At 45.1% G+C, this 70,662-nt stretch overlaps 4 protein-coding genes across 8 annotated transcripts in view; 1 reads left to right on the forward strand and 3 right to left on the reverse strand.

Moving 5' to 3' along the window:
• The window catches only part of Prim2 (DNA primase subunit 2), a 288,766-nt gene extending 277,400 nt beyond the window's left edge, over positions 1–11,366 (reverse strand). Inside the window, exon 1 of the mRNA XM_085836111.1 lies at positions 10,838–11,366. The gene's annotated coding sequence lies outside the window, so the exon portion shown is untranslated. The remainder of the gene's footprint in view (positions 1–10,837) is intronic.
• Positions 11,367–19,139: 7,773 nt separating this feature from the next.
• On the forward strand, positions 19,140–42,400 carry Rab23 (RAB23, member RAS oncogene family). Of its 2 annotated transcripts, none has more exons than XM_021169254.3 (8): positions 19,140–19,670; positions 21,103–21,194; positions 23,253–23,472; positions 24,370–24,455; positions 34,595–34,751; positions 36,584–36,666; positions 38,172–38,264; positions 39,083–42,400. In XM_021169254.3, exons 3-8 carry the CDS (start codon positions 23,318–23,320, stop codon positions 39,220–39,222), a joined length of 714 nt encoding a protein of 237 aa, XP_021024913.1. In that variant the 5' UTR covers positions 19,140–19,670; positions 21,103–21,194; positions 23,253–23,317; the 3' UTR covers positions 39,223–42,400. The 2 variants fall into 2 exon arrangements, with proteins under 2 accessions (XP_021024913.1, XP_085692241.1); XM_085836115.1 differs by lacking the exon at positions 19,140–19,670 and adding an exon at positions 19,684–19,968.
• Positions 42,401–45,270: 2,870 nt separating this feature from the next.
• Positions 45,271–57,317, reverse strand: Bag2 (BAG cochaperone 2). The gene is made up of 3 exons (XM_021157091.3): positions 57,027–57,317; positions 47,802–47,911; positions 45,271–46,565 (listed from the first exon to the last, which is right to left on the reverse strand). The coding sequence occupies exons 1-3, from the start codon at positions 57,137–57,139 to the stop codon at positions 46,156–46,158; spliced, it is 633 nt and encodes a 210-aa protein (XP_021012750.1). The 5' UTR covers positions 57,140–57,317; the 3' UTR covers positions 45,271–46,155.
• Positions 57,318–60,998: 3,681 nt separating this feature from the next.
• The window catches only part of Znf451 (zinc finger protein 451), a 53,938-nt gene continuing 44,274 nt past the window's right edge, over positions 60,999–70,662 (reverse strand). For all 4 annotated transcript variants that reach the window (XM_021156802.2, XM_021156863.3, XM_021156724.2 and 1 more), the window contains 4 exons: positions 70,583–70,662; positions 69,518–69,704; positions 65,504–65,569; positions 60,999–61,664 (listed from right to left, as the gene is read on the reverse strand). The exon at positions 70,583–70,662 is cut by the window's right edge and continues 51 nt beyond it. In XM_021156802.2, the coding sequence (XP_021012461.1) occupies positions 61,618–61,664; positions 65,504–65,569; positions 69,518–69,704; positions 70,583–70,662 (380 nt within the window). In that variant the 3' untranslated portion in view covers positions 60,999–61,617. The remainder of the gene's footprint in view (positions 61,665–65,503; positions 65,570–69,517; positions 69,705–70,582) is intronic.

A 70,662-nucleotide genomic window follows, 5' to 3' on the forward strand; every position in this document is an offset into this window, starting at 1 on the left:
AGTCCTGCCCTCTAATAATTGTTACGTCGGCCCCGGTATCTATTAATCCTTCAAAGCCTTTTCCATCAAGAGTCAATTTAAGGTTAGGTCTCTGATTTGTGATGGATTTCACCCAATTTACGCCCGAGGAGTCAAAATTATTTTGTCCTTCCTCACTTTTAAGGAATCTATACAGTGACTGGCGTAAAGGGATCAAAGTAAGTTGAGCAATTTTTTGATTAGCAGGTATAGTTATAACACCACGAGAGCAAGCGGCTATGATTTTAAGTTCTCCCTCATAATCATTATTTATAACACCTGGAAAAATCTGCAGGCCTTCTACAATAGAACTGCTTCGTCCCAAGAGAAAGCCACAGGTTTCTGTGGGCAGTGGTCCAAAGACTCCGGTAGGCAGAGTTTGGACTCCCATTTCTGGGGTTAATACTGCGTGGACAGTGGAACAGAGGTCCAGTCTTGCATTTCCTGGGTTTGACCTGACAAGTTCAAGAACTGATCTTGTTGGCTGGGCAGCAGATTTATGGCCCCATAAGCTGTCCTCTTTGAGTAACTCGGGGCCTGGGGCTGACCCCTTTCCTCGTTTCCCGGCACCGGGCGGCTCAAAACCCTTGGTTTATGCTTACAATCTTTTGCCCAGTGGCGGCCCTTCCCACACTTGGGACAAATTCCTGGGGTACGGCCTGTTTGTCTACCCTTGGCGCCCTTGTTCTTAGGACAATTACTTCTAAAATGATCCAAACTTCCACAATTAAAGCATGCATTATTTTCTCGTTTCCTCGAGAACATTGCTTGCGCGTGGGTTCCCTGCGAGAACTCGCAGGAAGGCCCGATGTCTGCGCAAAGACGGACATATCCCGCCAAATCTGTCTGTCCCTTATGCGGTTGAATTGCAGCTCGGCAAGCTGCGTTAGCATTCTCATAAGCCAGCTGCATAACAAAGGGACTACCTGTGTCTGGATTTCCAAGGATTCTACTAGCGGAAATCAACAGCCTGTCCACAAAGTCCTGATATGGTTCATCAGAACCCTGCCGAATGCTAGCTAAACTTCCACTAGCATCTCCTTTAACTGGCAACTTTCCCCAAGCACGGCGTGCGGCTGTCGCAACTTGCACGTACACTGCAACGGGAAAATCAATCTGATTTGTCTGTCCCTCATATGGACCCTCTCCTAAAAGCATGTTGCTATCCCAGTCTGGGTTACCAGCGTGAGCATTAGAAGCAGCAGTTTTCTTACTGGCGTCTCGCCATTCAGAATCCCAAAGCAAGAAATCTCCTCCTGACAGGGTAGCCTTGGACAGAGTCTTCCAATCTGAGGGGGTTAAGTTTGACTCCGCCACTGTGTCCAGTAATGCTTGAGTGAATGGGGCTGAAGGACCATATTGCACAACAGCTGCCTTTAACTCTTTTAACAACTTGAAATCCAAGATCTGGTAATGTCTGGTCCTAGCATCTTGCTGATCAACTGCCTCGACCACAGGAAAGGCCAGCGTATTAGACGAATTCTGTCCTTTCCCACGAGTCTGACTAACAACTCTTTCTAGCGGCACCTGGTGAAGTACAGAAGAGTTACTCTTCTCCGCTTCTGAGATCTTTTTTAGTTCCCGAAGCTCATTAGTCAGCCTCTGAAGCTTAATTTCAAATTCTAACTCGATTAGCCGTGTGTCCCTATGCGTAGCACCTCCCGAAGTGGTGACTGTGGGTGGAGCGGGAGATTCGCAAGAGGACCAATTCTCATTAGGGTAATGGGCCATTCCTCTATCTGAGTGATTTTTGTTAAAATTCAGTCCATCATCAGAGTTTCCACAATTATCAATTTTTGAGTTAAGAAGATCTTTTCCTGAGGAGGCCTTCTCTGATAGGCACTCCTCCTGAGATACCACAAGCTCCGCCTGAGGGCAATTTAGCCCTGGGGAAGTTGCATTTTTTATAGCATCATTTACAAGCGCCCAGAGACCTAGGGTAAAATTATCTGTCTGAGCGATATTCAGGGCCTCACCAACTTTTTCCCAGGTTCCACAATCTATCGTTTCTTCTTCTTTGAACCATGGACAACAGCTATCTATCTTATCTAAAAAATTTCTTACTAATTGTACTTCAAGCCTTACTCCTTTTTCCTTAAGCAACTCCTGAAAACTAAAAACAATTGCCTGATCCATGATTTTGAACCCTTCTTTCCTCCACCTAAGCAGTTTTCTAAAAAAACTGCGGCACACCGCCTGTCTCCGTATCTAGTTCCGATTAACGAAACTGCTGACCCCAAGCAGAAACAGTGTTGGGTCAGCACTGCTTCAAACTTGTTCGTATCCTACCGCATCCCCAGCAACATTCTACAAAACTGAAATTTTTTAGGCTAGCGCTAGCATGTGTACCTGTCCGTTGCTCCGATGCTCCTCCGATACGAAGATTCTTTCCTTCCTTGTGGAGCTCCACACAGCAATCGTTTCTCTTAGCATCTCTCTGCCATTCTTCAGGTCCCAGTTCTGGCGCCAACTGTTGCTGCCCGCCCGCAGTCCACAACACGAACGGTTCAACTGAGAATGGCAGTTCCCTGCAAAGAGAGGTAACTAGATAGGGCGGAAGAAACAATGGAGTCAAGACAAAATTCTGATCAAGACTCAATTTAATATTTCCAGACACTCAGTTTATAAAGGAAGGGGGAGGGAACCCAATTTCCCGCCAAGTAACTCAGGGTCCAGTAGCAGGACGAACACGTGTGTGCCTTCAGGCAGCAAGGTCAGGTTCCAGCAGTGGGCGTGGCAGGACGAATGAGCCGGTAGCTCCACCCTTGAGCAGGCAGGTTCCAGGCTGGGGGAAGGGAGGCCACACTGGGTATATATGTAGAAGATGCTCCAACATGTAATAAGGACATATGCTCCACCATGTTCATAGCAGCCTTATTTATAATAGCCAGAAGCTGGAAAGAACCCAGATATCCCTCAACAGAGGAATGGATACAGAAAATGTGGTACATTTACACAATGGAGTACTAAGCCGCTATTAAAAACAATGAATTTATGAAATTCTTAGGCAAATGGATGGCTCGGGAGGATATCATCCTGAGTGAAGTAACCCAATCACAAAAGATCACACATGATAAGCACTCACTGATAAGTGGATATTAGCCCAGAAGCTCAGAATGCCCAAGATACAAGTCACAAACCACAAGAAACTCAAGAAGAAGGAAGACCAAAGTGTGGATACTTTGATCCTTCTTAGAAGGGGGAGCAAAATACTTGTGGAAGGAGTTACAGAGACAAAGTGCGGAGCAGAGACTGAAGGAATGACCATCCACAGACTGCCTCACCTGGGGATCCATATACAATCACCAAACCCAGACACTACTGTGGATGCCAACAAGTGCTTGTTGACAGGAGCCTGATATAGCTGTCCCCTGAGAGGCTCTGTCAGTGCCTGACAAATACAGAAGTGGATGCTCACAGCCATCCATTGGACTGAGCACAGGGTCCCCAATGAAGGAGCTAGAAAAAGTATCCAAGGAGCTGAAGGGGTTTGCAGCCCCGTAGGAGGAACAACAATATGAACTAACCAGTACCCCCAGAGCTCCCAGGAACGAAACTACCAATCAAAGAAAACACATGGTGAGACTCATGGCTCCAGCTGCATATATAGCAAAGGATGGCCTAGTCGGTCATCAATGGGAGGAGAAGCTTTTGGTCCTGTGAAGGCTCTAAGCCCCAGTGTAGGGAAATGCCAGGGGGGCAGGAATTGGTAGTGGGTGGGTTGATGAGCAGGGGAAGGGGAAGGGGATAGGGGGTTTTCAGAGGGGAAACCAGGAAAGGAGATATTTGAAATGTAAATAAAGAAAACATGTTGCCATTCTCTCATACAAAGAGAGGATGTAGACTCATCACCTCCTGTGGTGCTTTGAGTGAGAATGGTCCCCATACATTCATATTTGAAAGCTTAGTCGCCAGGGAGTGGAACTGCTTGGAAGGATTAGGAGGCCCTTGTTGGAGGAGCCATGCTACTTGGAGGTTGTCTTTGAGTTTTAAAAAGCCCACACCAGGCCCAGCCTCTCTCTGACTGCTTGTCTGTCTGTAAATCAGGGTATAAGCTCTCAGTCTCACGTCTGCCTGCCTGCCTGATGCCACACTTCCCACCATGATGATCATGGAGAAGTCCTTTGAATTAAATGCTTTCTTTTAAAAGAGTTGTCTTGGTAATGGTGTCTCTTTGGAGCTGTAGAAAAGTAACTAAGAAATATCCTCATCATAGGTTTTAGCCACTCGATCCTGCACCTCCCTGAGTTGTATGAACTTCTGCCCCAAATGCATGTCGTCTTGGGAATTTCTATGGTATACGAAATGTTGAATGCTAACTTAAAGGTAAGAGACCAAATCTTTTGGGTTCAGACTCCATTTAGAGAACCTGACCTAAAACTGAACTAAAGTTAACTATCAGGCACCAGTTTCCAGGTTACCCACCAACAAGACCTGTGTTTAGCACCAGTTTCCAGGTTATTCCCCAACAAACCTGTACCTCCAGGTTACAAGCCTGCCCCTGACACTTTACTTCCTAGCAACCACCAATCAGGAGGAAAATAAAAGTTAGGTTTATGATTTGGCTTCCAGCACCAGCCAATTATGTTAAAGGCCTAATGGCCCCAATCAGATGTGTGCCAGGCTAGATAACCCCTTCTTGCCTCTATAAATGCTTGCGTAAGACTAGGCTTAGGGCTCTACCTTCCTGCCATGTCAGGGTTGGGTGGGGAGCCCAAGCTTGAATGAAGAATAGCTTAAATAAAGAGACCCTGATGCAACTGCACTGGAATCGGCTCCTTGGTGGTCTTTTAGGGGTCTACAAACATCCCCTGGCATTGCATCAGTTGCCAACCACAGGCAGGTCAGCCAGCAGAACTTGACTAGAGCCTGAGTGTTCCCTTCAAAGTCAGCTCTGACGGGATTACAGGCCTCAATTTCCTGTTGGTCTCAAAGCAATGAGAGGAAAACAAAGAAAGGATTGTCATGACCTGGGTGGCAAGGCAGTTCTGAGATCTGTCAGCAAGGAACAAGCCTTGGGAAATTAGTGGGCTGGCACAACAAAGGGGAATCCATGTCTACACAGGTGGAGATATCATCACCCATGCTGGGATGAGATTTTTTTTTTTTTTTTTGATGATGTGGCTGTTTAAAGATCACAAACGCTCCTGTAAAACCATAAATGTCTTGGTTCACTAAGCTAGACTCAGATGGAATAATTATTTTTCTTCTCTTTGGTGCCTTGTCTGGGCTGAGCAGACATTTCTTCCCCCATATTTCCTCCCCCCCAGGAAAAGTTCACACAACAATTGGCATTCAATCGTTGGTGGATCTGGAAGGAACAAATGCATTCATTGCCTTGTTTGGGGTGATAACAGGCAATTGAAGCAAGCTAAACTCCTAAAGGGTAGATGATCTACAGGAGTGATCACGGTGTGGCCATCCTTCCCTGTGTGGTACGTAAGACAGGATGTCTTGCATCTTCACTGTGCATATTCTTTCTCATGATACGCCTGATTTAACCACATGCAAGCCCAATCATGTATAGTCATAAGATGGTACAGGAAACAAGAGGGCCATCTGGGTCAATGCTTGCTTACACAGCTATGGTGGCTATTGTTGGTCATTAACGTCACTATATCTGGAATTAACTAAAACCAAAAATGGAGGGGTGTCTTACTTAGGGTTTTACTGCTGTGAACAGACACCATGACCAAGGCAAGTCTTATAAAGGACAATATTTCATTGGGGCTGGATACAGGTTTAGAGTGACGTGTTTATAAAAAGATAAAGAGTGGATGAATATGTTTTGGTGGATGTGTGGTATGGTGAGGTGTGGGGGAAAGGGATGCCTCGGTGGGCCCATGCCAAGGCATCCCTTGCCCCTGAGGGACTAGCCACACAATGGTATAGTATAGAACAGAGTTTATTCAGGGCATGGGGAGGGGAGTTGAGAGGATAGTAGAGGCAGAGAAAGGCAGAGATTGGGCGGGGTTGGGGTGGGGTGGGAGGAGTAGAGGCCAGTCAGGAGCACATGGGAAAGAGGGGGGAAGGGACAAGAGGATGGAGCAGGAGCAGGAATGCAAGAGCAAGAGAGAGAGGAGGGGACAAGCAGCCCCTTTTATAGTGAGTCAGGCATAGCCAGGTAACTGTGGGGTGGAGCTTAGACAAAATGCTAACACAGAGATTCAGTCCATTATCATCAAGGTGATATGCATGGCAGCATCCAGGCAGGCATGGTGCAGGCAGAACTGAGAGTTCTACATCTTCCTCTGAAGGCTGCTAGTGGAAGACTCACTCCTAGATAGTTAGGATGAGGCTCTTACAGGCCACACCCACAGTGACACACCCACTCCAACAAGGCCACATCTTCTAATCATGCCACTCCCTGAGCCGAGCATATACAAACCATCGCAGAGGGGTGTACCTGTGAGGGATTTTGCTCAATTTAAAGTGGAAAGATCTATATATTATCTGGATTTTTGAGGGAAGACCACCATCTGGACATTGCTTTCTCCTGGAAACCTATATAAGGACATGGAACATGGAAGTTTGTTCTCTTTGCCTGCTTGTTCTCACCTTGTTAGCATTCCTTCACTACCATCATAGCCTGCTTCTGAGGGAGTCCAGTGTATACTGAAGACCAACCAGGACATACAGCCTCATGGACTAAGCAACTGCTGGATTCTTGGATTTTCCATCCATAGGCAGCCATTGCTGGATTAGCTGGATCACAGCCTGTAAGTCATTCTAACAAATCCAGGTGGGCAGATAGATAGAAAGATAGAAGATAGATAGCCCTGACTAATACAACACTGCTCTTTTGTGGGCATTTAGAATGACAGTTAAGGTGGATACTCCGGAAAGATGAGCAAGCAACTAATGTGACTATGTATTATATAACATTATATAGCATTCTAACAAGGGGCTACTCTTGTGTGATTCTGCATAAACACCCCTGAACCCAAGAGTGTGCACCTTCTCCTCAAGTGTATAGAGTATGGCACATCTGCCTGTGCTTTGCACATCTTCCTTAAGTTTCCAGCTCCTCATGACCCGCCATCCTCGGCCCCAGAGCTACCAGGTAGTAAGTAGACGTTCCCCCGCTAAAGTTTCCCCAGAGGGCACAGGCTGTCTTACTGAGCATACATCTAAAACCAGTTCAAGAGGGATTAGCCTCCTGGACATTTCAAAACATGCTTGAATGGGAACTGAGCACAAGGGGGGCAGGTTACTAAATCGCTAACAGGCAGGAGTAACTCATTACTTTGTTTGAAGTGGGGTGGTGTATGTGTGACTCGATGTAGGCGGATGACCCGGGTTGCTAAGTGCATTGTTAGGAAAGCGGTGTGTGTGTAGCTCAAGCCAGGCAGAGTCCCAGGTTGCTAAGCTTTCTTTAGAAGTGGACAGTTTTCTCCCCTGAGCACGTTGTGTGCAGTTCTCTCCTGGGGATGGAGAGTGTTTGTTCAGTCAAGGTCCCTTTCAGGAAACAGCAAAGCACCAGCTGGCTCAGAGACAGTAGGATCTAGGAACTCCGGAGTGAGAACAGGACTCTGCTCCGTGTTGGCCCTAGGCAGATCAGTGCAGCATCAGCCAGTCCTACTGAGCTCCTTGGGACTGGAGAGATGCTCAGGACACCAGTGCAGCACCCTGAAGGTGAGAAAGACAGCCTGCTCACAGAGACTGTGCATTGTGGAAGGTCAAGGTGGTGATTCCTATCCATGCTGCTGATTCTCACAAGGATCTTTTCCAGAAAGAACTGGCACATGCAATGGGCCCTTTTCCTGCTATATGGGACCTCACTAACATTGTTCTTATGACCAATAGTGATAGGAAGGACATTGTGAATTCCCAGAGCTACTCCCCACCCCCAAAGTTTCACTATGTGAATGATGTAATAACTTCTGAGTGGCTCGTGTGGCTCAGCAAGGCAACTGGAAGAACTATAAAAATAGCAGATAAAGAGTTAAAACATAAAAGGCAGCCTGAGTAGGTGGGAAAGGGCATTCAGAAACCACAAGACTATCTAATGAAAATCCAGTACCAAGGATAGGTACCTCCCATGATTCTGGGGCCTGGAGAAGCCTCCAAGGCCCCACAAATAATACAGACATTGCTAATGCTGTTGGCTTCCCAACAGAACTAGATAGCAGGGCTCTATTATTGAAGACACTGCATGGTTTCCTGTAGAAGACATTTTGCTACGTTTGGGCATTAGCTTAGTTTCCTCAGTTGGTCAGTCCTGCCCTCAACATTTATTGAAGCTTTTTTTTTCTTCATAAAATATATTTTGTTCATGTTTCCCCCCTCTCTCACAGTTTCTCCCAGACCCTCCCTACCTCACTACCCTTGTGAATTTATGTTCTGTCTCCCGCTCTCTTTAAAGCAAAACCAATAAACACACACATACACACCCCACAAAACTATCCCAAAAAAGGATATCAAAATAAACAAGCAAAAGACCAAGAAATGCCCAAACAAAGCAAAACGAGACAAAAAGTCACCAAAATATACTTCTGGCCATGGGGCCACCCTGAAGTGTGATTAATACACCCAGTGAGAGTCACCTAGAGAAAACTGAATTTTTTTTCCCCTGAGGCCTGTATGGAGAAGGAACATAGATCCTTTTCAAAACCAGGAATATATTTGACGGAGCCAGTAATGGCCTGGGACCAGGGCCTCAGGGGAGCTGTAGTTTTGGCTCCTGAGAACCCAACCCTTCTCACCACACAGAGAGTCATGGCAGGCAGGATTCCAGGCTTGAGGTCTGGAAGCAGAAAGTGAACAGCCAGCGCCTCCCAGCTACAAACCCTCAAAGCCTACCCCGGTGACTCCAGCAAGGCTCCACCTCGCAAAGGTTCGTTAACCTCCCTAGGCAGAGCGACACGATGGCCACCGAGTTTTCAAACATGCGTGTCTATGGGGAACATTTCATATCCAAATCATTGCAGCCCAGCTGGAGCATCCAAGGGGTCCCAGACGATGCATGATGGGAAAAAAGTATCTGTACCAAGTTCAAAAGTCCCCATAGTCTTTATTAGTCCCAACACTGTTTAAAGGCAAAGTCTAAAGTCTCTTCTGACTCTCAAAGCAGGCTTTTAGCTATATAAGCCCCTGTTTAAAAAAAAATACAAGTTCCAACATCCAGTGGAACAGAATATATATTCTAATCCTAAAGGGATGGCACAGTGAGGAAATATTGGACCAAAGTAAGACCCAAACCCAGCAGTACAACCACCAAATCCTAGATCTCCATGTCTGGTATCTAGGATTTTGGTTTCAAGGGGCTCCACTTCTTACAGCTGCCATAGCTTTTCCAGACAGAGCCACCAGCTGAGGACCGTGTGTTGAAACCCTACGAGGGACATTTTATATTCACACTACAATACAAGCCTTCTTTCTCTCTGATCCTCCGTTTTGCTCTTACAAGGACTCTGTAATTCTGAGCTTACATAGGTACTCAGAATAACTCTCATTTCAGGATCCTTACCCACATTTGAAAAGTCCCTTTTGCCATGGAAGTTAACTTAATCACAGGGGTTAAAGAACAGACATAGTGATCATTGTGTGCATTATTTTACTTACGCAGAGACTCTAAAGTAACAATATATTTGCATTGAGAACAACTTCCTTTTAATTCAGTGAATCCAGTCTTAAAGCTTAGCATTCAATTCACTTTGTTTTGTATAAGTAGCAGGTTTTTTATAGATGAAATTCTATCACACACACACAGAGTACACATTATCTTAAGTACGAGAACCACAAATTACTATTTATTATTAAATAAATAAAATCAACTGGCCTGGAGTTCACTGCTATTACTTTTCAACGTTCACAATGTGCAGCTTAAAGTACTGTACCTTGAAAAGCTCCAGCCCTAAAGGTAGTGTAATAATACCCAACCTACACTTCCTCCTCGGTGAGGAGATGAGACTGCCGAGCTCAGTAGCTCATGGGCTCCTTCTCATTCTGACTAGGCAGGTAGCTCTTCAAACTCAGTTAACCTATTCTACAAAACCTCTCACAAAAACACCCAAAGATTGGTGTCTGAAGCGATTTTATATCCTGTGTAATTGACAATCAATATAACCAGAGACTTGTTTCCATGGTGTCTCAAAATTCCATCATGTTGACAATGAAGTTTAATCACCAACCTTTCTTAAAAGTTAAGAGCTGTGGCTGGTGAGATGGCTCAGTGGGTAAGAGCACCCGACTGCTCTTCCTAAGGTCCAGAGTTCTAATCCCAGCAACCACATGGTGGCTCACAACCATCCGTAACGAGATCTGGCGCCCTCTTCTGGAGTGTCTGAAGACAGCTACAGTGAACTTACATATAATAAATAAATAAATCTTTTTTTAAAAAAAAAGTTAAGAGCTTTCTTTCCAAAACAGATGTAAATAGATACTATCTCTTGCATGAGGCAATAGCCTCTTTAAAATTGGTCCATTCCTGCCAAGGGTTGGAAAAATGAACATGAGTACACCTCTTAGACTGTTGGTTTCTGTTAAAGCTATAATTGAAAAGCTATTATGTAATATGATCCCAGATCTTGTTACTTGTTATTATTTTGTCTGCTGATAACCTTTTAAAAGTAAATACTGCCATGCACAAGAAAGACAATCAAAAACTGAAAAACTCCAAGTCTAGACTGATGTGCACATAACCTGACAACTCAGGGAGCAGGTCTTTGCTCTTCCAAGATTTGTTATCCATCCTTTGGCAAATTATGCCTTTAATTTTTTTCTTATGCGTTTTTATAATTTGCTTATTAAAATCTCTGCATTCCAAAACTTTAAAATCATTTGAGCAAAAACAGCACTCGATTAAACTGCATCTTACCGCTGGTCAGACATCTTTGAGCATTTTAGATTTTACTCCAGATTTCACCGCTTCCAGCCGGGTGTTCCTCTACCAGCATGGAAGGAAGGTCTCTTGTCATCTTTGTTGTTTGTGGTTCTTGGTAATGTGAGAGGGCAGCTTGGTCCTTTACACTTAACCTGTACATTTTACAAAGTTAAACAACAGATCAGAATACAAGAAGAAGGCGATCTTGCATATTGGAGCCTTCTCCTCTTTACAATTCCCTGGCTCGGTTTCCCTGTTCCATCGCTTATTGTGAAGGCAGGAGAATTTCCTCTTCAATTTCCGTCTTCTTCAGTTCTGACTGCTCCATTTCCTCAACCTCAGCCATATTGTGTTTGCCACACCTGGTTACAGAAAGAGCATAGTGAGGTTTGCGAACAAGAAGCTGGGTCAGGGCAGCGCTGCACCAAGGGTAATGGTTCGCCAGCGCCACTCTTCCAGAGTCCATTCAAACCACAGTCCTCTAATGTCCAAGTCAAGACTTTCCCACGTCTCTCTTTGATCAGATCGAAAGTTTGAGATTTTTTTTTTTTTGATCCTTAGTTACTTTTCTATTGATGTGACAAAAAACCAACCAACCAAACAAACAAAACAAACAAACAAACAAACAAAAAAAAAAAAAACATGACCAAGGCAACATATAAAATAAATGGTTTAACTGAGATTATGGTTTCCGAGGGTTCAGAATCCATGATGGCAGACCCAAAGCATGATGGCAGGAACAGCCGAGAACTGACATCTTGATCTGCAAGCAGGAAGCAGAGAAAGAATCCTGGAATGTCACCTAGTGTGTTAAAGGCCTTCAGCCAGGACTATCACACTCTGGCTCTGCAAAGCCCCACCCTTTTTTCCAGGACTTGAGCTTGTCTCTGCAGGATTCAGAGGCCCGCCCCTTAATTTGCATTGGGGATGTAGATGTCCCAGAGCGGTCCTTACCCAGGCTTTCTTCTTGGTGAGTTCTGTAAGTACTGACTTCCAGCTCACTAACCACGGTGTATCCTTGGTCCCCAGAGCTGAAGCCCTGTTCTATGAGTCCCTTAAGAAAATTAACTAAGGGCTGGTGAGATGGCTCAGTGGGTAAGAGCACCCGACTGCTCTTCCGAAGGTCCAGAGTTCAAATCCCAGCAACCACATGGTGGCTCACAACCATCCGTAACGAGATCTGGCGCCCTCTTCTGGAGTGTCTGAAGACAGCTACAGTGTACTTACATATAATAAATAAATAAATCTTAAAAAAGAAAGAAAGAAAGAAAGAAAATTAACTAACGGGCGTGGTGGCGCACGCCTTTAATCCCAGCACTCGGGAGGCAGAGGCAGGCGGATTTCTGAGTTCAAGGCCAGCCTGGTCTACAAAGTGAGTTCCAGGACAGCCAGGGCTACACAGAGAAACCCTGTCTCAAAAAAAAAAAAAAAAAAAAGAAAAGAAAAGAAAGAAAGAAAGAAAGAAAGAAAGAAAATTAACTGACTTTTCCAAGGCCACAGAGAAGGATTACCTGTTTGCATTCAAAAATCCTTCTTGGGACCCAACGCAGGCCATTCTAGGCTGACACCCAGATTTGCAAATTCATAATATAAACTCTCTCACGTTTGCTATCTTTGTTACTTCTTACTTTGTTACTGTCTAATCGGCCGGTAATCTTGTCCAGTGCACCCCTGAACTCGACCTGTGATGTCATTTACAAAAACCCATTTAACTTATTCCTTTAAATTACTTAAGCAATACAATGTTGGTGCTACCAAAATCATATATATACATATGTATATATATTATTATGACACTTAAGCAAAAACTTCAAGACTCCTTTGTGGAAAGTCTCCCACCATTCTAGGGCATGCAAAGCTATCGTTTTCTTTCATTATTTACTTGCTACTTTTCTATTTTACTCTTTGAGACCTAGTACTGCTGGCCTGGAACTTCTTATGTAGACCAGGTTGGCTTTAAATTTGAGATAATCCCCCTGCCTCCGCTTCCTGAGAGATTGGATTACATGAGTGTGTCACCATGGCCCATAAATGTAATTCTGGTTTTTTTCTACACTCCCCATGTGTGGTCTCCCTTCCCCCACCTGCTTGAACCTGCTTGCTCAAGGGTGGAGTTTCCTGCTTATTCGTGCTGCCACGCCCACTGCTGGACCCTGTCGGCTTAGCTGCTTGTTCGTCCTGCTACTGGATCCCGAGTTACTTGGCGGGAAATTGGGTTCCCTCCCCCTTCCTTTATAACTGAATGTTGGAATTAAAAAGGCGGGCTTTAAACATGAAATCGTCTTAGCCCCATTCTTTCTTCCGCCCCGTCTAGATTCCTCTCTTTTCAGCTCGAACTGCCATTCTCAGTTGAACCGTTTGTGTTGTGGACTGCGGGCAGGCCGCAATAGTTGGCGCCCGAACAGGGACCAGAAGAATGGCAGAGGGATGCTAAGAGAAACGGCTGCTGTGTAGAGCTCCACAAGAAAGGAAAGGATCTTCGTATCGGAGCATCAGAGCAACAGACAGGTACACTTGCTAGCGCTAGCTTAAAATTTCAGTTTTGTAAAGTGTTGCTGAGGATGCGGTAGGATACGAATCAAGTTTAAAATCAGTGCTAACCCAACACTGTTTCTGCTTGGGTCAGCAGCTTGTTAATCAAAACTAGATACGAAAACAGGTGGTGTGCCGCAGCTTTTTAGAAAGCTGCTTAGGTGGAAGAAGAAAGGGTTTAAAGTCATGGATCAGGCAGTTGTTTTTAGCTTTCAAGAGTTGTTTCAGGCCAGAGAAGTAAGGCTTGAAGTACAATTAGTAAAAAAATTTTTAGATAAAATAGATAACTGTTGTCCATGGTTCAAGGAAAAAGAAATGATAGATTGTGGAACCTGAGAGAAAGTTGGTGAGGCCTTAAATATCGCTCAGACAGATAATTTTACCCTAGGTCTCTGGGCGCTTATAAATGATGCTATAAAAGATGCAACTTCTCCAGGGCTAAATTGCCCTCAGGCGGAGCTTGTGGTATCTCAGGAGGAGTGCCTATCAGAAAAGGCCTCCTCAGAAAAAGATCTTCTTAACTCAAAAATTGATAAATGTGAAAACTCTAATGATGGACTAAATTTTAACAAAAATCACTCAGATAGAGAAATTGCCCATTACCTTAATGAGAATTGGTCCTCTTGCGAATCTCCCGCTTCACCTATCTATAGTCACCACTTCGGGAGGTGCTACTCATAGGAACACACGGCTAAACGAGTTAGAGTTTGAGATTAAGCTTCAGAGGCTAACTAATGAGCTTCGGAAACTAAAAAAGATCTCAAAAGCGGAAAAGAGTAACTCTTCTGTAGTTCACCAGGTGCCACTAAAAAGAGTTGTGAGTCAGGCTCGTGGGAAAGGACAGAATTCGTCTAATACGCTGGCCTTTCCTGTGGTCGAGGTAGTTGATCAGCAAGATACTAGGGCCAGACATTACCAGACCTTAGATTTCAAGTTGATAAAAGAGTTAAAGGCGGCTGTTGTACAATATGGTCCTTCAGCCCCATTCACTCAAGCATTACTGGACACAGTTGTGGAGTCACACTTAACCCCCTCAGATTAGAAGACTCTTTCCAAGGCTACCCTGTCAGGAGGAGATTTTTTGCTTTGAGATTCTGAATGGCGAGACGCCAGTAAGAAAACTGCTGCTTTTAATGCTCAGGTTGGTAACTCAGACTGAGATAGCAACATGCTTTTAGAAAAGGGTCCATATGAGGGACAGACAAATCAGATTGATTTTCCCGTTACAGTGTACGCACAAATTGCGACAGCCGCACGCCGTGCTTGGGAAAGGTTGCCAGTTAAAAGAGATACTAGTGAAAGTTTAGCTAGCATTCGACAGGGTTCTGATGAACCATATCAGGACTTTGTAGACAGGCTGTTGATTTCAGCTAGTAGAATCCTTAGAAGTCCAGACACGGGTAGTCCCTTCGTTATGCAACTGGCTTATGAGAATGCTAACGCAACTTGCCGAGCTACAATTCAACCGCATAAGGGACAGACAGATTTGGCGAGATATGTCCGTCTTTGCACAGACATCGGGCCTTCCTGTGAGTTCTCGCAGGAAACCCACCCGCAAGCAATGTTCTCGAGGAAACAAAGAAATAATGCATGCTTTAATTGTAGAAGTTTAGATCATTTTAGAAGTAATTGTCCTAAGAACAAGGGCACCAAGGGTAGACAAACAGGCCGTACCCCAAGAATATGTCCCCAGTGTAAAAAGGGCCGCCACTGGGCAAAAGATTGTAAACATAAACCAAGGGTTTTGAGCCGCCCAGTGCCAGAAAACGAGGAAAGGGGTCAGCCCCAGGCCCCGAGTTACTCAAAAAAGACAGCTTATGGGGCTATAAATCTGCTGCCCAGCCAACAAGATCAGTTCTTGAGCTTGTCAGGTCAAACCCAGAAAATACAAGACTAGACCTCTGTTCCACTGTCCACACAGTATTAACCCCAAAAGTAAGAGTCCAAACTCTGCCTACCGAAGTCTTTAAACCACTGCCCGTAGAAACCTGTGGCTTTCTCTTGGGACAAAGCAGTTCTATTGTAAGAGGCCTGCAGATTTATCCAGGTGTTATAAATAATGATTATAAGAGAGAACTTAAAATCATAGCCGCTTGCCCTCATGGTGTTATAACTATACCCGCTAATCAGAAAATTGCTCAACTTACTTTGATCTCTTTACGCCAGTCACTGTATAGATTCTTTAAAAATGAGGAAGGACAAAATAATTTTGACTCCTCGGGCGTAAATTGGGTAAAATCTATCACAAATCAGAGACCTAACCTTAAATTGACTCTTGATAAAAAAGGCTTTAAAAGATTAATAGATACCGGGGCCGATGTAACGATTATAAGAGGGCAGGACTGGCCCTCAAACTGGCCCTTGACTGTTTCCTTGACTCACCTTCAAGGAATTGAGTACTCCAGTAACCCAAAACGTAGTTCCAAATTACTAACCTAGAGAGATGAAGAAAAAAAATCAGAAAAGATTCAGCCGTATGTTATGTCAAATTTGCCTGTGACCCTGTGGGAAAGAAATCTGTTGTCACAGATGGGTGTTATTCTGTGCAGTTCTAAAGAGATGGTGACTGAGCAGACATTCAGGCAGGGACCCCTGCCTAGTCGTAAACTAATAAAAAAAAAAAACATCTCTCCATCTCTTCCTCTCCTCTCCCTCCCCCCCCCCTTTCTCTTTCTCTCTCTCCTGACTGGGATCAGAAATCCTTCTCTAAGAAAGAAAGGAAGAAAGAAAGAAAGAAAGAAATCCTTCCCTATTCTCTTCTCTTCTCTTACCCAGCTACTGGCTGATCAGCTCTTTGTTAACCAATCAGAGGTGATAGAAAACAATCTACATACAACATTGAGACAAGAGAAGCTTGACCAAGCCAGGCAGTGGTGGCGCATGCCTTTAATCCCAGCACTTGGGAGACAGAGGCTGGCAGATTTCTGAGTTTGAGGCCAGCCTGGTCTACAGAATGAGTTCCAGGACAGTCAGGGCTATACAGAGAAACCCTGTCTCGAAAAACAAAACGAAACAAAATAACAACAACAACAACAAAAAAGAGATGCTTGACCAGCCAACATCTAGACTGCAATCAGATCTCTGGGCCCATTCATCAGCATCTGAAATACACTGTAGACAAAATCTTCCCCTAGCAATGTCCTACAATACTGTCTTAGTTTCTTTTTCTGTTGCTGTGATAAAATACATGGGCAGGAGCAACTTAAGGGAGATGAGGCTTACTTTTGGCTCACTGTTAAAGGTTATGGTCCATCATGGTGGCGAAATCAAACGCAGGAGCTTGAAGCCACTGGTGCAGTGCATCCACCATCTGGAACCTGGGACATAGAGTAGAAAATGCTACATGCTGTGCCATGCCCTTCTCTATTTATATAGCCCAAATGTCCAGCCAGGGAATACCACTGCCCACAGTGGAAAGCATTTCTCAGCTCATCATTGTCATCAAGATAATCCCTCACAGATGTGCCCAGAGGCCCATCCCAGGCAATTAGATTCTGTCAAGTTGACAACACCAACCACCACACTGCCCTTTCCTCAGCCCCTTTCCCCCTTAATGCCTATCTATATTAACACTTTTTCTCAGTAAACTCTAATTTTATTTCATAAGAAGCTAACAACTTGCAGACAAAATGAAGGCTAAACTTAGTGGTGACTTGACATTTGTGTCTCAAACACGATCTTTATCATGGATCAGTAACCTCTAATTTTTAAATCTGAAATTTTTCATTTTAAAATTACTATATATGACAAATAATTCTCATACAGCGGATGAGATCTGTGCTTGGGCAGCTGCTATTGCAGAAAGGTAGAACGCTTGGCCAGCATGAATGAGGCCCTGGGTTTATAGAAAGGATAGTTGGAACATTCACAAATACACAATGAGATTAGCAGCAAGAACAATGGAGATTACCTTCCCAGAGCCTGAAAAGAAAGCCCCTGCTTTTGGTCACAATTCTTTGCACATCACATAACTAATATGTTAGCTTCCAGCATCTCAGTCTCTCTGTTTTGTTCTCTATAGTGAAAAATTCCAGGATGTCCTATATTTAATTAGAAGGACCAGAGGATGAAGGGGTCCACTCTGGGAGCATGGCCCAGAGGGAACTTAACAGCTAGCTAACTGCTATGAGCCCAAGCCAAGGCTCTCCCACATTCCTGAAGGAAATAGGAAACCATGACTCAAGACCCTAGCGCTCTAATGCCCACAATTCTGATTAAGATGTGCTTGAAGCAACAAGTGGCTCATATAGACCCTCTTAGCTATGGCTAATGTAGGTTTTCAAATTTTCATTTTAAAATGCTCTTGACAGTCGGGCAGTGGTGGTCCACACCTTTAAATCCCAGCACTTGGGAGGCAGAGGCAGGCAGATTTCTGAGTTCGAGACCAGCCTGGTCTACAGAGTGAGTTCCAGGACAGCTAGGGCTACACAGAGAAACCCTGTCTCAGAAAAACTAAAAAAAAAATAAATAAAAATAAAAAAATAATAAATAATAATTAAAAAAAATGCTCTTGACTTGTAGGTCCCTACTTTTGTATAGCTCGGCTGCTAATTGTGGGTCATATCCCAGGACCAGGCTTTTTTCCCCCCCATCTGTTATGACTGCACAAAACCTTTAAGTCAGAGAACTTAAAAAAAAAAAAAAAGACTTATTTATTTTATATGTGAGAGTACACTGTCGCTGTCTTCAGACACACCAGAAGAGAGTTTCAGATCCCATTACAGATGGTTGTGAACCGCTATGTGGTTGCTGGGAATTGAACTCAGGACTTCTGGAAGAAGAGTCAGTGCCTCTTAACCACTGAGCCATCTCTCCAGCTCCACTCAGAGAACTTTCAGTGTCAAGAGTTTTGAGCCAACAACGGAAATGAACTGAACACTTGGCATGATGACACAGCCTTGTAATTTCAGCACTGAAGAGATTGACACAGCAGGATGGTGAGTTGAAATTCAGCCTTAGCTGCACTTGGCCAGTCTTGGATAAATAGCCAGACTTTACCTCGAAAAACAAAAAGCCAAACCAAACAAAAACAAAAACAAAACAAAAACAAACCCCAAACTAAAAAGGAAGTAGAAAACAATGGGTTTAGCATGCAGTGTGTGCTTTTGTGTACAGCTCTTTGTTTTAGCCTTAAGCTTCTGTCATTGTGTGTTGTTGTTGCTTACAGCTGCAGAGGCTCCTTTTCATGGCTGTGTAGTGGTTCCATTACACAACGAAGAGGTATTAGTTTGTTGACATCTTTTGGGTTATTTCCATTTGGAGACTATTCGGACAGATGCAGCTATGGGTGTCCTGACATCTGTTTGCCTGTATATCATAAGGACAGTTCCTATCAGCTGTGTGACCAAGGAATGGGTGGATCACAGGGTGCACAAATGTAACACTCTCTCCTTCTCTTTCAAAGGAGTTGCTCCAGCGCACAAATTCAGCTAATTCACATTCTTGTTGGCACTTGGTATTTTATATCACCCTCTCCTGTTTTATTTTGATGCATACAGAAACAGCCGAAGTTTATGTATTTTGAGACATAGTCTATTGTAGTTCAGGCTGGCCTTGAAATTCTGATCTTCATGCCACACCATCTTTCCAAGTACTAGGATCACACACGTGTGTTTCCACGCCGCGTTTGAAGCGAGTTTGCTTTTTTGCAGGACCTTTTTTAATTTGTGGGTTGGTTCTCTGAGTTGTTAACCATCACGGTCTTCTATTTTGTCCAGTCATACCGTGCAAAGAAATTATTTGTCTTCACTCAACTTTTTTTTTCTTTTTTCTTTTTTTTTTTGCATACTTCAGTGCTACCACGTGAGCCTCAGGTGGTGACAGACTTCTGAGGCGCCTGGATGCCTGACCCTGTGTAGGGAAACAAGGAGCGCCTTCAGTAGGTTAGCACATCCTGCTCACCTTGGTCTCCTTGGGTACCAAGGCCTGATGCTGTGCAAACCCAGCCAGCGCCTTCCCTGCCAGCGCAGGGCGGGGCCGGTGCCGAGCATGCGCAGACCAGGTGGCGCATGCTCCTCAGCGCGGCGGGCGGGAGTCCGGCGCGCCCTCCATCCCCGGCGGCGTTGGCGACGAGTAGCTCGGTGAACCCGGATACTAATAAAGTTCGCTAGAGACTCATAATCGTTCTGAAAGAGCGGAGCGGGTGCGAGGCATCCGCGGGGAGGAGCCGGGCTCGGTGCTGCGGGCTGTGCGTTCCGGGCTCGGTGTTGCGGGCTGTGCGTTCCGGGCTTGGCGCTGCGGGTTGTGCGTTCCGGGCTGCGGGCTCCGCGCTGAGGGTTCCGGGCTGCGGGCAGAGGTGAGTGCGGCCTGCGCGGCCTCGGCTCCGGGCTGCGGTGCCGCCGGGATGTCGCTGTGGGCGGGGACGGCGGCTGCGGGCGGCGTTCTGCTCCCGCGTCCTCGTGGGGACCGCTCCGCGCCGACGACCCCGGCCGCGGCTCGCTCACCAACCGCCGTGGCTTCCCAGGAGCGGGAACCCGAGAGTGGGAGAACTTGATGCGGGCGCGGCGCGGGACACACAGGGCTGCGCGACTCCGCCCGGGACGATCCCAGTGCCTTCTGTAACGAGCGGGTTGCTGGAGGAACAAACAAACCCGGCAAGCCTTTCTTTAGCAAGTTGACCCATCCTTTCCTTTGCCAACGCGAGAGTCTGCATTGGTTGCCAAGGGGTTTGAAACCGAGAAGAGAGAATATTGATAATTACTGTCGGTTTTTAATTATATGTAGCATTGTGCTTTTCAAAGAGCATACTTATTTTTTGCATTTTTTTTTTCTTAAAAGCGCTTGTGATTTGGGATAGGCTCTCACTGTGATGGCATGGCTGGCTTGGAACTTGTGTAGACAGGCTGGCCTCAAACTCAGATCCGCTTGCCTCTTCCCCCTGAAGGCTGGGATTCAGTGTTGTAACTAGTTTCTGAGAATCTTAACAGTAATTCCCGGCGCTACGATCTGCTTTCACATCTTTGTTTAAATTTTATTTTTTAACTTCCATATGGTAAAAAACAAAAACAAAAAAAAACAAATAACCATTTGGAGAGTTTTAGATTCATGTAGCCAGTCAGGATATGAAACCAGTCCTGCTACCTGTTAAAACCTCATGTTGTCTCTTTATATCTTACCTCTTATTCCCGATTCCTAGAAATCACTGATGTTTTCAGAATGCCATTTTAGTGTAACAGTTTGAGATGTTGATAACTGTCTTCTGTGACTATATATAAACACCTTTGAGATTCAAGATGCGGCCCCGTTGGTTTTGTGGGGGACAGCCTCTTCATATCTTTTTGAGACAAGATCTCAGGTGGTCCAGGCTAGCCACAGACTTGCTCTAGTAGCAAGGATAATCATGACCTTAGGATTCTTCTGCCTCTACCTCCCAAGTGCTAGGATGACAGACATGTGCTGTCATGCCAGGTGTGTGTGTGTGCGCGCGCGCTGCTAGGCATGGTGTCAGGGGGCCTTGTGGAGCTAGACAAACAGTGTACCAATTAAGCCACATTCTCTGTTCCCACAGTTTCCTGTATGGATAACCCCTTTCTCCTTCTACTCCCTGTTTAATTAGGTAGATGTGACAAACATAGCCAATTATATTATCCGCCCACTGAAGGGCATTTGGGGAGTTTTCAATTTTATGTGATTATGAATAGAGTTGTTATAGGTCTGGGGAGATGGCTTATTTTGTTGTTGATACTATTGAGGGATTTTTGTTTTGTTTTTTTGAACTTTAATTGTAGGGTGAAGAATTGTTTAGATTGAGAAGAGGAAGTCGACTTCCCAAAACTGAGCCCGTGTGAAACACAAGCTGGATGAACACAGTCAGATCTTGGTAAGGAGTGTAGGTTTGTATTCTTATTGTGTTTTTTGTTTTGTTTTGGTTTGGTTTGGTTTGGTTTGGTTTGGTTTTTTCCTGAGATGACATTTCACTGTGTAGCCCACACTGGTCTGGAGCTCCCAGTTGCTCTCCGGCCTCAGTCCGCCATGTGAGACCCTGAATAACAGCATTCTCCACCACTCTTGCTAGATTTAGATTTGCTTCTGAGCTTCAGGGTTATAAGAGGCTGGTGGTTGAAGTCTTGGTTTCATCCTAGAACATTGAAATCATATTCTCTGAATTCAGCATCCAAGTTCTTTGAAGTTCTCCTGGGTTCCAACATTAGCCACAGTCCAGAGTCTCTAACATTTACACGAATATAAAACCCCATGAGGGAGAGTATCCATTTGGACTGTTAAAGAAGCAAATGCCAAGATAGAATTAGCAGCACAGCAGTTCCTGTGACTGCTGAAGGAAGAGCCTTAAGACTGCAATGCCCTTTGACACCTGCTAAAGGAGGGTTTCGAGGAAGGAGGGCCAGCCTGCAGCTGCTCTGGTAGAGACCCCAGTGCAAAGGGGAACCCCACTCCTCAGTCTAGTTGTCCTGCCCACCAATGTTCCTCTTAGGCAAGTGTGGATCCCATGGTACATCCCAAAGGTGGCAGTGCAGGCATCTTTCTGATGGGAAGGCTAAGCCTTACCCTTTGATGCTCCTTGGCTTTTCTTGTTTATTTTGTACATATGATCTCACTGTAGACCAGGCAGACTTTAAACAGGTAGTGGTCCTCCTGCCTCTGTTGCTGAGTGCTGGCATTCCAGGGCTGGACCACCACACCCAGCTTGCACTTCTCTTCAAAATGAGATTCAAGGCTACTGCTCTGAGGTTTCTGATCATGGATGGCTAACTCTTCTCAGGAGACCCACTTTAACAAGTACTTCTTAGAACCATGCAAGTTTCTGAAGTGCCTAGGGCAACTCTGGAGGCTTAAGAGAGTTCTTGCATTTCAGGTGGAGTCTGTGTACTGATGGGTTCCAGCAAACGGAATTTTACTGGCTCTAGAGTAGCCAAGTGGGCTGGTCATTTTAAGAATGAGGAAATTGACTTTTCTATTCTTTTTAGTATAAAGGATGCTATTCTATTACTTTGATGGTCTGATAAACTATGACCGGTCTCAAACCAAAGAATTTGTTGCATCAGATAATGTGTTCATCATTCATTGTGATGTGCACACTGAAACAGTTAACCAAGGGCTGGAGAGATGGCTCAGTGGTTACGAGCACTGACTGTTCTGCCACAGGTCCTGAGTTCAGTTCCCAGCAACCACCTGGTGGCTCACAACCATCTGTAATGGGATCCGATGCCCTCTTCTGGTGTGTCTGAAGACAGCTACAGTGTACTCCCATACTTAAAATAATTATTTTTTTAAAAAAGAAACAGTTAACCAAGAGCCCAGTGTGATGCATGACTGCACATAATTATACAAAACCTTTCTTTGAGTGCTTAAAAAACTATCTCTAAGGTTGAAAAGCAGTTCTCTCAGGTTTTGTATCTATTAACGCATTTGTTGCTACACAGTGTGAGAGTCACTGAGTTCTATAAAATGAATGTTTGCATGTGTAACTTACACATTGCTAACGTTTGTAGTGTATCCTTGGTCAGCAACCCTGTGAAATGGATATTATTGCCAGGAAACTGAATCTTGGAGAGGCTGAGTAATAAATTTAGTTCTTCAACCCCCATGACAAGACTTTGTCTCCATGACAGAGAATTGTAGGGATAAGTCTTTTACTTTTCAAAGGTTAACAAGGGAGTCGGTGGGCCTGGAGCCTCAGTCTTACAGATTTCTGCAGTGCTGTGTGATTGTCTCTTGATAAAAATGATTCTGTTTTACAGCCGGGCGTGGTGGCGCACGCCTTTAATCCCAGCACTCGGGAGGCAGAGGCAGGCGGATTTCTGAGTTCGAGGCCAGCCTGGTCTACAAAGTGAGTGCCAGGACAGCCAGGGCTACACAGAGAAACCCTGTCTCGAAAAACCAAAAAAAAAAAAAAAATTATTCTGTTTTAAATTAACAGGTTTGAGGGAGACAGTGTGATCTCCTGGAGTTAAAGCTGGTGCAGAAACTGTTCCTGTTTCAAAAATGTTGGAGGAAGATATGGAAGTGGCCATCAAGATGGTGGTGGTGGGGAATGGGGCGGTTGGAAAGTCGAGCATGATTCAGCGCTACTGCAAAGGCATTTTCACAAAAGACTACAAGAAAACCATCGGCGTAGACTTTTTGGAGCGACAGATTCAGTATGTACCCAGTGCTTTATCCCTTGGTTCCAATTTGTAAAGTGTCTAAGCCTTGACAGGAAAGAGAAACAGCTGTGCCATGTAACCGTGCCAGCCAGTGAGTAGCAGATGCTCATGTACAGCTAACAAAGCTCGGTTATGTTGAGTTTTTAAGTGAGGCCATATGTTGCCCACACTGGCCTTGACCTTGCTTTGTAACCAGATGACCCTAACCCCAGTCCTCTTGCTTGTCCTCCCTGGGCTTCATAAGCTGGCCTCAAGCTGTGTTGAGGCAATAGCACAAATTCAGGCTCTCCTGCCTCGGGGGTCCAGGGCTGAGATTGCAGACATGTATCATGAGCCCGACCTATTCCCCAGGAATAGGATAGCACTGTATTTGCTAATCTAATACTCACAATAACATTTGAGAGCAGAGGGTGTAGCTCAGTGGTAAAGCATGTGGCTAGCACGCAAAGGGTCCTGGGTTTGATCTCCAACACAACACAGTGATAGAGACCAGAGCAACTGTAGTGAGAATCAACTACACGACAAGGGTTTTGTTTGTTTCTTTGTTTGTATTTTAAGGTAGAGGTCCACCAAGCAGGCTGCTTCTTTCCCAATTCTCATCCCATTGCTAGGATGCCAAGCCCATTTAGAGTGGTGTAGTAAGAGGACGAAATGATCCGACCCAAGGGAGTCTGCTTTCCCACTTCTGCTGCTCTCAGAGCCACTGTCTACGACTCATTGTAGAAGAAGCTGGCAGACAGAGTGTCATGGTTCACTACCGGGAACACCCCCGTCATTCAAAACCATTGCACTCTGAGAATCAGCCACAGAGCTTTCAGACTTTTGATTTGAAAATAAACATGTACATAAATCTTTACATTTTGTATGGAATAAACTCATCTCTTGTTTCAGGGTTAACGATGAAGATGTAAGGCTAATGTTATGGGACACTGCAGGTCAAGAGGAGTTTGATGCAATCACAAAGGCCTACTATCGAGGTGAAATGTTTCTTCTGGCTAGATAAAGGAACACTGCTCTTTCTGGTGTCTTAACGTAGGGTTTCTGTTGGCCTGGCAAACTACCATGACCAAAAGTAAGTTTAGGAAGAGAGGGCTTATTTCATCTTAAAGTGTTCGGGTCACAGTCTCCATCACAGAGGGCAGACAGGGCAGGGACTCAGAGCAGGAGCTGAAGCACAGACCACGGAGGGATACTGCTTCTCTTGCCTAACATGCTCAGAGCCCTGAGTTCAATCCCCAGAACCAGAAAATGAGGACAGCAATAACAAACATAGTGTTGGCCGGGTGTGGGGGCACACACCTGTCATCTCAGCACAAGGGAGGTGGGGGCAGAGCAGGAGGGTCATGACAAGTTTGAGGTTAGCCTGGTCTACGTTGCCAGCTCCAGGCCAGCCAGTGATAAATAGGGGAACCCGTCTCAAAATACAAATAAATAAGAAAGAGAAAAGTTAGTTCTAGGGGATTTTTAAAGGCTCTGGTTCAGTATCCTTCTAAAGACCTTGTAAAGAACTAAAGCTTTGTACTGTAGATAGTTTGTCCCACCCTAAAGTCACATGATGCACAAAGGCTTGGAGACCGAATCAGCCAGAAACTGGCCCATCTGTTTCTTTCATGCCTCCTTCAAGATAGCATTGGCACCTGGGTTATTTTCCTCCCCATGATTGAGTTTCGTTACTCTTTTTTATGCTTTGGTGTTGCTAAAGAGTGAAGCCTGGGCAAAGCACATACCCTAGAGTCTCCTGAATCAGCCCCCTGGGTAGAGATTATAACCCTACACCACTGGCGGCTACTCTAGTACCTTTTAGATAATCCCAGATCACACCATTCTCTGTAAAGTCTGTTCTCCACCTGAAACACAAAATTACCCTAGAGTTGTGACTTGGATTGGAAACATGAGGTTTAAATTACATTGTTTCCCTTGGTTTAAAAGGCTATAAATGGCGTTGGTTTCTGTAAAAATCATCCTTTTAACTGAAAATGGTCTTAAGTCTATAAATAGATGCCTGTGAAGAGCTCATCACAGTAATGTAACTAACTTCTTATCCAGGTAAGTTGGGATGGCAGAAGAGTGGGCCACTGGTAGCTCCTCCGCTGTGTGCACCTCTCATCACAAAGGGGAGTGTTCTTTACCCATGGGCTGAATGAGCGAGCGAGTGAGTGGGTGAGTGGAAACGGCAGAAAGTCTCTTACATTTGAGAGGTGCTTTGCTCGGTATTCCTGTATGGTTTCTTTGGGGGTTCCGTAAGATCACTGAAAACAAAAACACCTTCAGATTAGCTTAAGGCACAAACAAGGTGTATTAATTTGATTAATCGAGATGTCTGGAAATAGTATAGCCTTTAGCTGTTCATTTCTAGGCTTGTAGCTGGGTGTGGTTTATGCCTTTAATCCTAACACCCAGGAGATAGAGGCAGGTGGATATCTAGGTATCTATGAGTTTAAGGCTGGTCTGGTCCACATAGTGAGTTCCAGGCTAGCCAGAACTACATAGGGACAGAGAGACCCTGTCTCCCTGAAAAGTGTTTACACTGGATTAAGATTGACGATATAGCCAGTATCTGTTTCTGTGTTTTTCTCCTCTAGTGTATACACGTTGAGTGTCAAATATTTTATTAAATATTAAATCCCATCACTAGAATGCTCTTTCCTAGCATCTGAGCAACACGAGGCTAAGTAGGCGAAAGAGCAGTCTTTAGGAGAAAGGATTGGCCAAGTATGGCGCTTTAGTCCTAGCACTCCGGAGGCAGAAGCAGGTGGATCTCTGTGAGTTCAAGGGTGGTCTACATAGTGAATTGTAGGACAGCCAGGGCTGTGTAGAGAGACCCTGTCCAAAAAACTAAACAGAAAAGAAAGAGAGAAAGAAGAAGGAATACCAGGTAAAGTCATTATGGAAGAAATTCCTGGATCATATAAAGTTTGTTAACCTACATGATCTGAACTGCATGTTTGGTTTTGTGTGTGTGTGTGTGTGTGTGTCCTCTGAGTCTGGTGTAGTATTGCGTGTGATGTATAATAGGAATAGCATAGTCATCAGTTGGGCCTCGTGATGTAAAGGTAACAGACTGGCACAGTGCCAAATAATCTTCTTATGTGACTGGATCTCTACATCCACTGATGCCTCCTGGGACGTTTTATTTGATGTTTAGAGCACTTGAAATGGTTCACTATCTTTAAATCTTTTTATTTTAATATTTTTTTTAATTTTTTAAATTTTTTTTGGTTTTTTGAGACAGGGTTTCTCTGTGTGGCCCTGGCTGTCCTGGAACTTACTTTGTAGACCAGGCTGGCCTTGAACTCAGAAATCCTCCTGCCTCTTCCTCCCAAGTGCTGGGATTAAAGGTGTGCTCCACCACGCCTGGCTCCATTGACTGTCTTTAATTCCAGTCTTTCTTCTTTCCAGTTTGACTCTGTAGCCCCACCTCGTGTGGAGTGGCGAGCTCTAATCTTAGAAGAGATTGGTCTGCAGTGTCTAAGCTGTTGTAACTCTCATTTGTGGATAATAACATGGCTTGTCCTATTATTTTGCTTTGAAGCAGATTCTAGTCTGGAGAAGTAAAGAGAAAGTGATGTGACAGAAGAGCTCAGATAACAATACAGTGTCCTCATTCCTTCTCAGCAGCATTGTCCTTTAGCCATGCCAGGTGGTTCTCTTAGAATAGGACAAGCGGCCACGCTGGCGAGAAACAAGCTCACCAGGATCTTGTTCTCAGTTTACACAGAGGGAAGTGGGTCCAGTAGGAGTCGTTTTATAGCATTTGATGTAAGTTTTATTTAGTATTTTTCTACTCATAGCTAATTGCACCATGAGTTACCTTGAAGATTCATTTAACCAGGGAGCATGGGCTCTTACAAACTCCATTGTTTTCCATAAAATCGCTGTAGACCATTAGTCCTAACCTGGGCTTTAAGATGTTTGGCCGCTTCTCTATAGGTACCCCATAGATTCCATCTGTGTAGACGTTGTTAACAGTCTGTGCCGTGCTGAAGGACACACTTCTTCCAGCCCTGGAGAGCTGTCTGGTATTTTTAGACCATTCTTGCCATATGCCGCTCTCCTTAACAAGAGTTCCCTGTCTTTTCTCCTCTTCCTTTTTAAGTTCACTTTTGTTTTATGTGTTCAAGTGTTTGCCTGCACGTCTATATGTGTCCCACGTGTATGCAGTGCTCCTGAAAGCCAGAGGAGGGAGTCCAGGATGCCCTGGAACTAGGGTTCATGGGTTATGAGCCACCATGTAGGTGCTAGGAATGTCATTTGGAGTTTCAGGCCACCAAGTTAGTTCCTATGGATCAGAGATCACATGATTGGTAGGTTTTGTTAGGTACAATACTATGAGATATCCAGGCCATGCTTACTGGGCAAATGGTCATGGGACAGGTTATGGTACACTAGAAAGCCCATGTTATGTTGTGACAGGGAACATGGGTAGGCTCAACAGAGCAAGTGCTATATCTAGGAATTTGATGTATCTTATTCCAGTATTGATGGCTATGCAAATAGTAACTTAAAAAGAAATAGAATTTATTTAAGTGTCTTAGCTATAGAGGTTGAAGCTCTAAAATACAGGTATCCAAAACGGAATTCCTGTAGGTATAAGAATTATTATAGGGCTCTTCCTGGAATTTTTTTAAAAATCCAAGTTACACTGAATTTTAAGTTCTTCCCTGGGGGCAGTGAGAAATTTGAATCTTTTCAAGAGTAAAGACTTGGTTCAAGTAAGATGGGAGGTCTGGGTATGAAGCAGGCACAACTGAAGCCTGGCTAAAGAGGGGGTAACATCATTCAAGCCTTTAGTATGGACATTTTAAAGATAAATATTCAGTATGAATATTTTAAAATTCTCAGAAAATGACTAAAAGGGCCCAGGATAGGGTTTTAAGCCCTATTGTTGGTCCTTATTTGATGGTGCAGTAGACAGTGAGGGTCACCCAGCCTTTCTGGGGTCCCAATGTGGCATCAGGAGGAGGAGCTGCATGTCTGAGGTGGACAGAGGACCCTGAGCAGGAGCTGCAGCACGGGAGGCAGTTAAGATGCCTGACTCGGTCCTCTCTGTCGGAGTCAGAGGGAGACCTTGATGCCCTTCTCTAACGGTCGACATTTTAGTTCATTCAGCCTTTTATCTCCTTGGAGTTCATGCTGGAAGCATTTTGTAACCAATTACGAATTTTTCATTATCATTCCATAAGTCCACTGCAGCCATGTCTAAGATCTCCTTTTAGCAGAAATGGCTCATTTAGGTCTTTGTGCCCTTCTGTAGGATGCCCAATGATTATCTCCAAAGGAGAACCAACAGGGGAGATTTTGGCCAGGGCAGAGAGAAAGCTTTACCTTTGTGGCTGGTTTATGTGGTGCTGTTCATTCACTTGGCCACACTGGGGGGTTGGGTATGGTGAGCATTTGTCGGCTAGGCCAGACTTTACAGATAGATTTAAAGACTTGTCAGTAGAGTGAGTTCCAGAAGCACTACACAGTTCTCAGGAATGCCTGAAGAACACTTCCTTACAACAGATTTGTTTCCTATCAATAGGCAGTGGCGTTCCAGCAAATGGGCAAGCGTGCAGATTTGTTCTAAGACATATTAATATCTTTGTGCTGGAAGCATTTGGATAATGTTTATTGATAGGCTTCAAATGGTCATCTGGTAAACAGATATGTGTTGTGTCCCTTGAAGGGCTGTACAACATTGTCTTTGGGTCAAATAGACTGTCTTGAATATATTGTGAGCTGTTGTTGGGGCAGGCTTCCAAAAATGCTGCTTACGCCAGGAGGTCATTCTTTCTGGTGTCCAGTGAATTAGCAGCTGTGTATTCCAGAAGAGCAGGTGGGCATTCAGTGGCTATCATAGGCCTGCCAGTAGGACCTCACCACAGGTGACTCAGCGTTGAGACTGCAGCCCTTCTGTTGCCTGACGCCCTTTCTTGTCGTGGTGCCACCTGTTGCATCTGAAGGAGGAGTTCAGGAATAGTGTCGTCGTCGTGAACTGGATGTGCTCTTTCCTGCCTGTGGTCTCATACGTTAGAGCCCTTTTTGTGCCTTACCAGCTGAGTGTCACTTCATGTTGTTTGTTACAGAATGGCCTATTTGGGCAAATGGTTGGGATCTAATAATTGAGATTCATTGACTCTTTTGAGATTTTTTGTTTTGTTTTTTTTGGTTTTTCGAGACAGGCTTTCTCTGTGTAGCCTTGGCTGTCATGGAACTCACTCTGTAGATCAGGCTGACCTCGAACTCAGAGATCTGCCTGCCTCTGCCTCCAAGTGCTGGGATTAAAGGCGTGCGCCACCTCGCCCGGTGACTATTTTGAATATGCTGGCCAGTCAGAAGTCCTGTTTCTGAAGCATGTCATGAACCACTCTGGATGTGTGTGCCACAAGATGGATAAACATTTAACTTTTTATCTTCTGGCCATTGCTATGCTCTGGTTAAGGCTACAAGTTTAGCCATTAGAGCAGATTCAATCACAGGCAATGGGTACTCTCAGTTTATATCAAGAGTCAAAAAAAAAATTAAATATCCTGGCAGAAAATGTCCTTGTCATCTCATAAATAGAATAATTCTGCTTTTCTAATAGATGTTTCCAGTAGGTGTCTTAGGATAAAGATCTGTGATCATCTCTTTGCATAGCCCTATATCTCCTTGTTCATCTGATTCAGGGACCAAGGCAGAGGCTTGAGAGAGATGCAGTGCACTAGCAAATGTCTGGAGATGAGAGCAAAAGTATTTCATAAGGACCTAAGCATCCCAGGGCCTGAAAAGTGGCTTAGCAGTCATAGCATCAGGCTCACAACTCTCATCATCCAGTCCCAGGGTATCTGACACCTGCACTTCTTCCTTCAAGGGCATCCATATCCATATAGTGTGTGTATGTACATGCCTGCATAACATACGTATATACATACAGTATCCATATAGTGTAGCTACGTACATGCCTGCATAACATATATACATGCATGCAGACATGCATAAATACACATAAAAATAAACCTTAGGGAACTTAGTAGTCTTGGGTGTGATGTCAACTTAGCAGCAGTTCTCTATGATGAGGTGCGTGTGTGTGTGTGTGTGTGTGTGTGTGTGTGTGTGTGTGTGTGTATCTGTCCTCCTCGGCTGCATTTAGTAGAGCAGCCATGGCAGAGTGTGTGTGTGTGTGTGTGTGTGTGTGTGTGTGTGTGTGTGTGTGTGTATCTGTCCTCCTCGGCTGCATTTAGTAGAGCAGCCATGGCAGAGATGGCCCTCCGGCAGTCCATGCATTCCAGCTACCATTTCTGACTGCTGACTCTCCACTGAGGGCTCTTCTTCCCATGATCTTGAGACAGCCCAGTGCATCTTGTGTCTCATGAAAGGACTGGGGAAAGGGAGAGTTAGGGTTTGAGTGCCTGGTGCAGGGCTTGGGGGTCCATCCTCACTTACTGCCTCTTTCTCCTGGTCTAGCCGTGTGGTATCATTGCTCCTGTTTAAGTTTACACAGGGTTGAACAATTAGTAAGTAGTTAGTCCTAGGAATTTCTGTAACTGTCTGGGTTTTGTTTTGGTTTTGTTTGAGGGGTAGGAAAATTTCTACAGTAGCAGAAATACAACTGGAGAGTTATGAGGAATCCCAAAGAAGCCACAATATAACCCGGTTATTCATCTTTGTGTTGGCAGAATTACATTTTATCTTTGATGCTTTATGTCCTGTCTTAGTCAGTTGCTGCCATAAGATTGTATGTTTGAGACAGGTATTATGTGAGGGAGAACATGCAGGTAGGTCATTGACTTACTGCATCTGAGCAGACTTATGAGAAAACTGTAAATCAGATTTAAGGTTTTGAGAAAAATATGTGGGACATATGTGTTTCCCTATGGCATCACAACCCACGGATACTGCTGATTCTTGAATGCAAAACAAACAATACTGGCTGCTTTCAGAGAAGGTTGGATAACAAGGTGCAGGCATTAGGCACCGCTGGCTGATGGTTGGTGAGGGATGTCATGGCTGTAGCTTGGAGCTCCTGCGCCCACACATACCTCCACAGCCTTCCTCTTGGCTCCCTTGGTGTACTTTGGTGCTGTAAGGGCCGCACACGGGCGGGTTATAAGCCCATCTCTCAGAATTCCTCTGTGATGGGTTTGATTCCCAGTAGTGTGTCTTCCTTCAAAGTGTGTCCTTTATATTAGGTCAGGGATCAGCCAGGGCAGCTGGGCTTATTTACCTGTGTCTGTGGAGGGTTTGTCCATGACTCCATGGTACTGGTGAAAGAAGGCTGTCAGCTCCTCTTATAGAGATCTTCTGGCTTCTTCATGGGTGGTGTGGAGTCCATGGGGGCCAGAGTCTCTCAAGGTTAAAATCATCTTTTGCTTTTAGGGAAAGGAGTGATGAGCATTTTGTTTTTCTAAAACACTCACATCCTAGCAGTGGAGAGGGACACAAATCCGCAGTAGAAGAGTTGACACCTGTAGTTTCTCCAGTTGAAACTCAACGGGGTTTGTCCTGGAGGCAGCTATGGAGCAAGCAGTTAAAAACTCCCACCATTTGAATTGTTTACTCCGAGGAGCGGAGTTTTTAAACGTGGGATTTAAAGCAATCAGTAGCTCCAATACCCAGCCGGGCCTTTGCTTCTTCTTGGTTAATAGTTATCTCTATTTCTCTCAAGGTATTACTAAGAGAAAGGAAAGACTCTGGACTCCCACACAGCAGCCCTATTCCAGGCCGCTGTTTTCTCTCGAGGTTTCTCGAGGCCTGTTGTCTGTTTTGGAGAGCATCAACTTGAGTTTCTTTCGGTTTTGAAATTTCTAGGCTTTTGACAAGTACCCTTGTCCCAAGATTGGGGGAGCTAGTCTCTTTATCAGGAAACTTAACTGTTTTAATTACAAGCTCATAATCTGGGCAGCCATGTCTTTTTCCCACACATAATAGTTCTTAAAAGTGGATCTGCCCATACTGTGTGGCCCATACTGTATTCAAAGTGGCTGGATCTTCCAGCTTTCTCATAGTGTACGATTTAACAAATCATCACTTTGTCCTGGGAGTTCTCAGGGGGACTTTAATAATGAAGATCTCAGTGCCAAACACAAGCTACCTCCCATAAGGCACGTTGGTCAGGGAAGCCCCAGAGGTACTGGCAACAACTCAGGCTGTTGCCGTTTCTCACTATTTCTACCACATCCAATCCAAATGGTCAGAACTCACTCTGCTTAAAAGACATAGAGGAGTCAACCTCTACTGACCGAGAAACTCCCAGATAGCTAGCTCTCGTAGGCTGGGGGCACTGTGCAGGCTCTTGTGGGAGAGAAGACATCAACAGTCTCATTTAGCACTAGACTCTGTCTGGTACCATACAACACACAGACATGCCTGGCCACATGTGCTCACTGGCACCGTAGTATGCCAGTGTGGGACAGTTAGGCAGTGACCAACTTCCTGACTGAGTATGGAACTGGCATGCCTGATACTGCAGAGGTAGTGAGAAGCCTGGGATCTTAGGTCCCTGGTGGGGAACCTACTGCCGCCTTGTTAAACTGTTAAACAGTGCGCTAGTACGTTGTAAGCTGCCATCTAATGGTTTGTGCTTCTGTGCACAGGTTTGGGTTGCTCTCAGTATAGTCAGAGCTGCTTGTTTCCAGGGGGTAGTGGTGAATACAGACATTCATAAATGGACAGTGGTGAGGTAACGGAGTGCTCCACTGTGGATGAATCATCTGTGTCAACCCCACCCCCAGTCAGAGTGCGGGAGACACTACCAGGGATGGAGAGTGTGTAAGAGCAGGTGGAATGCGAAGAGAGCTGTGATACTAACTTCCCGGCATGGCATGGCTGTGGTACTCAGTGCTTATCTGCTCAAGCAAGTTAAGATTCCAGCCTGGAAGAGGCAGGGACCTCTAGCAGAGGAGCTGTTGCCAGTGAGAGCAAACACCGTGATTGGGGTGTCTCTGAGCTGACTGACTGGGAATTCTCCTCTGGCTCTATAGATAGGGTTTTTTTGTTTTGTTTTGTTTTGTTTCCTAAAGATTTATTTTTTAATTATATGTAAGTACACTGTAGCTGTCTTCAGACACCCCAGAAGAAGATGGCTGTGAGCCACCATGTGGTTGCTGAGATATGAACTCAGGACCTTTGGAAGAGCAGTCAGTGCTCTTAACTCAACCATCTTTACAGCCCTATAGATAGTTTTTATTATGTTAGTTGCCTTTGAAAGGTACAAGTCTCTCCTTGAGCCCCACCTCCAGCCCCAGTGATTTATTAGTGTCCTAGGAAAAAGTAGAAGGGGGAGAGTGTTAGGGAAGGGGGAGCTTGGAGCTCTCAACAGCCTGAGGCTACGACTGTATTGAATAGAGAAGCTAATTATCACTGTAGGAAACGTGGGTCCAGTCCCTTTAAAGAACCTGTAGAGCTGTCTAGGGAGGCTCAAGGATTTACCAGAGCCTCCTGGGAATGCCCTAAGAAACCCAAGGCCTGCAGAACCAAGAAGACACAAATAAAAACAAAATCCCTTAGACACAAAAAGAGGAACCTGCTGGAGGTGGTGTCTAGTTCTGACAGCACAGAATGGTCTCTGCAGCTGTCCCACAGGGAAGGGAACACAGGCAGGAGCTGGCCTATCCCAGTGTTTGCCTGGCCAGTGTCCGCCAGTTGCTTGGTTACTCCCAGGTCACCTCATCTGTTGCATCAACATTACATTTTCCTCTGTCCTGACATTCCCTTGGTCTCTGCCCATTCTGTCACCTACCGAATAGCTGGAAGGAGGCCGGGTTTTCCTTGGTCCTTTGTTTCTCAAATAACACTGGGTTTTCCTGAGATCTGTGCTATAAGCAGACTACAAATCTCACTGTGGGGCTTTCACTAAAAGCCTGCCGTTCTCACTACTTACTGTCCACTCTGCCTTTCGGTTGGAATTAAGCTGTGTTTTGTAATGTTTAACTATAACCTATTCAGTTAGAGTTAACTTTGACACTTGAACCACTTGTTCTTCATAACGTCCTGTGCTTTTTAATCTGAAAGTCCATTGACTGAAGGAGATTGTTAAAACGTGTGTTCAGTATTGGTCCAGTGGAAACCGTCCTAAGTGAAAGTTGTCTTTGTCTATGCCCTGCACACAGTCGCTTTGTCAATCTGGTGACAGTTTCCTTTTGTGATCTTGCAGGAGCCCAGGCTTGTGTGCTTGTGTTTTCTACCACAGACAGGGAATCTTTTGAAGCAATTTCTAGCTGGAGAGAAAAAGTAGTAGCGGAAGTTGGAGATATACCAACCGCGCTGGTGCAGAACAAGATCGATCTGCTGGACGATTCGTGTATCAAAAAGTAAGATGTCGGCATTCTTCCTGCCTGCCCGACCTCCGGTCTCTCTTTCCTGTTCTCTGTAGCCCTTCTCCCCTAGCTTAAATCTCTATGAAAGCATTTCTCATCCTGACTTGTCCTGACAGTCTTTCTGTGGCAGACTTTAAAATCTGCTGCCACAGGGGACTGTAGGTGGGCTGATGTGCTTCTCCTAGCCCATGGTGCACAACTAGATTCCAGCACTCTGGAGGCTGAGATAGGGCTACCCAAGTTCTGGGCCAGCCTGGGCTACATAGGAAGGGCCAATTTTTAAAAAATAAATTAAAAAGGGGAAGGAAGAGATCAAAGCTTCTCTGGGTGTTTTAATGTTTGTAGTAAGTAGATCTCTGTATGGTTAGCATTGAGCAAGTTTTGAATTCTCAGAACTGTTAGCTCAATTTAGAAAGTTAAGTGTGCATGAGAGAGGGAGAGGGGAGGATGTTATTTGAGGCAGGGTTTCTCATCAATATGGAAACCACTGCTAGCCTTTAAAAAAAACAAAACCAAAACCAACAAGGCTTGTAATCAGCAAGCCCCCACCACCCTCCTGTCTCCATACCCCGACAGCTGTGGCCTTTGAGGTGTGTATGAGACCGCAGCCCACTCCTTAGCTGGGTGCTTGAATCTGACCTAGTGGTCTGCATGGCTGTGCAGCAAGCTGTCATTTTAACCATGGAGCCATCTCTGGATTCCCTCAAACATTTCTGGACGTTAATCATCCAGATTTTTACCTGTACATATTTATCCTTCCTTGTTAATAATAGTTGCTAGCTTTTAAACCCTTGTTTAACTTTTCTTTCTCTTACTCTTTCTTGCCTTGCCTGTTGAGAGTGTGTGTCTGGCTCTGTGACCCAGGCTGGGCACAAGCTCACTCTCTATCCAGGTGAACTCAGAGCCAACCAGCCTCAGCCTTGTACATGCTGGGCCTATCTTCCTGTCTGCACGCCCGGAGGAGGGTCTGCTCTGAGGTGGCTCACTCACTCAGCCTTCTTTAGGGCTATTTGATGTTCTCATATTCTTATAAAATGGCAGCCATTTCCTCGAGAGGAACTATAATGACTTCAGTGACCTCTCTGATGTCTCTTACTGGACACAGGCCAGCCCTGGTGTCAGGGTTGGGAGAGCTACCCAGGGAATGCAGATCAGGAGACTGGGGTCACAGGGAGTCACCTACAGTCCTCATGAAAATAAAAGTCTGTTCCCAGTGTGGCCACTAATGTGCTCACTTTGGCTTTTGGCAGAAAGAAGAAGATAAGTAACTTACAGTGCACTGATTCAAATGCTGTTAAAGATAAATAGCTTCTTAGCATGAGCGCCTGGATCCCAGGGTAACCTTGAAACTGTGACCCTTCTGTCTACCTGTGATGTCATTCGGGCACTCATACCAACTGAGCTGTGGCCTCAGATCCAATTTAAGATATTCTCTAGAGAAAAGTAATGTATAATTGTTGTGTGACTTGTAGATACTCATTTTGTGCACAACTGCTGTAAATGATGGGTGATTATCCACAAGGACAGTGCAGAGGAAGGGCCTGCTCAGGTGCTGGCCACTCAGCTTCCTTTCCATTTTAGTTAAGTGGGAGCAACGTCACGCTTCCTCTGAAAACACATTGCACCCCTCCATCCGCCACCCATCACCCCTTCACCCTCTGTTCCCATTACCCTTCCACGCTGCCATTACCTCTCCATTCCCCCTCCCCCTCCCATGACTCCTCCACCCCAACTCTACCCCTCCGGGGTCACTCAGACCCAGTGGAAGGTAACTTAGGAGAATTCTCAACAGCGCCTTCCCTGCTTTGCTTTTGGTTGCTGTGCAGTGAGGAAGCAGAGGGACTGGCCAAAAGGCTAAAGCTGAGGTTCTACCGGACGTCCGTGAAGGAGGATCTCAACGTGAGTGAAGGTAAGTACTGCAGCCGAAGTCTGCGTTGTTTCCAAAATGCTATTTCCATCGTGCTTAGAAATTGGATTGCAAAACGATCTGAGGACAAAATTTTCTTCCTGCCACATCATATTACTTTTGAAGGTGTTCTGCTCAGGGCTCCCTAATGAGTGAGTGATGATCATGGTTATTTACCACTTCCTCTCCTGAGATTATAGTGGGCTCCTCTTTGCCAGCCTTTGCTTCATAAGCTCTTAACCCTAAGCTGCGTCCAGCAAGGTACCAGCAGGTAGGTGTCCAACCCTGCAGTCCAGTGGGAGGAGAGAGGGAAGGGGCGCCCACCTGTGTTTCCCCACCTTATACACGCCAGTGCACACAGGGTAAATAACTGACTGAAAGACATATTATATATATAGTCTACCTATCCCTCATGCATAACTGACTGAAAGACATATTATATATATAATCTACCTATCCCTCATGCATAACTGACTGAAAGACATTATATATAAAATCATCTACATATCCCTCATGCATAACTTTTAGAAGTAACCACATTGTTTTATTATTGTACCATAGTAGAAACTCCACCAGGCAGTAACATCTCTTCACTATTTTCTAGTTTAAGAAAGTAAAGATAGCCAGAAGGTGGTGGCGCACGCCTTTGATCCCAGCACTTGGGAGGCAGAGGCAAGTGAATCTTGGGTTTGAGGCCAGCCTGGTCTACAGAGTGAGTTCCAGGACAGCCAGGGCTGTACAGAGAAACCCTGTGAATAAGACAAAAACAGAGGAGGTGAGATTGACGTCACTGTTGAGGATTCCCTCAGTCCGGAATCTTCATGTTTAGATTGCAGCTGCATGGTCGTTAGTAGGGTCTTTATTCTGTGCACTTTCTTCTTCTGAAGAAAGTGAACGTGTCTTTCAAGACTGAGCTACCTGAAACAGGGTGTGCTGGGTGCGTGCCCATAGTCCAAACACTTAGGAAGTACAGGCCAGCTGGGCCTTGTCTCCAAAGCAAGAGGCTGGGTCGGGGTAGTGTGGCCATGTGTTCAGCATGATTCCGCTTCACAGACAGCAGAGTGGGGCGGGGGGGGGGGGAGGTACAGTGCACTCGCTCGCTCTCCCTCCGCTGGGCACTCTACTGCACTTCTCAGGGACTGCTCAAATAATTTCTTCCTTTTTAAAATTTTTTTTTAAAAAAATATTTGCTTATTATATGTAAGTACACTGTAGCTGTCTTCAGACACACCAGAAGAGGGCATCAGGCATCAGATCTCATTACAGATGGCTATGAGCCACCATGTGGTTGCTGGTACTTGAACGCAGGACCTTCGCAAGAGCAGTCAGTGCTCTTAACCGCTGAGCCATCTCTCCAGCCCTCAAATAATTTCTAAAAGCTGAATTTTAACTAAATCGTATTCTTTTCATCTAATGTAATTTAAAATTAATTTAGAAAGTATAAATATTGCAATCTGAAAATAGACTTACTTGCATAGTCATACTGACTGTGTGTGTGTGTTTTCTAGTTTTTAAATATTTGGCTGAGAAACACCTACAAAAACTCAAACAACAAATAACTGAAGATCCAGAACAGACACATTCAAGTAGTAACAAAATTGGTAAGTGCGTGGGTAAGAACCCCAGCCTGTCCGTTGACCCGGCCCTCCATTTATTGTTGCTGCATGTATTGTTTCAAATGTGTAACCGGCTCATTTCTGTAAGAACTCTGGGTTAAATCTGTTCAAATCATGATTACTGAGCTCGGTAACTATCGGCTCTCTCATGAAAAAGGGATTTGTGACTTCTGAGCTTTCACTCCACACGGCAGTGATGTTGTTCGATGCTGTCTTGGCCTCAGAGGCTCGCTGGACACACGAGGCAGGGCACAGTGAGGCGCGCACTCCCACCTTTTGTACGCACTCCTTCCTTTCTTAGGAGCTGCGCAGTTAGATCTGCCTTTGACCATCCTCTGGGTCGGTGGCACTTGCCAGTATACTGTGCATCACCTGTTAGACACAGCTTCCCACGGGCAGCGGCTGGCCTGGCTGGCGTCTGTTTCCTTGATGGTGCAGGGTTTTGTGTATCTTAATGCTCGGCAGTTCATGAGTTAGCAGTGCTGTTGTGCACACAGCACATGTCAAGGTGCAGATATGATAGCTTCCCCTCTCACTCACTGGTCTTTCTACCTGTCAGCCAAATCGGTGTCTGGTGTTTTAGCCTCAGGGTGCAGAGTTCCTGGAGATGGTTAGCAGCCGGTTATAGCAGCACTGCTTGATAAGATGCTGGCCTTCATGCTTAGGAGCGCTCTCTTCTAGTACAGTAAGAAACAGAAACAACAGAGGTACTGGGTTCTCTGTCCCACTTTACTAATCGATGATAACACACGACAGGTGAGGTGGAGGCGGATCAGTCACTGTGCTTTCCCTCATTTACACAGGTGTCTTTAATGCATCGGTCGGAAGTCACTTGGGCCAGAATTCAAGTTCCCTTAATGGTGGCGATGTCATCAACCTTAGACCTAACAAACAAAGGACCAAGAAAACCAGAAACCCTTTCAGCAGCTGTAGTATACCCTAAACTGTTTCAGGGAGGAGAAGGCTGAATTACGGCACCGTGCGTGTGCGGGCTGTGTCCTGCGTGTGTCCCTGGGCCTCTCACCACGAGCTGAAAGCTGACATTGTAATGCCGCTCTGCTGTGCTTCTCAGAATGTAGATGGCGCCCTCTGCTGGAGAATTACTGCTCTGTGGACTCATTCTAGTTTTTTACCTTAGACGAGGCTTCTCCTGTTTTTGAACAGACACCAGAGGAAATGTCAAAAGCAGGTTTTGCTGAATTTTAAATTCTGAAAACAAAAACAACATGACTAACTACATCGGTAACCATTTTACCCTGATGGACCATGAGGGATGGTGAGCATTGTTCTGACACTGGGCCTCGAGCTTTTCTGGAATGTTCGGTCTGAATGCTTAAAGAACATACGGAAGGGAAACCTGGACTATGTCAGACTGCCCCGGTGTGTGTGTTGTCAGAGGTACTCGTGCAATATCCGTGATGTGCGGACTGTGGGGGTGTGCATGCAGACTCCTGGCTCAGGCAGAAGGCCTGTGCCCTGGGAAAGGGGATGCAGATTCTAGTCAGTTCGCTCGCTCGTACAACCATTGTGTATGTTTCTGGTCTCACCTGAGGCGTCCGGACATACTTTATAGAACGAACTTGGACCCAAGTGTGCCAAACACTACCGCTAATTTTTACAGTACTTTCCTATTCGAATTTGTATTTATGACATCTTGTAGAGGCAGTTTCCTCTCCGACAGGTAGGTGACAGGAATGTAAATGTCTGACTGCTAGGGCCTGTCCCTCCTGGGATTCTCCCAGCGCCTTCTCCATAGCCACTGTAAGCAATGTGCCCGGTACACACAGCAGCCTGCAGCCACTCAGTAGGCCCTGTGGAGCACGTGCGCACCAGCTTCTGGCTGTTGACCTGAGACCAAACTCTGAACTTCCAAGCTGAAGGGAACCATCTTTGCAGAGTGATGGTCTTTGGTCCCGACCACAGGTTTTCTGAAGCCCTGCATCTCTAAGGCATCCTTTGGTTTACACTCTTAGTGCAGCATTTACCATTATTGCTTACGTTTTTCTGTGGCCTTTGGGGTACGTGGACCTCATCAGGAACGATCGGTAAGAAGCGCCTGTGACGACCCAGTATGGGAAGGACCCAAGGGGGAGACGTGAGCTGGACACGAGCCTGCCTGCCAAAGAGATAATACCATGAGTTCTACTAAAAACTCATTATCCTTAATCAGTCATTTTATTTTTAAAGTATCAATAACCCGTTTCCACAGTCCTGGTTTTCATGTACTTCAAAATATATAAAAGTGATATTTCTTGGAACGTGTGCTTTTCCTTTCTTTCTTTTTTCTTTTTTTACTAAAATATATAAATAGTTCCTATATTTCTCTTGTCTTTTTTTTTTTTTTAAGTTTACCCTTGGTGTACCACCCATGCTGCCCAGCACAGGCTCCTGTTGCGAGCAGAGGTTGCTGAGCGCCCTCCCTCCATGGTGGTCCACATGCTTGCTTTTCCCATTGGGCATCCCAAGCAGTCAGGATCATCTGTGTGGTCAGCTGTTGGCGCCCCTGGTGCAGGGTAAGGTTGGGGACTTGGTTCCACACAGTGGTGCCTGCTGCGAGACGTGATTTTCCTCTTCAAACACAGACTCCTCAGTTTTTGCACAAAGTAAATTTGTTGGCAAATAAATTAGTTGACCCTTTTAATGGCATTGGCAGAAAATTCATTCCTTATAGAACATTGTAGCTTTATTCGTAGCCACTAAATGTATGGTAAAAAGGTGTGTGGTATGTCTCTTTAAAACAGTGTCTGGTGATGGCTGCCATTTCCTTAATATTTGTTATTTTGTCTCCCCGTCCCCCTCCCTCTCCCGGAGCTGAGGACTGAACCCAGGTCTACCACTGAGCTAAACCCCAGTCCCTTCCTTAATATTTGTAACAGAAGTTTATGTGTTTTGTTTTATCCATTTTTTATGGGAGCGTTTGTTACACATTTGGATTTTTACTTTGCATCACTGTATTTTCTACCTAACTTTAAAAGGTCTAAAATCAGCCACAGGTAATATTAATTTATCAATATATTCAATTCTGAAACCCTCAAAGGTCACATTATTGGTTTCTTCTGTGACTGTAACGTTTACGAACTCTGGGCCACCAGACCTTTGTGCTCTAAGTAACTTTTTTGCAATGTCACCAGTTTTTCGTGTCGGGCACATAGCTGTGGAGTCATTGCCATATCTAAGAGTTCCTCAGGTGTCTGCCAGTCTCTGCCTAAGAAGGAAGTAGTTTATAAAACAGCCCATATACAGCAGTTCAAATAAAAGCAGGTTGAACTGTTTCTTCTCCTCCACTCAAGGTGACCATACACGTGGAGATTTCAAATTCCTGCACTACCACAGAGAGGATGTGTGACCCCTTCCCTGCCTAGTGAAGTAGGGTAGATGCTCCTGACTTGTCTTGGCAGAGCTGAGAACTCAGGTGTGGCCCTCCTGTGCCTGCCACCAGGGACTGGGGTCTTTCAGAGGATTTAGGATGAGGAGTTGGCCTTAGAACCCGATGTTGCACCCTGAGGTGCTCTTGTAATCTGAGATGTTGCTTGCCTCTGGAGGATGCTGGTGGCTGCGATGAGTGCCCTGGGAGCACCCCATAGAGATTTGTAGGCTGCAGGGAGCCCACAAGGGCAGAGCTGTGGCTTCCTTAGCCTTAGGCCAGCAGGTGGCTTTAGTCACACTAACAGTTACTTCAAACAAGGTGTTGCTCTTAAGAGTTTCATGTATAAAGCTGAAAAATATGTCATACAAATGAAGCTGTCTGCACACAGGTAAACAAACCCCCAGCAGGGTCTGAAATGCCCAGGTAGCCAGCGCCCAGATGGCAGAATGATTCGGCCAAAAGAGACTTGCTTACTGCCACTTTTCTGTTGTCACTTGAAGTGTCTATAGTAGGATGTTGATAAATGGTATTTTAAAAATAAAATCTTTGGGTCAAAGGAAAAACTTAACCCCTTCTATATTTTTGTTACTAATAAATAATGCTTTTGTAAATCCAAATAGAAAACTACTTGTATGTTTTCCTATTGAGTGGTACTTAACGCCTTCGGGGTTAATTTTAAAATGTACTACTTGATTAAAATTTCCACAAAGTTGAATTCCAATAACTCAAAAAATAAAACATTTCAAAGCTAGAATGAATTGTGTGTGGTGTGTGTGATGTGAGCCAGCAGAGTGGGGTGGGATGCTCAAAGGAGCCAGGTGTGGGGCAGTGCGAGGCCATCCTTGGCTACAGAGTTCTCCAGCATGAGAGCTTTCATTCATAAATAAGCAGATGGGACTCCCTCAAGCATCAGAATATCCTAGAAACATGTCCCACGGAGCTACTTTGAATACGAATATGCTCATCGTCTGGGCGCCGGTTAGTGCCACCTAGTAGAGTCCTCCTGCTTTAAGTGGTTTGGCTACAAACGCTTACTTTCACTACTAGTTGTTAAAACAGTCATCGGCTTGTTTTGAGGCCTTGGGTCTCCCATACTACTTTTCTACCTTCTGGTGTAAACTAACATAGAGCTTAGGTCATCCTGTCAGACACCTGGCTCAGCCACCTCACTCAAACCAGCATCACCCATGGGCAAGATCTCAACCGCACGCCCCCTGCTGGCCACAAGGTGCATTGGCTGTTTACACCGTCTTCTCTGCAGAACATTCTGCTCTGTGCAGCTCATCTCATTTCCTTGTAGGAGCAAACTAAGTTTAAACTCACTTATGTCCCCGTTGCTACCGCCTCCAAATCTGCAGCTGTTCCTACCTCATTTTGCATACTTGGGGACTTGTGTTGCTCAGCTTTCCAAATAGCATCATATAGACTTGAGATGTATCAGCATTTTTCAGGATCAGTCATTTGAAAATGATCAATCATGTGGACTGGAGAGATGGCTCAGTGCTTAAGAGCACTGACTGCTCTTCCAGAGATCCTGAGTTCAAATCCCAGCAACCACATGGTGGCTCACAACCATCTATAATGGGATCCAGTGCCCTCTTCTGGTGTGTCTGAAGACTGCTACAGTGTTCTGGTAAATTAAAATTATTAAAAAAAAAAAGATCAATCGTGACTTTCAGGTACCTCTGTGCTTTCAGTTCATCAAATGCTCTGTTGCTGTAATAACCGTGGCTGGTAAATTCTTTGCTGTTTTTTTCAGTTTCAAAATGGCTGGAGAGATGATTCATTGGTTAAGCATACTGGCTACTCTTGCAGAGGACCCAGGTTTGAGTCCCTGAACTCATCCGATGGCTCACAACTGTCTGTAACGTCAGTCCTAAGGGATCAGTGTTCTCCAAAGACACAGGCCTACATTCAGGCAAAACACCCAGGCTCATAAAAGAAAATAATGAGCCTGGTGTGGTAGCACGCCTTTAATCCCAGCACTCAGGAGGCAGAGGCAGGCAGATTTCTGAGTTCGAGGCCAGCCTGGTCTACAGAATGAGTTCCAGGACAGCCAGGGCTATACAGAGAAACCCTGACTCGAAAAACCAACAACAACAACAAAAAAAAGAATGAAAAATGAAACTCCACAAGAGTTGACCACCTCTCTCTCAGTATGTAGCCCTGACTAGCCTGGAACTCACTATGTAGACCAGTCTGACCTTGAACTCAGTATAAGTGTGTCTGTTTCTGCCTCCCAAGTGCTGAGATTAAAGGCCTGTACCATCATACCCATAAATTAATCACTTCTAGGGTGAAGTCTAAACACTTTAATGAGGACATGGACCGACCTCCACTGTGTGTGTGTGTGTGTGTGTGTGTGTGTGTGTGCGATACAGCCTAGTATCTTCCCCACTGTGGTCCGAGCCACCCCCGGCTCCTGTTTGACAAGCATGAGGACCTAGAAGCCTAAAACTCATTCTGCCTTTAGTGAATGAATCTGCATAGTCTGCTCCCAGCATCTCTTGTAGGTCCTGTAAGTGCCCACACTACAGAACGGCAAAGGCAGAAAGCAGCTTCATAAGAGCCAGTGTAGAGAGGGGTCTTGAGAAGCAGAACTAGTGGGGGCTAGCACAAGGGCTCTCCTACAATGCATCACTTCGGGCAACTCACAACTGCCTGTAACTCCAGCTCCAGGATATTGCATGCCTTCTTCTGGTCTCTGTGGGTATGCACCCCCCCCCCCCACAAACACACACTCACAGTGAGAAATAATGGAGGGGATACAAAGGTCAAGGAGGTGGCCAGACTTCATGAGGGAAGCTCTGGTGAGTACGGGGTGAGTGAGCTAGGGAGATGGGCATAGCTTACCAGAGTACAAAGGAATCAGACGCTGACATTTGAGAACCTAAGGGAGATGGGTATACTTTTTTAAAATGTGCTTTTTGTTTGTTTTTAAAGTTTAAGAAGCTGGTGAAGAACCAGGTGACAAAATACCTTAACAGTGAGCCTCTGGTAACAGGCATCAAGCCTGCTGGCCTAGGTGGTGATAGCTTCCCTAGGGGCTAACTTAGCACTTCGGGACAGGGAGTTCAGCTCAGTGATGTCTGCAGGGAGGATGGCAGTCCATATAAGTAGCAGGTCAAAGTAGCTGAGGGCTTGCTGCGTCAGCGGCATACTTACCTTTAATTAGAACTCGAGAAGATGCTGGGCGTGGTGGCGCACACCTTTAATCCCAGCACTTGGGAGGCAGAGGCAGACAGATTTCTGAGTTTGAGGCCAGCCTGGTCTACAGATTGAGTTCCAGGACAGCCAGGGCTACACAGAGAAACCCTGTCTCGAAAAACAAAAAACAAAACAACAAAAAAAAAGAACTTGGGAAGATGACCACGCTGGCCAGCCTTCTTAGGAAACAAGGTACCCATTAAATAGAAGGCTTTGTGTCTGATGGTAGAAAAATAATGGCCAATGCTAGAAGTACAGAGAAATGTATTCTTTTAATTACTGAAGACAGTACAAACTGATATAACTTATAAAAATTTAGAAATATGTTTCTAGGCCATGAAAATGTATATATCCTTTGGCCTGATGAACCCATTAATGGAATTTTATACAAAAAAAAGACCAAGAACAGAATAAAGCTCAGCAGATACAAGTATGTTCTAGTCACAGCAACAAAACCATCCAACTGCCCACAGGGAAGTGGTTGGGCAAGTGCTCCGGCCGCACACGCGTGAGCTCAAGGCAGCACATGAAGAGAGTGGTCAGCACTGGCCCTGGAGGGGTGCCCTGCAGGACACAGGGTGGGGGGCGAAGCTTCACAGTGGTAAAATGAAGGTGGGCCCCTCACATTTGTCATGCTTACACACACACCTAAAAATTCATGGTATGAGATGCATATGCATAGAGAAAACAGATGCCCGAAACATGGAGAACATGCAGGGTGAAGTTCTGATATGTTTATCCTTCTCGGTACACTGTGTGCTGTGAGTACACTGCTCAAGGGCTAAGTGATCTGTTCACACTGGTGTGAGTACACCTCTCCAAGGGCTGGGTGCTCTGTTCACACTGTGCTGTGAGTACACTGTTCCAGGGGCTGAGTGCTTTGGTCACACTGGTGTGAATGCACCACTCCAGGGCTGGGTGTTCTTTTCACACTGCGGTGTGAGTGCACTGCTCCAGGGGCTGGGTGCTCTGTGCTGAAGTCAAGGAAAGGGCAGTGGGACTTTTGCCGCTCCCCCCCCCCACTTTTTTACTCCCCCCCACACACTAAGTGTGCATCTTCAGAAGTTAAATATACAGTGCTAGAGTCCAGTTCAAGACGGGAACACTGTCCAAAACTTCAAAGTAGGTGACTGAAATATTCCTAGTGTTAAGTGTTACCTGTGTCTGCCAACACTGGAATACTTCCCCATCTGCAATAACTACCAATATCAACTAAGTGGTTATGCCTAACATAGAGACCTAGCTATTGAAAATAGTAATTTTCTTTTCTACATCTTTTGTAAGGGCCGGTGGATTTGAAGGCTAATTAAATTTGCCGTCAGTGTTCTGCAGGCTTTTGGAGCCAGCTCCTTTAGCGTGCTCTAGGAGTTTAATGGCCTTGTCAGAGTTGTCAATGTTTCTCAGCAGAGTCTCCAATCGCCTCTTGATTTTCTTCTGATCCTCAAGAGCGCAACCGATGACTATCGATTGAAACTTCTGGTCCACCGGCCCAGGTGGCACCTCCGATGAGCAGGCACTATAAAGTGACATTAAGTGGCTCTTGGCATTCCCCAGGTCATCTAGGAACTTGCTGACCACCTCGTCTATAATCCTCGTGGCATGCTTCAAGGATTCCTCCTGCTGGGGGTTTCGGATCGTTTCCACCGAGACCTCAACCGTGAGGGTCCGGCCCATCAGACGGTTGGCAGTCAGGTTTAGTTCCTCTCTTTCTCCTAAACACGAAACATCAGTCAGTATGAGGCAGAAACTCCCCTCGTCAGCAACGCCACAGCATGCACTTGCGCTATCTCTAGTTTCTGTAAGCACTTCTGTAAATTTTTCTAAAGATAAAAGCCAAAACTACTACGGCATATCAGCATAACTGAGGAAAAGTCTTCACACAGTTAGGGCCAGAGATCATCCTGAGTCCATGTGTCCACAGAAGGCAGAGGCATGGGCAGCTGGGATGCAGCCAAGCAACTTCAGAGCGAGCAGAGGTTAGCCAGGATGGCGAGGGCTCACAGCGGGGGCGGGGACACTGTGCACGTTCATCAGAATACACCACCCACTGCCAGCCAAGAAAGAACAATAGGAATGGAGGGCCAGTGGGCTCCTCAGCAAGTCCTGGCCTCCTCCCCAGCAGACATACTCAAGCTGACCTTGGCCAGTGACTGGAAGCTGTGGCAGCCATGAACTCTGGTAACATTTCAAGATTTACATGGGGCTGGTGAGATGACTCAGCGGTTAAAAGCACTGACTGCTATTCTGAAGGTCCTGAGTTCAAATCCCAGCAACCACATGGTGGCTCACAACCATCCGTAATGAGATCTGTTGCCCTCTTCTGGAGTGTCTGAAGACAGCTACAGTGTACTTACAAGATTTACACAAAACCGTCCACAATTCCTGTCCTTTCCCATTCCAGAACTCTCTTAGTCATTGATCTTTTACCACGATGGTGAATAAACAGGCTAGGCATTGTTGATGGAAAGCATTTTGGATCTGGGAGTTCAGCTGCTTATCTCCGCAGCTCTCTAGCCCATTGTCTCAGGACTGTCATACTGCTCAGATGACCTCGACAATGCACTTGCCGGCTCTGCCTCAGATCATCTCAATTAATCTCTACTTTTGCCTAGTCCCTCTGCTTTTATTGTACCTGCAGTCAGGACCTTGTTAAAAAAAAAAAAAAACTGTGTGAGTGAGGTGAGCTGCAGGGCTGTACTACCTGCCCACCCTGCTGGCACTCACATGGCTTCTCCCATCATCCCTGCCAGTGTTAGGGGAGCACTGAAGGGAAGAGCACCGACAGACAGGCAGCGGACCGACGGACAGCGGACCCACAGCTGCAGGTGCACCCCAGCTGCTGTTACTGCTGAACTGGGTTAGGCACACCCAAAGTCAGGCAAGCCCTGACTCATGCGCAGCACAGACTCCCTCGGCCTCTAAGGCGCCCGTCTGGAAACAGCTCTCACCGTCGCTAATCTGCCTCATGTCCTGGCTGTTCTGGATACTGTGGATCATCTCCAGAAGGATTTCTTTCTCCTGTTCAACAGCAGTAGCTGCGTCTCTCAAAGCTTCCACCCTGTGTGAATGGGCAAAACAAAACAGTTGTTATGGGAACAGTGTCCTTCCTGGTGATTGTCCTCAGCTGCCGCCTCAATCAGCTCAAGTTTAAAGGACAGCAAGAACACTTTTTAAAATGTATTTCTTAGTTGCCAAGGTGAGAGACCTCTCACCTTTAATCCCAGGAAGGTAGACCTCCAAGTTTGGGGGCCACCCCAGTCTACGAAGAGAATTCTAGGGCAGCCAGGGCTAAACAGAGAAACCTTGTCTCAGAAAGAAAACAAGTGAATGGCATTACTTTCAAACAGTTTCTTCCCTGGGTATTACTGTTCTGTCAAAGGCAGGCCTAGAACTCGCAGCAATCCTCCTGCCTCGGTGCTTAGGCAGCAGGCAGCAGCCACTCTCTCTGGACCCTGCATGCTCGGCTGTTTCCTGCTCGGGGCAGTGTTAGACTCCATGCTCATTTACGTGGATTTGTTCTTTAAAAACTCTCTATTAGTACACTTGGATTTTGAATTTGTAGCCATCTCTCTCTCTCTCTCTCTGGGTCCCTCTTTCAATCTCTTCCCGGCTTACTCTTCAGAACCGCCCAGTTCCTGGGGATCAGTGCTGCGCTGTCCTGTGTAGAATTCTCTTCACTCTGACCACTCAGAGATGGCCACTCACACTCACTTCAGTGACTTGAGCTGGAGTCTGCATGTTCAACACATTGACTCCTTACTGGTCAGACACGATAATCCGTAATCATCTGTCCTGTGAGCTTTGAAGTTGGCCCTCACCAAAGAGATACCACCCCCCGCCCCCAAGATAAACCCAGAACTCTATTACCCAGGGTGGCCCTGTGCTCGGTTTCAGCCGCAAGCCCCTGGGATGACCCGCATGTGTTAGCCTATCCAGCTAAGGGAGCCTCAATTTACTTACAGGTTTGCTGTTATGTGCCTGAGTGCTTTGGCTGCATCTAAGTGCATCATGCACGTGCCCGCAGAGGGCAGAAGAGGGCGCGGACTCCCCAGGAACTGGGGTTATGGATGGTTGTGATGGATGCTGGGAACCAAACCAGACCCTCTACAGTAGCGGCCAGTGCTCTTAACCACTGAGCCACCTCTCAAACCCTGTTGTTGTTGCTGCTGCTGCTGCTGTTATTACTGCTATTATTTTGCAACAGGCTTTCCCGGCATAATGCAGGCTGGCCTTCCTGCCTATGATTCCTGAACGATAGGAAGAGTTTTCAGTCTGCTGTGGCTTTGTGTGTGGCTTATACTTTTGAAGTTTTAAGTTGCTTTTCTCATACTCTGGTCATAATATTTTTCCATATTTTATTTATAGTTTTACCTTCCTGGTATTTATTTGTTAAGTCCCCCGAAATAGACTCTGACATCACATCAGATCCTGTTCTACCTATACAAAGTGCACCTTTTTAATCTCTCCCGTGATGAAACTGGCTACCCTCACCCCACACTTGCCTTACATCATCACGGGCTCTGTCCCATGTAATAATTGGTAGAATGGCCTCCCCACCCCCAATGGTTATTCTGTAAAGATAACATAGATATTTATCCCACCACATAAACTGTACAAGTTTGATTTCTTTAAAAAATGGGGTAGGGCGCGCGGAATTTGACACCCTTTTTGACAATGTAATTTAATTTATATCTTGTTTTCTTCAGTTTTTTTCTTAAGATTTACTTATTTAATGTACATAAGTACACTGATGCTCTCTTCAGACACACCAGAAGAAGTCATCAGATCCCATTACAGATGGTTGTGAGCCACCATGTGGTTGCTGGGAATTGAACTCAGAACCTCTGGAAGAGCAGTCAGTATTCCTAACCACTGAGCCCTCACTTTCTTCAGTTTTATAGATTTTTTTATTAGCTTTTAAATATTCTTCAATGAAGCCTTATGGATTTCTGAGTGCTCTAGAGACCTTATGGATTTTGTTGCAGAAAATTGTAATTACATCTCGGTCAATTATTACTGCTGGAGACATGCTGTTTCTGCTGGCTCAGCTTGCAGCTGGCCATATCAATGGCATTAAAGTCGAACGGTTACCTGCCCCATCTATCATTTCTTCCTAGATGATCATACCATCTTTTAGAAACCTTTGTGTCTTTAAAACAATTGTTGTCTCTTTACAGCATTGACTGCTGTCTTCTAGTTCTGTACTAGACAGTTGCAGGGATGGGGTTTTGCCTTTTCCCAAATTTAAAGGGAAAGCCTCTTAAAGATTTTGGTATAAAACCCTGATTGTACCATAGCACACTTTATTCATTAACATACACACACACACACACATAACTACTATTACTGCACACGGAGAACAAACCTAGTGTGTTTGACTCATGAAAAGCAAAAGAAAGCTGGGCAGTGGTGGCGCACGTCTTTAATCCCAGCACCTGGGAGGCAGAGGCAGGCAGATTTCTGAGTTCGAGGCCAACCTGGTCTACTGAGTGAGTTCCAGGACAGCCAGGGCTACACAGAGAAACCCTGTCTTGAAAAAACCAAAAAGAAAGAAAAGGAAAGGAGAGGAGAGGAGAGGAGAGGAGAGGAGAGGAGAGGAGAGGAGAGGAGAGGAGAGGAGAGGAGAGGAGAGGAGAGGAGAGGAGAGGAGAGGAGAGGAGAGGAAAGAAAAAAAGAAAAAAAATCTCACCTACTTAAGAGATTTCTGTTTCCAGGTCACTTTTCTTACAGGTTACAGTGACCACATTTCCAGCTTTTGTAGAGAAATATTGACAGATGACCCTAGAGGTGAGGCCATGGGCAGGCATTCAAACCAGACCACTAGCCAGGGAGGGAACTGGTTCACCAACCTTTTATTAGCTCACAGCAACCCCAAGACCTCCATTCTCATCCCCATCACCCACCTGTCAACCCCAAAATAGCAAGTAGCCGTTAGGTGTGACACTCACAGCCTGTCTCTAAGAGCCAGTAAAAGCAGACGAGGATTGTATGTACAAATCTGGCCACAAAGTAAGGCAGGGCAAGAGCCCCCTCCAGCTTCCCTGGATTACAGTACTGTCCTCTGGCAGATACATAAGCCCAGTAGGTAGGAAGGAGGCCCAGCTGGCACGAGTGAGAGATGTCTATAATTAGGAACTCTAATTATGACTCCCGTGTTTTAGGGAAATGATGCACAGATGCTCACAGGCCAGATTCCATTCTAACACTCGTATTAAATGTGAGATGACTGCGGGATGAGGGCTGTTCTAAAAAGGGTTCCTGTACAGTAATCGGTTATGGCAGGGAGTCTGTGGAGCTAACTAACACAACAGATGTAAAAGGACACAACTTAGGAGAAAGTTTATCTATGTATAAAAAACCCATTTTGAGCCGGGCAGTGGTGGTGCATGCCTTTAATCCCGGCACTTGGGAGGCAGAGGCAGGTAGATTTCTGAGTTCGAGGCCAGCCTGGTCTACAGAGTGAGTTCCAGGACAGCCAGGGCTACACAGAGAAACCCTGTCTCGAAAAACAAAAACAACAACAACAAACAAAAGACTGTTTTGAGCTAGGGATAGAGCTTTGTCATACAGAATGCACTTCAGTTTGTAAAACCTCGGGTTTGATCTCCAGCATATATATATATATATATATATATATATATATATATATACATACATATATATGTAATCAGAAAGTTCTTTATACATAACATAATACAAGTTGCCAGTGGAATACACTTATTTATATATCTATACATTTGCCATGGGCCTTTCATTTGCTGTTTTTACAGCATTCTTCCTTATACTTAGGATCTTTTAAAAGATTTTCCCCTGGGCAAGAATGTTCACAGCTTCCCTCTTCCTTTCTGTTAAGGAGACTAATACCTCCTGTGGAGCTTGACTTAGTCACAGTTCTTATTGCTGTGATACATCACCATAGCCAAAAGCGACCTGGGGAGGAAAAGGCTTATTTTCCAGACTCTTCCATATCACAGTTCATCACATCAGGCAGTTCCGGTGCTCAGACCACAGGGCAGGAACCTGGAGGCAGGAGCTGAGGCAGAGGCCACAAGGAATGTTGCTTCCTTGCTTGCTCCCTCATGGCTTGCTCAGCTTGCTGTCTTATAGAACCCAGGACCTCCAGCCTAAGCACAGCCCCATCCACAATGCATGGGTTTCTTAAACACAAATCACTAATCAAAAAGAAGCTGAGTGTGGTGGCACATGCCTTTAATCCCAGCACTCGGGAGGCAGAGGCAGGCAGATTTCTGAGTTCGAGGCCAGCCTGGTCTACAAAGTGAGTTCCAGGACAGCCAGGGATATACAGAGAAACCCTGTCTCGAACCCCCACCCCCCCAAAAAAAAGACCTAACACAGTCAGTTGGTCTAAACCTGTGGGTCACAACCTCTCTGGGGGATCAAACAACCCTTTCACAGGGGTCCTCTAAGACCATTGGGGAACACAGATTGGCATTACAATTCATAACAGTAGCAATTCTACAGGTCTATGGCTGGGGAACACATCACAACATGAAGAACTGTATGAAAGGGTTCCAGTGTTAGGAAGTCGAGATCTTGCCTACAGTTTGATATTAAAAAAAAAAAAGATTTATTTATTTATCTATTTAATGTATGAGTGTCTATCCACATGCATGCCCAAATACCAGAAGAGGGCATCAGACCCCATTACAGATGGTGTGAGCTACCATGTGGTTGCTGGGAATTGAACTCAGGACCTAGGGAAGAGCAGCCAGTGCTCTTAACTGCTGAGCCATCTCTCCAGTCCCCTACAGCTTGATCTTAATAGGCATTTTCACAACTGAGAGTTCTTTCTCCCACATGGCTGTAACTTGTGTTCTTTTCTTTAAAACTAGCCAGGAGAACACTGTTTTGTTTTACACACACACACACACACACACACACACACATAACCGTACCTCTTCTTTTTTGAGACAGGACCTCCTGTATCGCAGGCTGGCTTGGAACACACTTGAACTGCTGCTTCATCAGCTTCTGCCCACTAGTGCTGGTTTTACAAGCATATCCCATGCCTGGTTTAGAAGTCTTGGTGATGGAACTTCTAGGGCTTCATGGTTACTAAGTCAGCATTCTTCACCGCTTGGCTTGTTTAAGACCATTCGCACTGTTTTATCGGCTATTGCTGTACTTAAAACTCGATTCACAAAACGTTGCCTACGTAGCTTTCCCGTTAGTTTGCGATTAGTGACTGACCCTTAAATGCTGCCTGCCTCCCTATCATTCCTCAAGTAGCTGGGACAGATATATATAAACACAATCTTAATACACTCAAGCGATGACTCTTCTCTTGTTGGCAAGGGGCAGTTCTGTGTGGACTGGGATCCAGGGAGCAGCTACGTGTGTTACCTGTTCAAAACGTGAAAGAACACACCCTCACAAAGCAGCTGACTGGGCAGAGCTTCTAGAAAATTCCACATCACCTTAAGCAGGCTTTGGCAAAGGTATTGTAGAGAGAATTTTCACAAGCATAAAGCTGGAGCACCCTCACCTGGTCCCCAGCCCGCAGGTGTCTCCTGAGCCTGCCATGGCGGTGGAAGTATAAAATGTCAGGTGCAGGCAGCCGTCCCTAAACAGCAGCGCACAAAACTGCAAGCCAACCACCAGCTGTGTGAGGAGCTACTGCTGACTTTGCGGAAATTTCCTCCTCCACACCCCACCAGACACCAAAGATAAGGAGACCTCGGCTGGGGCCGAACGAAACAAAGCAGGATTGAAGTTTAACAAGGTGACTGACCGAACTGACTGAGAAATTCAGCACGAGTCAACCGATACGTATGACGTCAGCACGCGCTGGTTTCACGGTGGCCAATCTGTACATACTATCACGAACACCGGCTCATTTGGCAATGACAAAATTGCGTGCTTTCATAAACAGGGAGGTGGCCGCCACTCATCTCTGTGGATTTATGCGAAGGGGGCTTTTTCTAAAACACATTCTTAAACTCATAGACCAGACTCCACGTGAGACCCTCAACATCCCGATACTGTCAGGAATTGGTTTTCCCAGTCATCAAAATGCTTGTATTTCATTCACTGTCAGCGTGAATGAACCACTAACCAGTAAGGCAAGGCACCTAGTCCCTCAGTTTCTTCCACCTCTATCCCCGGACAGGGTCTCATGTGTCCCAGGCTGACCCAGAACTCCTTATGTAGCCCAGGATGACCAAATCTTCACGACTCTAGGATTTGGGCTACAGGCATGCACCACTATGCTGGCTTTCTGAAGCCAGAGATCAAGCCTACGCTTGTGAACATGCTAAGCAAACATCCTTCCAATTAAGACCCATCGCACCCCAGCGCTCTCATTGATAAAAGATAATGCCCTCCTCTCCCAGGGGCTTTATAAGGTTGAAATTACAGTGTGCACGAAAAGTGTTCCTTCTAAATTACAGACTGTTACTCCAAATTAAATATGGTGTCAACTTGTTTCGTGGGTCCTGGAACACTGGCGCATCCTAACAGGAACCTTAAACAGTAAGAAAACAAAGTAGGCGGGTGGCCCGTTTCCCTGGCTCCCGCTGGCAGTCACCCTTTCCTGGCTGAGTGAACTGGAAAGGAGCTGCTCACTACAGGGGGGGGGGGGGGGTCGGTTTTGGGAGATGTGTAAAGAGCCAGCCTCCCAGTCCTGCCAATCATTTATCCCTCCTTGGCCAATGTCCAAACCCCAGCCCTGGAGCAGCTACTCGATAACTGGCACGTTCTAGGTCTTCAAGGTTTACTGAATCAAATGCTAAATCGATTTTCCCCTCCTTTAGTAAAATCATATTCATTCACATATCAGCTGGACAGTTTGAAAAGTGATATTCAAGACCAGGACAAATGGTGTTGGTCTGAGCAGCTGGTCTCTAGGCGAAGTCCACTGCTCTGGACTGAGACACACTGTATATATCTGAGCTTCAAGTTCTCATCTGTACAATACAGATAATGGTAACTCCCACAGAGACACGCGGCCTAGCCTACAGACTAATGCTAACGTGGATTATTTACAACCACTAAAAAGTACAGTATTTAGCCTTAGCATGTGCAGAGTCCCCATAGAACTGGTCATGAAAATCAGGAAAGGACAGGATTATCTTTTTTTTTTTTTTAAAGATTTATTTATTTATTATATGTAAGTACACTGTAGCTGTCTTCAGACACTCCAGAAGAGGGCGAGTTACGGATGGTTGTTAGCCACCATGTGGTTGCTGGGATTTGAACTCTAGACCTTTGGAAGAGCAGTCGGGTGCTCTTACCCACTGAGCCATCTCACCAGCCCCAGGATTATCTTTTTAGAGAAAGCACCACAGGAAAGGAGATGTAGTTAAAAAAATTTTTTTTTAATGTAAGAATATTTTAATTTAAAAAGTTTTTAATTGTAATATTATAAGCCATTTAAAACCAATGGCACCCTTTACCAGCTTGTAAAACAGGGCTAAACATTTTAAAGCATTTTTAGATGCCCCAAAGGTCAGTGCATCCTGCAGGACAGAAAGCCTTGGGTGTGGTTTCAGTCTCACGAGGGAGCAGGCTTTTGCTGTTCACAGAACCCATTCACCTGAATGGAAGATCGCACAGGCAACAATCCAGTGATTTCAAGTAGTACCCTGTCCACTGCTGTCCTCAGACGTGTACACTAAGGAAGCTAGGGGGAGTCACAGGAGCATCGTCCCCATATTTAAAAAGTCTAATTTTGAATACTGTCGTGCTCTGTGGCACTGTCCAGGTGGCTTCTAAAAAGGGCCCCTAAACCTTCCCAGGCAGCATCTCTTTCTATTTCTTTGCCCCTTCTGACATACTTACTTCTAAGTGCTCATTACATTTTTAAGGGAGAAACAAGACTTACAGAAATCTGCAGTTACTGATAAAGGCCTTGAACCATTAAACACAGAAATAAACCCCCTTCAGCGCAACTGTTAATAAGTAACGTAATTTAATCGCTTATGTGCGGTATTCAGGATTCCTTTGATAGTAATCAGACACTAGAATGTCTATGCAAACTCCAGACTTTCAAGAGGCCCCCAGGAGAAGAGCAAGGACTCAGCACACAGGCTTAATTAAGTAAGGGTTCAGAACAATGACTCAGCGTGAAGAGTCACAACTTCCTGAACCCTTTCAAGGAAAAAAATCGGAGCAGTTGGGAATATACTGTCAAAGGTCAGAGCCTACCTCGCACAAGGAAACATTCCCCTCTCTTCAGAGGGGCTTTAAGGCTGAGTCCCCTTTCACAGTGCATGTCTCTTTGTCTCCCTCCGGGTTGGGGGACATAGGGTTCAGGTTTCTTTTGTGGCTACTCCAGAGACAGTGAAAGTTTTCTCACCTTCCAGTTCTTTTCTCCTAATAGTAACAGTAATGAGGGCCTCTGAGTAACGAATACTGCGGTGCAGACACACTTCCCTGTGTTTGGTGGCTGCGTGGAGGGAGATTCATCTCCCTCTTATAATTTTGGATCATAGTCTTCTGCTTACGCAGAACCCAGAGAAAACTAGGGAGCAACGTGTGTGTCAGGGCATCTTGATAAGATTTTCATGGAACACCTGCACATGATCAAAACTTGCACAACTTTGAAGACGTTAACATTTCCACCAGATACATAAGGCTCATGTGGTTAAAGCCAACCAAGTGTTCACAGCATTTGTTAGTAGTATTCATGAGTTAGAAATTTTACGACCAGGCTGTCCCCGTGTCAGAATCTTAGGGAGAGTGTGACTCCTGCCTTTGGTGTTTTCAGGCCTGCGATTGGCACTTCCAAGGTGTCAGCCGTGTCTTCTAAATGTACAACAAACACGGACAGACTGCAGAGGGCATTGCACGTGGTTGAGAGAATGAAGGATGGTATCCAACTTCGGTACCTCGCGCGGTCTCTCATGAGTCCGATTCTCGATGATCCCCGGGAGGGGCCGTCCTGGATACCCCACCTCCCCCTTACACTTGTGTTACTATGAAGTGATCTGGGGCAAAGAAACTTACTCCAGTGTGGGGTGAGGGGGGACCACACCAACCTGCTGCCTCCCTCCTGGAAGCAGAAAAGTTAAAGGCAGAGGGGGACCGCGCAGAAGATTCTGGAAGTTCTGCAAGCCGCACTTGCTCGCCATTCTGCCGGGCCGGGGGAGGGGAGCCCAACCGGAGCGCGCCCCCGCCCGCGCCCGCCCCTGTGCGCGCCCCGCGGCCCTCACCTGAGCTCCAGCTGGTCCAGGCTCTCCAGCAGGCGGCTGGAGCGGTCGGCCATGGAAGACGAGCGGCAGAAGCGGCCCTCGTGGGCCTTGGCGCTGATCTTCGCCTGGGCCATGAGCTCCGGGGGTCCTCGGCGTCCGCGGGCAGCAGTGGCGCGAGCCGCACGTCGCCGTCACCACGGGCGCCGCTGACGCGGACGGCACCGCCCCCACCTCCCCGGCTCTCCACCCCCGAGGCCGTGCGGCCAAACAAGGGCAGGCGCGGTCGCAGCCGCGGGCACGCCAGGGTGGGGGACCCTGCCCTGGCGCCCAGGGCCTCCGCCGGCCCTCCCAGCACCCACGATTCACAGCAAGGACGAAGTGGGTGCAGCCCGTGAGAAGAGCAGGAGACAGTCCAGTGCACCCTAGGGCAGTCTCTACTTGCTCGACCTGTCCGGTGACCAGGCAGGCTCGGGAGAGGACAGGGAAAGCCTAGACCACAGGCTCCAAATAAGGAGAAGCCAAGTGCATCTGTGTTGTCTCCCCTTTCCAATGAAAGGATTATTACTTTCACACATAACTTGTTTAAACCCTCTGCGAATGATATTCAGTAGGCTCATATGTCAGAAGCTGCAGAGGTCAGTAGGTCTGAAATACGAAGCCGCATCTTAAAGTTGTGTTTTGTCCTTTCAGTGTACAGCGTACAGAAAATGGGAAACAAAGTACATTTACATCCTTTACCCAGAACTCAAAGCCACCAGGTTACGGAACAGAGACAAGCCCCTTAAGTACAGCTTCTAATCCTGTCCCCACCCACACTCCACCCCGAACTCATCTTAATACTAATAAACGGTGGATTATCTTGGCTTCATTAAACACTGTCATCTCACGACACAGCCGTGAAATCTGAACATTTTGTGGACATCTTGAAAGTCTGAACTTGGGCAGGTCTCAGGTCTAATGCTCCTCTGGAGGCTGACAAGGGGTTGTGTAACTTGGGCCAAGGTGGATTCAAGGCTAGGCTGGGTAGCTTCAGCAAGCGCTTATGTCAAAGGAAAAATAAAAGTGGCTGCAGACATAGCTCTGTTGGGTTGGCAACGAAGCCAGGCAGATGTGGTGGTTTGAATGAGATGCGGCTCTCTAGCACTTGAACACTGGGGAGGCCTAGGTGTGGCCTTGCTGAAGAAGTGTATCACTCACTGTGGGCAGGTTTGAGAAGACCAAGCTATTCCCAGTGTCTCTCTGCCTCTGCTTGGGTTTGAGATCTGAGTGCTCAGGACATGTCTCTGCAGCCATCATAGACTCATAGAGATACCCTCTGTATCTAAGGCCAATTAAATGCTTTCTTTTACAAGTTGTCTTGGTCGTGGTGTTTTATCACAGCAGTAGGAAAGTAACTAAAATGGCAGGTATCTTCAAATATGTTTGTTTTAATGTCTCCACAAGTTGAACATGCAGAGGCATCTCCAGACTAAATTACTACAGGTATGCTCCTGTCTAATGACGCGTCTATGCTCTTTTCCTTATATAAATTATGACTTTAAACTGAGCATGCTTCCTTCATGAGTATGTACAGGATTCCTCAAAGAAAAAATAATCCCTCAGTGCTTCCTGAGTTTGTGGAGAGCTTTGCTTTGGTAATGGCTCTGGAACTCTTCCTGCCTGGTGCAGGTTGCAAATCTTTGTCTTTTGTATCCTGGCGGTGCCTAGTTTGGCTTCACAATCAGCAAAACAGGTAATCTTCAGTCACCTAGCCTAGAATCACCCTGGGCTCTTTCACTCTTGTATCCTAGATACAATCCATTAATAGGTACCAGGTCTACCTTCAGAATCCTTGATTCCACCAACACATCCTCATCTGGTCAGTCTTCACCTGGATGACTGCAGAGCCCCATCTGCTCTCTCAGCATATGTCTTGCCTCTCCCATGTACCCTCAACACAGTATTCAAGCACAGCAGACTGTACCATAAACTCTTCGAAACCTCCAGTGGCTCATCAGGGTAAACATAGGCAGCATCTCTCAAAGTCAGGGGCCATCTTGTAAGTGTTTCACATTGCTCTTTCCTTAGGCTCCTTCGACTCTTTGCTTAAGCTCATTTATCAGTGAAAACTTCCCTGGATGTTAAACATGTCTTCTGAGTTGAGCCCAGTGGCGCCTATCTGTAATTCCAGCAAGCTGGAGGCTAACCTAGGCTACACAGCAAGATGCTGCCCCAGATTTGATGATCCCCAGAGCTGCAGGTAAGCTCAGTTCCAACCCTGTACATTACCCTCCCTTCTTCAGTCCGCACATCACCCAACAGATACGGAATTTTTTTGGTTTTTCTGGTTTTGTTTGTTTTCTGAGACAGGGTTTCTCTGTGTAGCCCTGGCTGTCCTGGAACTCACTTTGTAGACCAGGCTGGCTTTGAACTCAGAAATCTGCCTGCCTCTGCCTCCCAAGTGCTGGGATTAAAGGCGTGCGCCACCACCACCCGGCCAATAGTTTTATCTGCTTGCTTATTATCTAATACTGTCCATATAGCCCACTTTCCACGTCTGAGCAGTAGAGCAGGAGCACTCAAGATCATGGTCACATCTCAGGTACTTCAAGCAATTGCTGTCACATGGTAGATTCACAATAACTTGTGAAAAGATGAATTAATAATGGAATGAACAAAATTAATATTACAAATATACTTGTGATAGTAATCTACAACTTTGTTACTAATGACTCCTGTTTAAATTACAAAGCAGTTTTATAACATTTATAACATTAGTAAGTAGAAATGCAGTTAATGGTGATGACATTACCTCTTCTTAGTCGTCTCTGAAATACCCCTTTCTTGTCAAACCACAATGTTCAGCTCAAAATGCTGTGCATGCTGTGCAGCCACTAAGCCACATTCTTAACCCTGAAGCTCCCTCAGAGACGGTCGGTACACACCATGCTTAGATGAGCTCCACGTCTTTCAGGGATGCCCATTTTGCTATTTAGCAAACTCCTGCAAGTGTCTTTAAGGTCTGAGGAGTACCTTTAATGGCCTTGCTTGACACCTTAACATAAAATGTCAAAGCAGCTAGGGATGCACAGTGACACCAACTTAAAAACAAAAACAGGGGGCTGGAGAGATGGCTCGGTGGTTAGGAGCACTGACTGCTCTTCCAGAGGTCCTGAGTTCAATTCCCAGCAATCACATGGTGGCTCACAACCATCTGTAATGGGGATCTGATGCCCTCTTCTGGTGTGTCCGAAGACAACGACAGTGTACCCATATACATGAAATAAAATAAGAAAACAAAAACAGAAGAAAAATAAACAACACTTTGGTTGATTTTGCAATATGAATAACTCTCAAGTTATAATATCTACTAAAAAGTCTACGTAGGGCTACTCAGAAAGCACAAGAGGATGGCGATGTCACAGACCATCCTAGGAGCTCGCTCGCTCACTCCTCCAGGAGAGCCTGAAGTAGGAACACGAAAGACCAGACATTCCATTTCAGACTAAATTATCCAGTGCTGCAGAGGAAAGAGAAAATTCAAGCCACATCTTTCTGTTTTAGCAAAGACAATAAGCTTGATATTTAGAAATTTGTTATGTTGTCCTCCTGTCTCAGACTGAGTACTGGAATCACAGGCATGCCCAGCTAGAGAAATGTATTTAATATTGACAAATTATATGACATTTCTGCCCAAATATCATGAAACGCGCACATCAAGGCAATGAGGCGCTGCTTCTTCCGCTGGTAAGGTTCTTACTCCCAATGAAGCGCCGACCCTTAAGAACTAAATATGCCATCCCAGATCAACTCAATGAAGAACTAGACAGCCCACATGAAGCTGAAGTTGTAAGGAGTTAAGAATTATTCCTGAATAGACTAGACTTCAGCCCTATTTCTTTAGAAGTATATTTATATAAAAAAATTATATTAAAATAAGTTTAAGTCTATGCATATACTTTGATTCCAAATCATACAAAAGTCTGAAAGGGATAGAAAAGATTTCATCTTAGCTGCTTTAAAGATGTTTTTATTGTGGTAAGGTGCAACTGTAATCAGAGCAAGCATACAGCTGCATGATAGCACATGGAACCTCACTGACTTGAATCTGTTTCTGTGATCAATGTGTATCGCTCTCTTCTAATAATCATAAACAGTCATCTCCAAGGTATATTATACATTAGGGTCACATAACACAGAGAATTTCTGGAAAAAACTGAGTTATGGCACCTTTTATTTATATTCATTTTCACTCCTAAAAAAATAAAAGAGTCATTTGTAAAGTACAAAAAAAGATGCAATGCTAAGGAAAGAGAACTTTACACACCTTTCCTCCTAGAAAACGGCTGTAACCTAAATGCATGAATTCTACGTTAGTTGGAGAAACGTGTCACCCATCATATTAGAATATGAGTTTATGTTTCCATTGGTATGTATTCTCTTCCTTCCATTCATTATTTACACAATAGCACAAAATACAAAGCAAATACGAGATTCTGAACATAGAAAAGAATAACACATTTGTGATACATTTATCCTAGTAGCTTCCTGGTCTCTTTTAGAAAACAGGGTCAAGGTGTCATTTTCCTGAGTCTCTTCAAGGCCACTTGATGCTGTGTGGTAATATCTTTAATTACATCTCCTCAAGACTCCTCCTGATAGCTTCTTCTAATTCCACATCTGCATTAAACAAAAAAAAAGATTTTAAAATAGGGCAGACAGCAGACAAGTATCATGTGTTGTCTGAGTTTTATTAACACATTTCTTTCCAAGTAGCAAACTTAAAATGCAGTCAAGTTCCTGAATGGCCATACAGTCTCTTAAAACAGACTCTTCACAACCTAAAAATGTAAAAAGGCATTAGTGGAGTCCTGCAAAGAAAGCAGTGAAAGCCATAAAAAGGTTGCAACAAAACAAAGTTCATCCCTGAGAGAGGAAAGCTGCAGACACAGGGTCAACTTCACAGCTTGACTGCTGTGCCTTTCCAATCTATGTATACATAAAATGGCCGGACTCTGGAACTAAAAACATAGCTCAGAAGTTAAGAACTCAGGCTGCTCTTGCAGAGGATCCAGGCTCAACTCTCAGTACCCTCAGGTTCAGTTCTAGGGGACCCGAAACGCTCTTCTAGCCTCTGCAGGCACCAGGCATGCACGTCGTGTACAGACATACATGAAGGCAAAAACTAATATGCATAAAACACAAAGAAATTTAAAAAGATGACTCCAGACTCCACTCTGAAGGACACACACTTAATGCCCTTAGGAATCCATAGATAGGGTTTTGCTCTGCCAGAAATGCTCAGCTGTGTAGACTGAGAGTAAAAAGGAAGAAGCGCCACAAAGTAAGAAAGCAACACACATTGGGAGAATTCCCAAGGTAGCCCAGAGAGGTGGCTTGGTGGGTATGGTGGGCACTTGATGGCCTGAGCTTAGTCTCCTGGAGTCCACAGGAGTCTTCTGACTGCCACATACATGCAGGGATGCACTCCCACCCTCAACACGCACACAGCACACGCGCACGCACGCGCGCGCACACACACACACACACACACACACACACACACACACACACACATGGCAAACCAACAGAGGAAAACCTGAGGATGTAAGAAAACATGTTAAATGCTGGCTATGGAACAGGAAGGAAGGAAAGATAACAACAGAAGAACAGGAGAGCACTGAGGGATTGTTACTGCCCTCCTCACTGACCATGCCTGATTAACAGTAAGTACTGTTAGGTAGTCAGCAGTCTGCTCTCAATGTGGGATCCTGGACCCAGATTCAGAAAGAGCACAGCAGACCCATATTTAAACCCAAGACTACCTGAAACGTTAATGAAAAGCAGCCAGCCATCTACTTCCCCTAACTTAGAACCCTCTCAGGACAAAACATGTAGCATGCTCTGTGGGATAGGGGGGATGTGCTGTAAGCCAGAAATAATAACCCAACAAAGACTGCAACAAAATATGGTTTTTGCTCATACAATCAACCATTAAACTCTGGTTAGAAAACTTAGTAACAGGGTCTCTCTGGGAAGTTAGGGCACCCAAAAGTGTCTGGTGTAAGAAGGATTTATAAAGCCATGCATGTGCCTGGACAGGATGTCAGCTCAGAAACCATATGAAGAGCCTTGCATCACTAATTCATCTACAGGCTTGACACACATGTGGCTGGCCGGAGGGGTCCAGCACAGAGTAACCTGCAAAGACAAGGAGAGGTGGGCTTTAGGTTTCTGGAATTCAGGGAAATTTCTGTCAAAAAACTAATCAAAAAGCCCAATGATCACATTAGGAATATAGTTTTTCCAAAACTAGATTGTAAAAGTCAAGTGACTAACTGCCTATTGTATCTGTATCAAGAATGGAAGAGGTAACACTTGATTTCCAGAGGTCATTCTATCAATCTAGCACCATCCACAGCAAAAGAATATAAACACCCAAGTATGCAGGATGGGCCAGCGACTATAATACAGCCTCTAAGGCAGGCAACTGGATCCAGTGTTTGCATAGCCACTGCACGTTATGTGGCTGCCTGGGTGTTCAGAATTTGATACTGGTTCACAGACACAACCATCACAGGAGGGAACAGCTTAGCTTGCCCCAACAAAGCAAAAACCACAAGCAAATTTACCTGCCTTTGACACCATCTGTTAAAACATTGTTGGGAAAGATTAAGACATTAATTTAAGGAGTCCTAAACTTTTGGAGTTTGTCTCAAACAGGTTGCAGTAATTATCCAGTAGCAGGAAGACAGGGTCTGGTGGATCTAACACACTTTTAAGTTCTTACTGTAACTTCATCTATCCGACAAGCAATCATTACCGGTAGCTCATGCTGTGCTAGGTTCTGGTGAAGCAGTGATAAGCATGGCCTTAACATCATCACCAGGGAGCTCAGCAGGGATGAGAAGACAAGGATTCAAGTGAACCTGGTGTGGTACAGTCAGCTTTCTACAGATAGCAGCTATAGCTCTGCCCCAAACCAGCGAAATGTATCTATGTATGTGGTGTTTACCTGTAATCTCTGCTACTAGGGAGGCTGAAGCAGTAAGACTGTGAGTTCAAGGTTGCCTCAACAGTGCAAAAGACAACCATCTCAGCAAAACCAGACAAAAGCAAAACCAGTCCATCAAAGGGAAATGACATTCGAGCTGTGTACTGTGTAGTGTAGCAGCTCTCAACCTGTGCATCATGGCCCTTTGGATGCCAAACGACCCTTTAAAAGGGGCTGCCTACGAGCACCAGAAAGCAGATATTTATATTTTGATTCACAAGGGTAGCAAAATTACAGCTAAGAAGTAGCAAGAAGGGCTGGAGAGATGGCTCAGTGGTTAAGAGCACCAACTGCTCTTCCGAAGGCCCTGAGTTCAAATCCCAGCAACCAAATGGTGGCTCACAACCATCTGTAATGATAACTGAATCTCTTCTGGGGTGTCTGAAGACAGCTACAGTGTACTTACATATAATAAATAAATAAATCTTAAAAAAAAAAAAAGCAGCAGCAAGAAAATAATTTTGTGGCTGGATGTTATCACAACGTGAGGAACTGTATTAAAGGGTAGCAGCATGAGGAAGGGAGAGAACCAGTGATGTAACGGAAAAGGAAAGAGGAGGGTTCAGATCCCTGCCGCGGCAGGGGACGCTGTAGGCTGACTATTGGACTGAAGGCACCATCAGGAAACAAATCACACTGTCTCGCCCCTCTGCTTGTCTACGGACATAATCTGGCATTTCAATTTCACTAGTGGGAAACTTAAGGTATTGTCTTCTGGAGTCTTTGATCTGTTAAATGTTTGAGACAGGGTCTCATGAGCCCAGACTAGTTCCAGATTACTAGGCAGCCAAGGGTGGCCTTAAGTGTCTGATTCTGTCTCTGTTAACCTCCACATCTGGCTCTATGCAGCATACTGAGCAAGCACTTTACTGAGCTATGTCTCCAGCATGTTACTTGAAATTTTTTTTTTTTTTTGGTTTTTCAAGACAGGGTTTCTCTGTGTAGCCCTGGCTGTCCTGGAACTCACTCTGTACACCAGGCTGGCCTCGAACTCAGAAATCTGCCTGCCTCTGCCTCCCAAGTGCTGGAATTAAAGGCGTGCGCCACCACGCCCGGCTACTTGAAAATTTTAACAGTAATTCTTTCCATAAACTAAGAAGCATAAAAACATTCAATGTCCTCACTATAAAATGGATTGCAAAAATAACAAAGTGGGGGAGGTTCTGAAATGTACCCAGCTGCACACAATGCAGATTGACCAGGGTAGCCAGAAACCACAAAAGTCAAACATCCCAATATGTGGGTAGTTAAAATTCACAATTTTGACTGGCATTTCCTGGAATTAGTCATAGGTTTTAAAATAAAGGCTGCAAAAGCCTGCTACTGTGTTCAAGCCTTCGAAGACTACATCTCCTTTTCAATCATCTTACGGAAGGAAGAATTTTTTAGAGGAAGGAATACTGGGACAGTGAAGGCAAAGGGAATTGTTAAAGATGACACCACACACTGGGGTGGCAGGTCTTACCCTCCGTGGCCCTGAGCTCCTCTGCTGGAGATCCTTTCACGCCAGAGCTATCATCGCTGTCACACTCTGCAAGACAGAAACGCAAAGGCAGCTCTGAAAACACCGTGTCCTGCCCTGGGTGTGAACCACCATGGTTAGCCAAATGATAGTATTTTCAAAGATTTTCTCACACCAAGTTTATTCAGTGGTGCCCCATTGCTGGCCCAGCAGGGCTTGTTGTTAATGCTTATATTTTCAAACCAGAGGCACTCATCGCTATAAAGGACAAATAAAAGCCTTAACCGACAATGGCAACATGGCACAAAGTCACCCAGTTTCATAATGGCTTTCGTAATGAAGCTCCCAGGTTCTATAAACTGCAATGATTGACCAGGTGTTGGGGGAGGGAATCACTTCTGCTATAACCAATGACCTTGTTATATATTTGGCTAATCACGTTTAATCAAAATTTAAATGAACATCTATCAATGTGTCAATATACAGCTGTATGTAAGAAAGATATACATAGCACACAAATATATAATAGGGACTGAATTAAGGTCAAATATAACTATAAATATAACTAGTAAATATAACTAGTACTTGCTTCTGCAAAAACACAGAAAAACACCAGAAATTAAGATTTTACTTACAATTTGAGTAAAAATTAAATTTTTGTACTTCATTATGTTTTTGCAGAAATTTGTTTTGCTATTTAAACATATTGCTTTAAATACTTAAAGCAATGTCTTAGAGAAACATTTTATTTAGGTTTAAAAACAAAATCCAGCTTCTAGAATACAGATATTAAAAACAGAAAGAGCTGATGAGACGGCTCAGCTGCTAACGGAACTTGTCACGCCTGAGCGCGCAGGGGAGGAGACCCACGGCCTGCATGTGCTTCTGTGACCTCCATGGTGCACATGGGTAAGAAAGTGCAATGAAGTTTGTTTTAAAAGAGAACAAAGGGAGAGAAAAAAGAAAAACCAGCAACAAGAACAAACACCTACAAAAAAAAAAAAATGTATCAACAGGTTCTGTGCCTACAGTGTAAAGTCTAGGTCAGCCAAAAGAACAGGTCCAGACTGTCCCTGGTGCTTCACCTCTTGGTGGGGGTCCTAATACTTGGAGCTGTCTGTCTGTCTGAACCAAGTGTGGCACACACTGCTGCAGAGCAGGTTCTCCGGCCTCAACCACCTGATCGATTGCACAAACTGAGAAAATCATTAACATTCTTCCACTTTCAGCCCTCTGTACAGAATTAACTGGACTATAGAGACTCAGAGGCCAGAGGCAGATTGGCCATCTGACTTACTTCAAAAATTGTTTAACAATGCCTAATTCTACAGCTATGGTACTGCCTTGGATGCCTAGATGTTCACTGCACAGGGCAGCTTTTATATGCACTCTCTTAAGATAGATTTAAAAGTCTGTATCTTTGGCTCTACAGACACAAATTACTTATTACTCTGATCTTACTCATTTAAAGTAAAGCTACAACAAAATGCATACAGCAAAGTCTTAGGTCTGTCCTCATAGAAGACTGCTTATGAAGTATCAGGTAACAGTTATCTGTGGCAAACTCGTTCTCTTTGCTTCTCATTCTCAAGAGAGGACACTGTCCACGCAGAGTGGAGGTAAGGTGGACGGCCAGCCAGCCAGGGCTGCTACTGCACGTCTCAGAGCTGCAGGTTACATATATACAATCTGAGATGCCCCAAAGACCGGGAGGTTAGTTTAACGGCTCAACTCGGATCCTAGGGCATTTACAATGCTGACTGCTTTCCCTGACTGTGTTCAGCATCAGGGCCAATTTATTTTTGAGGCACTAGACCTCTCACAACTAATTTCTATCTTCTGATAAAAATAAATGGAAGTTCAAGGCCAGCCTGGTCTACAGAGTGAGTTCCAGGACAGCCAGGGCTACACTGAGAAACCCTATCTCAAAAAACCAATCAATCAATAAATATTCTTAAAGATTGCTTCAAAAAGAGAAAATCTAATATATACCTTTATGTAAACAAAATGCAGCATCTTTGCTCTATAGCACACTCTTAAAGCACACGGCTAGAGGCAGTAAGTTACACAGTGCAAGTGGGTGAGTAGAGAGAACCCCTCTCCAGCACGGACGCTGGCTTATAACAGGCAGGATGGTACTGACGAAAAGGCAAGCAGAGGCCATGGGTAAGTAACTCAATCTTCCTTATATCATGGCTTCCTCACCCCCAAACACTTATAATCCAATACGTCTAATCCATAGCACTAAAAAAAGAGGACTGAAAAACAGAAGTTATGTGTCTAAATTCTAAATGTTTGAATAAGACTTAAAAAAAAATTAAGTGTGTTGGTTGTAAAATAGTAGACCCTCAATGAAAGCCATTTTACTGAAAACTTAGGTGACAGGTGTTACATTCATCTCTGAAACATGAAGCTTACATTAAAGATTTCTGAACAAAATGTAAGCGGACTAAGATGGGCCTCTGGGGTACCTCTGACTAAGTGGATGAAAATAAAAATTACAGAGTAGGAGAAAATCTTCAGAACTAAGGCTTGGTATAATAGGGAAGAATTCACTTTCCTTTATAATCTTGCATGAACACGGTGACCTTTTGTCACAGCTGGCTGACAACTCCCAATTCCCTTTGGCTCTGCCTCCCTAGGTGTGGCTAGCAGCCATGTGCCACCAGGCCCAGGTTCTTTACTGCTTCAAAATGGATAGTTGAGCATGGTGGCACATGACATTACACCCTGCACTTCAGAGGTGGGGGCAAGAGTGCCTGGAGCTCAAAATCAATTTGGCCATGAGAGACTATTTTACAAATCACAAAGGGAGGGGAGGGTAAATAAAATAATAATTTATAAAATCAACGGATCCACTATAATTGCTGATTTGAGTAACATTCTTCATTGTGAGTTTTTACTAAAACTATAGTTTCAAATATATTAGAAAAAAACCGAAGTGGGAAATGCTAATCCATCTACTAACAGTCTGAGAAGAAGCTGGTTTCCTGTCACTGAGGTCATTGGCCAAAATCTTCAACTCTCTTCTATTTTTACTTTTTTTAAATTTCAGACAGGTCTCATGTTTCTCATTATTAGGGCCTTTTTTTGGGGGTTGCTACCTTTAGAAACAGGGTCTCACTTTGTAACCAAAGCCCAAGGTGTCCTACAACTTACAGCTATCCTCCTGCTTCAGTCTCTGAACTGCTAGAAGGACCATGTGTGACTCACCACAGCTGTATATTAGAACATTTAATTATCATTCTTATATTCTCTCCTTTCCTGTCAGAAATTAGGAAAACCAAAGCTACTTTCTTTTTCAAATACTGGGCGGTGAAACTAAACTCGTGACCACAGATAAGCTCAGAGGTGGACATGGCAGTGGCAAGCAGAGGAGTGGAGGAGGAGCCCAGCTCCCCAGGTACTTACAGCTTACAGCTCTCACTGTGTCATAGCCAAGCTCTGTCTCTACACTTTTCTTCTAGGCATTGCTTTCTTGTTTACCTATCAACATCTCTGTTTTGGACAAAACTGAATGTATTTAGGTGACAGACCATATTTCAGTTTCTAAAAATCTGAAGATAAATTTGCAATCTTAGAAACAGTGAAGATCTGAATTTGAGCTTTAATATGTTTTATGACATTAATACATATTTTATACAAGTGTACACTGATTTTATTAGAATAAAAAAAGGCTGTGGAAAATTAGTGTGATTCATCCTCATTCTGAAACACTAAAGAATGAAAGTAATAATACCAGGCATGATGGCATAGGGCGAGATTTTCAGCACTTGGGAGGAAGAGACAGGAGGATTAGGTGTTCAAGGCTAGCCTCGCTATAAGAGATCCTGCTCAAAGCAAACAAACATGTAAGTATATGTAAGTATATAAGAAAGGACAAGCAAGACAGACGGATGAAAGCACAGAGGTTTAGGAAACAGACAGCAGTTCACTAGCAGACAGCAGTTTATTGGTTTTCTCAGCAGTGAAATCTCCTCCTCTTGGGTGGTTTGCACCTTGATGGCAGCCGCATACCTTTGGTAGTATCAGATATGCTATTTAACAAGGCACACATCATGTCTCCCTCTAAGTGGTGAGGGTTTAGTATATGAGCTGGTCTCTGGGTCTTCTTAAATTGATTCTCTAGCTCCAGAAAGCCTTGGTCTCCCGAGAGGATGGTGAAAGGAATTTGTTTGGGAAGTTGCTCATCTAGACGGCCAGCCTAAGTTGGAACAAACGGTACAGGTTGTTAAAAATCTGCAAGAGTTTCAAATCAAGTAACATGTATTTCACAAGGAGCACATATCTAGGAAAGTATGTTATATTGACAACCTAGCCAGCCTTAATAGTTGACATAGGGCAATCAAAAGTCAAATGTTAGATGTCAACAATTACAAGACGACCTACTGAGGAAGCACTGAGAAGAAAGCAGCAGGCAATCTACATGTCCGCGGGGAGGGACCTAAAGGCCATCTCCTCAAGGAAGAGCACATAAGCCCTCACAGGGAACATGTCAGAAGGTGAGCTGTAGGACTCAATCAAAGGAAGCAAGAATCTCCTGAGGCTGAAGCAGCAGGGGACACATTTGCAAAAGCATCCATTCACAGGGACTGAGGGCTCCCACAGAAGACTTAGTATGAAGTGAGTGAGCCCCGGCTCAGCAGACTCACTAGGGTCGGTTGGTCGGCTGGAGACAGATGTAAATGCAAAGTCCATTTAGGACAACAGTTAATACAGTGCCTCTCCATTTCAGATATTAAAATGAAAAAGTGTATTGTACACAGCAAGTACAGGATCACCTTGACTATTTACTCCACATATAACTAAGTTTGCTATGTACAGAGGAAATCTGCAGGACTGACATAAAATGTAAGTCCAGGTGTGGGGCTCCTGGCCAGACACACAAAGCAGTGCGTAGGACCTGACACAGAATGGTTTATAGGAAATCAGCTCTGAATAACGACGATCTATGCTGCCATTACAGTCCCAAAGGCCAAAGTCCAAATGCATCCTAGAATGCCATCTGGTTTTTAGTAACACGCCTACTTACATGCAGACACATAGAGCTTGGCATCAGTCTTTAATGAAACTCCTACTTACATGCATGCATATGGCAAAATCGGCGGCGTCTTTTCTTTTACTGCAGCGAGGATGGAGGAAGAAGCATCCAATCCTGCTCA

Source organism: Mus caroli, unplaced genomic scaffold, assembly GCF_978045245.1.
Source record: "Mus caroli unplaced genomic scaffold, Mus_caroli_1 scaffold_1, whole genome shotgun sequence".
Lineage (NCBI taxonomy): Eukaryota > Metazoa > Chordata > Mammalia > Rodentia > Muridae > Mus > Mus caroli.

Bases quoted from the DNA above. Each gene is read 5' to 3' on its own strand.
- Rab23 (XM_021169254.3), top strand. From the start codon at position 23,318: ATGTTGGAGGAAGATATGGAAGTGGCCATCAAGATGGTGGTGGTGGGG. The intron at 23,473-24,369 runs GTATGTACCCAG...CTCTTGTTTCAG, and splicing joins TTTTTGGAGCGACAGATTCA to GGTTAACGATGAAGATGTAA. The intron at 38,265-39,082 runs GTAAGTGCGTGG...TCATTTACACAG, and splicing joins TTCAAGTAGTAACAAAATTG to GTGTCTTTAATGCATCGGTC.
- Bag2 (XM_021157091.3), bottom strand. From the start codon at position 57,139: ATGGCCCAGGCGAAGATCAGCGCCAAGGCCCACGAGGGCCGCTTCTGC. The intron at 47,912-57,026 runs GTGAGGGCCGCG...CCATTCACACAG, and splicing joins CTGGACCAGCTGGAGCTCAG to GGTGGAAGCTTTGAGAGACG. The intron at 46,566-47,801 runs GTGAGAGCTGTT...TTTCGTGTTTAG, and splicing joins CATGAGGCAGATTAGCGACG to GAGAAAGAGAGGAACTAAAC.